This window comes from Calidris pugnax, unplaced genomic scaffold (assembly GCF_001431845.1).
Source record: "Calidris pugnax isolate Ruff unplaced genomic scaffold, ASM143184v1 scaffold171, whole genome shotgun sequence".
Classification (NCBI taxonomy): Eukaryota; Metazoa; Chordata; class Aves; order Charadriiformes; family Scolopacidae; genus Calidris; species Calidris pugnax.
In genome coordinates, this window is record NW_015091064.1 from 5,599,289 (window position 1) to 5,671,377 (window position 72,089).

At 40.3% G+C, this 72,089-nt stretch overlaps 1 protein-coding gene across 4 annotated transcripts; it reads left to right on the plus strand.

Moving 5' to 3' along the window:
* Window positions 1–1,481: 1,481 nt before the first annotated feature.
* LOC106896694 (phosphatidate phosphatase LPIN1-like) lies at window positions 1,482–39,436 on the plus strand. Of its 4 annotated transcripts, XM_014956852.1 has the most exons (21): window positions 1,482–1,679; window positions 2,991–3,086; window positions 4,060–4,394; window positions 4,781–4,900; window positions 5,385–5,492; window positions 9,332–9,461; window positions 11,452–11,761; window positions 13,267–13,360; window positions 14,761–14,948; window positions 15,882–15,975; window positions 17,472–17,541; window positions 19,210–19,287; window positions 19,412–19,504; window positions 20,899–20,966; window positions 23,005–23,149; window positions 25,773–25,921; window positions 27,536–27,622; window positions 29,481–29,633; window positions 31,553–31,667; window positions 34,906–35,009; window positions 35,839–39,436. In XM_014956852.1, the coding sequence occupies exons 1-21, from the start codon at window positions 1,488–1,490 to the stop codon at window positions 35,996–35,998; spliced, it is 2,889 nt and encodes a 962-aa protein (XP_014812338.1). In that variant the 5' UTR covers window positions 1,482–1,487; the 3' UTR covers window positions 35,999–39,436. The 4 variants fall into 4 exon arrangements, with proteins under 4 accessions (XP_014812338.1, XP_014812339.1, XP_014812335.1 ...); XM_014956853.1 differs by lacking the exon at window positions 19,210–19,287; XM_014956849.1 differs by lacking the exon at window positions 5,385–5,492 and having other exon boundaries at window positions 1,483–1,679.
* Window positions 39,437–72,089: the final 32,653 nt, after the last annotated feature.

Below are 72,089 nucleotides of genomic sequence, written 5' to 3' on the forward strand. Positions count from 1 at the left end.
CAGAAAAAAACTGACAGGTGATCATCAATTAATTAGAACTACTATGCATGAAAAGACCGGCTTAAATTATAGCATGTCCTAACTTTCAGTTTTTTTACTGTAATGCTTTCACTGGATTCTTTTAATAGTTTTTTGTTTCTAAGTATAAATCAAATTTAAAAATTGGAACTATTTTTACAGCATTTCACACATCTTTTTGTTGTTTATGAAAGAACACAGCTGAAAGAGAGTCTCTGTTGTAGCAGATGATGCTGGTTAACACATGCTGCGCAGCTCAGTGCAGTGACTGTCTCTCAGACTGAGCTCAGTTCTGTTCTCATCACCAGCCATGGAGCTTTACTGCTGCCTGCTCTGCAGGCAATCTTTTATTGATGTCCAGGTGATGTAGTCCAGCTTAGCAATGATGTTCAGGTGGTGTAGTCCAGCCTAGAAAAGAACTTTGGGAGGCATACGCTTTATACAAAGACTTCTCTGAAATCAGTATCTTAGAATCTCTAAGAGGTGTTGGAAAAATAGTGAAAACAATAAACATTGGAAGTCCTTAAAATCTCTACTGTTCAGGAAATTATCTGCGTAAATTCATTCATACTTTGAGAGTCCTTGAATTTTTGAGTATGTCTAAGTATGCATGCTGTCCTGTCTAGGGTACTAAGTGTATTAAGGGAGCATAAACAGAGTCTGCATTAACAGAGGAGAAGCAGGAAGATAAATGCTAAATAAATCCAGGAGCAGGGGAAATAAAACCAAACACTTCAGCCATCAACCTTCAGGGGAGCAGGGGAAATAAAACCAAACACTTCAGCCATCAACACATGCCTAATTTTTAATAAACCTGCTGATGCTAAAAGGCTGTTCTAAAACAAAAATGGTAAAGTTGCATTAGGAGGCACTCTAAAGATCATGTGCTCTGGATTGAAGGTTGCTTGTCAAACCCTAATGCATATCAATCGTGCATATGCATTATAATAATCTTTTAATGGGAGAAATCTCTGTAAAGTGGGAAAATAGCCTTTGACTTCAGAGTAGTGGAAAATTAGATCTGCTTAAAACCATTTACTTTCCCTGACCTTAAAAGCCTGTAGAAACACATGAGAAAAGTGTATTTATTGTTCAGAGCACAATAAATGACAGGAAGATATGTGATTTTGGAAGCAATGCTTTTTGGAGATAATTGGAGATATTTATGAGCTGCAGAGTGTAAAAGTCTGACAGTAGTTTTGAATGCAACTGATTTTACAAACTTTTGAAAGTTGTTACAATTCTCTGACTTACAAGGTCTCCTTTGCTTTTGTCTTTTAATAGCTCTCTACAAACACATGTCAGCTGTAAATAAATCAGGTGGGAAATCATGATTCTATGTGAAGTTGTTAATTTGTGAAACAGAAGAATAGCCCACTGCTGGAGTCTCAGTCTGTCAAATGTCTCTAAAATATAAAGCAGGAATCAAAATCTTATTTGTTCTATTTTTTGCCTTTCAGGTCCAAACCATGAATTACGTTGGACAGTTAGCAGGGCAAGTGTTTGTAACTGTGAAGGAGCTCTATAAGGGAATAAACCCAGCCACATTGTCAGGATGTATAGACATAATTGTTGTACGTCAGCCAGATGGAAATCTTCAGTGTTCCCCTTTCCATGTACGCTTTGGGAAGATGGGAGTCCTACGTTCTAGGGAGAAAGTGGTAAGAAAATCAACAATTTTAATGTGTTCTGTCTGTGGGGTAACTGTAATGGTATGAAAGTTACTGAATGTTCTGTGGTATCCTAGTCAAGGTTTTCTTTAGATACTCTTTACAAAGTGCCCCAGTTGAGGCTAGATTCAATTAAAATGGTTGTTACTGATTATTGCATTTGAAAGCATACTTTTTAAGACATTGTTTACAATAAAACCAAAACAAACCATGAAATTTGTAACATTTATTTTCAGTAGAGCAAAATTTTGAATGTGCTGATTTGGGTTTATAATAGATGTCATTAGTGCCTGTGAATTAAGATCCCTTTGTTTAACGTGTTCATTGATCGTTAAAAAAAGAGAGTTAATCATGAAGTAGTATTTTCAGATAACAGAGTGTTGAGTTTAATTGAAGCTAGAAAAAGCAGTGAGGACCTTTAGATAAATGTAACCAAGCTGAATGACGTCGCAATATGGTATCAGATGTGAAGTTGCCAGTGAGTAATGCACCACAGATTGTGTTAGGAAATAATTTGTAACTACATATAGTCTAGGTTCTAATGTAGCTATAATTGTTCAGTAGAAAGATGCTAATATCACCATGGACATCATTCAATTGTTATGTGAATTAGAAAAGAATACCAAGATTTAGGATGGGTAGAAGTTGAAAATGTTACTGTGCCAATAAAATGTTACTGTGTCCTGAAATATAACATAAATATAAGCTTGTCCCAGTCTCCAAAAAAACCCCAAACCACCAGTGAAAATGGAGTTTGTGGCAAGGTTGGTTATAGGCAGAGAAAGATTCTCCTGAGAAGAAATGGAAATAGTCGGGTCTGCACAGCGGTGAGATGAACGTGTGGAAGACATGGACAATTTTTCTTATTTGTGCTTCTCATAGTGTAAAGAGAAGCCTGTCTAATGAATTTGAAAGACATTATATTAAAATTTGCATGTGGGAGTACTTCTTGCACAATACAAGATTAGGCTATAAATCAAAAGAGCAAAAAGATTTATGTGGTGAGTGAAGCATTCAGAATTACATTTAAAAAGATTCAGAACATTATATAAGAGCTATAAAACTTCCTGAGAAGAGGAGTGAGCCAGCAATAGGTTGAATGAGTTAGAAAAACATTCTGGCAACTGATGGCCTTATGAAGGGGGAGAGAAACAGAGAAGTTCATGATTTTATGTTTATTGTAAGGTTTCCTACACTTCCCTGAGAAGCATTTGCCCAGTGACAGGGAAGGGATAGCTGAACAGGAACTGTGTACCTAGAATAACTTTCTCTTCATTTGAGAATATATTTATTTTCTTCCAGGTTGACATAGAAATTAATGGAGAGGCCGTAGATTTGCACATGAAACTAGGAGACAATGGAGAGGCCTTTTTTGTGCAAGAGATGGATAATGATAAGGTAAGAGTCAAAACTAATTTTAATTTGTTAAAAATTCAATATCTACTCTTCAGAGTCAGTTCTGAGTTTAGGAATTTTGTTGAAAAACATACCTTTACCCATTTTATAGTTTTGAAAGTTTCTGGATAATTTTCTGCAATGGAAATTTAATACTATACAGTTGCTTCATTTTTTGAGTTGCTGAGAGTGAAAAAAATCTAAACAAGTAATCACATACCTAAAAATATTCAGAGTTTATGTACATACCTGTGTGTGAACAGAAATAACATGTATACGGCTCACATTCTCTGAAGATGTGTACAACAGAGGTTAATATATCCATGGAATTTTTTTTTTTTTGCAGAAATCTTTATGCAGTCAGCAGACTGCCAGTAAAAGTGCATGTGTCCTGTAAACATCTGTGCACACAATAATCTGGTATTAACCAAAGACGTGATCTTGCAACTATTCTTCGGGTGGAATTCTATTTAAATGAGAAGGCCTGCTCCTGAGCTGTGTGATTAAATACTAGTCTACATCAGTTATGGTCACACTGGTTTTGAATAGTCCACATGTAATGTGACATAAGAAAAGCTTTTTACAGGCACTTCTCTTCAGATAGCCCAAATAATTTTTGTCACAGTCCAGAGTGGAATGAGTTTTCAAATTCCTATTGAGTATGATACTACTAGTTTCAGGTGAGAGATTTGTGCATGTGCAGTATTCATCTCCATATTTAAATCTTCTGTGTGGTAACAGTTATTTGGTGACTGAAAATTGCTAGTAATACTTCCATGAATGTCTACAGATGTGTGTATATGATTGAATTAGTGATGTTTTTGTGACCTAGTTATAAACCACTGACCTATCTGACTACTATCTCTCACCTGAATGAATGACGCAGATTTTGGCAATTGTGCATATATTTTAGATCCAGATTTGTGATCAGCAGAGGAACTAATGTGTTGCATTGTTTGCATTTTTTCTTTCTCAGGAGGTAATTCCTTATCATCTCTCCACATCTCCTATTTTGTCTGAGGGAACTGCTTTAATGGAAGCTCAGCTGAAGAGGAACTCCATAGACAGGATAAGAAATCCGGACACCGGTGCATCCTCACAAGTACCACCCCAAGCCCATGGATCCCAGACTGCTATTGAAACATCTCCAGTCTGTAGCTCTGTGAAAAAAAGGAGGAAAAAGAGGAGAAAGTCTACCCATAAAATAGACAGCTTAAAAAGAGAAGACAATGGAGACACGTCAGAAGATGAAGATATGTTTCCTATAGAGATTAGCTCAGAGGAAGAAAAAGAACCATTGGACAATTCAAGGTATCACAGTGGAATTGAGGTCTATAATGGAAACCTAATGCTGGATTAATGTTCCATTCCATACCTTCTCACAATAATTTCTGTCTAAGTCAGTACATATGGTTGTCATGGTTTTGAACATCTCTAAGAAAAACCTTTAGACTAGAAAGCTATTGAAAATGTTACTAACAAAAATAATTGAAATGACATTGAAAACTTAAGAACAATCCTCCATCATGCTGTGAACTAGAAGGTGTGAATCAGATAACATTTCTTTATCTCCTTTAAGTTCAGGTTATATTAATTCTCCTCTGCAGTAGGGTTTGGGTTTTTTTTGTTACCTGAAGTATATGGCAGTTCAGTAATCAAGTATGGTTTTTAAATGTCATGTCTTTCCCTATGCCTAGGGTCCCTGTTCCGGATGTGTTTATCGATGACTTATCTGAAATAAAGGCTCCTGCAGTTTCTACATTTTCTCAGTCTGCATCTTACCCTCATTCAGATGGAGAATGGTCACCTCTTCAAAGGTACTTTTTCTGATAGTATAATTCTAAGTAATTTTGGTTTGATTTCTTACATGCTGGTGCTATATGAAGTCTTCCTAAAAATTCTGGTATCAAACATGGTCACTGTCAACTACTAGCTGAATGCTTTCCAAATTGCAATCAGGTGATCTCAATATACTGCCTCTGTAGTTAAGCATCAGAGGGGAGAGAAAGGGCTTAATTTAAATGTTTTGAATTGCATTCTGGAAGAAACTCTCTCCACTGACTATAAAGCTTAGTGGGATCAGCTTCACCAGTCTGGTGATAGCATGTGTCAAGCCCCTTCAATGGCTTTTTGAACTGTATGTTCTGTTTGTTTCCTGATTGCAGTATTCTGGATTTTGAAAACTGTAGACGTAAATTCAGCATTCATGTAGCTAATGCACAAAGAGCTTATGTTAATCAGCACTTGTGAATAATGACACCCTGTTTTTCTTTCTTTCTACCAACATGCTGTGCTTTCCAGTAAGCCTATAGATTGTGCAGGGCAGTCCTCTCTCCTCACTGTTCCAGCTGATGGAGGCCTATCTAGCTCTTGTCCTCAACAATCTTCTCACTTTTCTCCTCCAGACAGGTAGAACAGTTGTCCTCCCTCTTTTCTGGGCTGCTCTTTAATTCTTTTAACACACTAATACACCTTCAACACATTAATAGTATGTGAACTTTGTTGAACTTATAACTGCACTTATTGCTAACCCAGACACTTTGAAAGAAAGTGATGTTGGAAACCACTTCCTCTGCTTGCTTCTTTGTGGGCATTGTAAATTACTTTGATAAATCATCCATTAAATGGGAATGGCTAATATAAAATCAGGGCAATGAAGACCTGGGTTAAAACTGAAGTTGATCAAGATTATTAAAAAAAAGAAAAAGGAAGAATTACGTTACATTAAGATTACATTAAGTGCCATCATAGCTGTTAAGGAATACATAGGACTGTGACACAAATATTCAGCACCTACAGGATGCGAATCAGATATACTGATCTAAAGGACTGAAGTTTCCCTTTTTTCTTGTGCAGTACTGGCAGGATGGGTGGCTCTAGTTTGATCTGCAATATCTCAGCAATATGTGTAAGGCAAGAGAATTTCAGCTATGTTGGGCCAGTGCCTAAGGACAGGAGAATTGCAAGGCATATTCCAGCCCAAGACAAATGTCTTGGTGGTATAAGGAATAAGGAACCCATTTTGAGTCTGATCCATGGATGCATTTACAGGATACTGACACTGGGTTACAAATCTACGTAATCTTGATATTCAGCCTTATTGACCTCTAGTGGAAGTGTAACTTTAATTCAGGATTTCATTTGACCTAGCCACAATAAAAAAAAAATAAATTAAGGAATGTGATTGTGAGCTTTATTAGTCTTCAGTCTCATTTTACTTTGGTGGCAATAGTATGAAGTGAATAGCAGCCAAAATAGTCCCAGTGCCGGTAAAGGAGACGACATCTGGCATTACATATGGAATCAGAACTATACAAACAGGAAGTTTACAAACAGGACCATAGTAGGCATAATTGCCATCTGCGTCCATAAACTACAGAGATTATTGTTGCTGTTCCAGAAGGATATTTGTTGGAGAGTGTAGGTATTGGGTATTAAACAACAATATGTTTTATGAAGAAAAAAGTAAAGGTATTTCTCTATAACAGAAAATCAGCTCTCATCAGGAGGCCGCCAACCCTGTATTAATGTTTGTGTGTGGCACAGAAAATAGCAGTTTATGTTCCAGATGATATAAGGAATGAGAATGCTTTAGTACCCTCTTATACAAGCAAATTCATTTACTCCGTTTGCCTTCTGGATGCATGTTTGCAGTTTGATTTGGTCTTGGGCCTTTTGAATTAAGATGACATTGCAGTGGTAATTCTGGTGTGCCCTGAGGTTGTGTTAGCATTTGTACACTCATCTACAACGGGAAATAAACTGAAAAGAATTCTGAAGATCTAACATTTTATCCCTACTAAATCCTTATATTTTATTGTGTAAAAGAATTAGTATTTATAGAATGAGAATTAAGATGTCTCCATTGTGCTTGTCTCAAAAGTTCAGTAGATAGTGTATACTTTGTGTACTTTAATTTTAGGAGAGTGTGTAATATTTTGGGCGTCAGTTGCTAATCCTCTTCCTAATTTACCATGGTTCTACATGTAGCTCTATCTACTCTGAGCCAATAACCCAGACGCATGCATGGATCATTGGGTGGCTTTTTGCAGCAAGAACATTCTCAGAGCAGAACTTTGCTGGTTTTAACAGACACACATATGCAAGTGCCATATTTCTGGCACTTGTACGTGTGTGTCTGGGAATATACATCATGGTTCTTGGTGCTGAGTAACAGCCTGGGATTCTTCCCACTCAGTTGTGTGTACAAGGGAACTGTATTTTCAGGGAAACTCATGGGAAAGGCAAGGTTCTTCCCCCTTTGCCCTCAATCAATTTTCTCACTGAAAAAATGCCAAAACTGATGCAATGCCTGTATTCTCTGAGGTTGTCTGGCTGGGTAAGTGAACCTGGGCTGAACATACCCTAAAGCCCAGACTGCAGATATTTCTAAGTTAATAGTAGGTATTTTGAAGGTTAAAATGTATATAGGGCAAAGATTAACTTGTGCAGTGACAACACTTCCTTAAATCTAGATGTTTGGGGCTTAAAGCAGCAGTAGAAGCATTATTGCCTGCTGAGATTTTCTGAAGTGCCCAGGCTCCTGATTTCCAAGGTTTCAATGGGCCCCAGATGCATGGAAAATACTGCAAACCCTACAAACTTGTCAGTGGGAGATAGAGAAGATGCTGAAAAGTCTACCAGATGATTCTTGAATCCTTAGAGCTTGAAAATACTTTAAAAATCACATTATCTTGATTCCTTTGTCTGTCAAATGGTAGGTTACACCTTAGAGACTAATAAAAATTTGAAATTCTTAAGACTAAAAAAGATCTTCCACAGTGGTATTGCTTATAATTTTTATAGGTCAGTTAGATAATGTAATTATCTGTGGCTAAGAAGTCATAGTGTTTGCCCACATTCAAAGTGTATCTTACTGCAACATAGATGGAAACAGGGAATAGTGTAGATAATTAGGTTGCTATTTTTTCAGATGTGAAATTCACGGATGTTTAAATGCTGCTTTGTGTTAGTGTAAAGTAATTATTTTCCTGTGACCAATGAATTCCCTACCAGCCAGCTCTACAAAACTGCCTTACATTGAACAGAGCACTGGAATGGGCTGCCCAGAGAGGCTGTGGATTCTCCTTCTCTGGAGATAATCAAAACCTGCCTGGATGTGTGCCTGTGCAACCTGTTCTAGATGACCCTGCTTTGGCAAGGGGGTTGGACTAGATGATCTCCCAAGGTCCCTTCCAACCCCTACAGTTCTGTGACTCTGTGATTCTGTGAAAGAGCAAAACTGGTTTGGATATTCACTTTTATCCAGAAGGTAAAGAATAAATCAAACACGGAGAATTTATACTGTATGTAGGAAGCATTTTGGTTTTGAGAGTGAGGGTAACTCAGTTTGCACCTTTGATTCAGGAATGTCATGGATTCTTTTGTTGCTTGTAGTTTTTAAGTCAGGATTGCATGAGTGTACTAAAGACATACTGTGGCCGAGACAAAAAATAATGGGCTTTGCTCATGGGGTTCTGGGTGAAATTCTGTGACTTGTGGATGCAGAAAGGCAGAGTAGGTAATCTGAAATTTTCCTTTTGTCCTTGAAATTAGTGAATCATTACTTATTAATGTCTGACTTGACATCACATTATTGACTTCACCACATTAAAAATGTTCTACAAACTGATAATTTACTAATTAGTTATTAAATATTTTATATTTATTCGTCAGCAAAACAAACAGTTAAATATTTTTGAGCTGGAAGGGCTCAAATTCTTTGTGTAGCTTTTCTTCTGGTTTCCCTATAAACATACACTCAAGGGTAGATCTGAACAAGTTAGTAGAAGGAAGTAATCACCTGGATTCCTTACAGTAATTTATTACTTAGTCAGGGTAAAGTGTCTTGTTGATGCGAGTGAGTAATTTCTACACTTCACATCCATTGTAACAATACTAACTTCTATTCATCTACTGCTGCTAGTACCATCCCCATTCTTTTTTCTACATAGGAAAACAAAAATTCTCCTGGCATGTTCAGGTGCAATGGTCTTGTTCCTTCTCTTTCAGCTTCTCAAATCCTACTTCTGTGAAAGCACTTAACTGAAATATGGATGAGACCTCTGAATGCCAGTCTAAGAGGATCCTGAACTGTTTAAACTGTTTTTCCATACTTTTACAGTTTCAGTTGGCTAATGATTATTTAGATCTTCAATGCTTTGGGTTGGTGGATATCCGTTTGGAAAGTGCTTAGTGCATTGTGGTTACTTTTAGTTTTGTAATAGTTTTTGTTTGTTTTTCTTCAGCCTATCAGGTTCACGCCCACCTACTCCTCAAAGTGACTCAGAATTAGTCAGTAAACCTACGGACAGAAGTGGACTGAAGAATAATCCCCACATGCACTGGGCATGGGGAGAGCTACCCCAGGCTGCAAAGGTATCCAGCATAATTTATTTAATTCCTGCTAGCATCTATTGTGCTTTAATGGGGCACGTGTGCCTATTCTATTGCAGACTGCTGAAGAGGGAATGTATCCTGTTTTTACATAAAATTGCAACGTTTTATGTAAGAGAATTGCATAGAATCATAGAATGTCTTGGCTTGGAAGGGACATTTAAAGGCCATCTAGTCTAACCCCCCTGCAGTAGGCAGGAGCATCTTTCTCCTTAGGAGTTACAGGAGTCCCGTGGATGTTCTTAACACCAATGATATATAGAAGAAAATTAAGAAGTACCTGAGACCTAGTCTTGTAAATGTTAGAAGCTTAAATAACATATAAAATCAAACCCACTGTCCTTTGGTAAATCACTGAAATTCATAAATGGTCTTAGCTGGAAATCAGGTGCTTGGTGTTAGCAGTGTGATTCAAAAAAACTCAAATTGGTTGCTTGAGTACATAAGCGTCCAGGAACACCTGCAGGTCTGTATCTCTGCAGGCCCAGGCATGCTGTTCTCTTGGCTGAGCCAACTGGCTTGGTGCCTGTCTCCTGCCTGGAGCCGTTTGGCCCAGTTAGATGGCAGGATCTGGAGTCTGCCAGTAGCACTGTCTCCCATGCTGCACAGTAGCCACGAGCAGCTGAGTACACTGCAGGTCTGTCAGGTACTGCCTGGCTCCTTATGATGGCTATGGAGTCAGCATTACATAGGAAAGGAGAGACTCAGGGCTTGTGCCTGCCTCAGGATGTGAGAAATAAAGGTCAGGTTCCAGTGGCATATTGCAGCTACGGGAGCAGGGATGGTGCAGGGTTTGGCCCCTTCTGCTGAAGGCTGGCTTCCCTGCAGAAAGGACTGCAGGAGTGATGGGGTCAGGAGCAGTATAAAGAAACAAAATCCCAGCTTTGCAGGCCAGGGAAGTGGGTATCCTCCTCGGAGAAGACTTCTGTGTTCTGGTGGTGGCATCAGAATTATAATGGCACTATTATAATTCATGTTTAGTTCACTGTTAGTAGCTAGTGACAAAAGCAGGGCTAGGAATCCAGAATTCTTAATTCCTTTTGAAGAGTTCTGGCTTCTTGTTTAGTAGGCCAAAGATGAGATGTCCCATCACCTTTGCATTATTCTCCTCCTCATGTATATTAGAAGAAAATTGGGAGCTATGTTTTGTACAGAGAGAACTTATTTAATTGCACAGGTCCAGGCAGCAGTTTCAAATTGGCATTTCCAGTCTAGAATTTAGGATTTCCTGTTAGATTTAGGTGTTTAATTTTTATTCCAGTCATACAGACTGGTGTGTGTGGCAGATCTTATTCCTGGAGGCTTTTCCCTCTGCATACTTTGTCTGTGTCCTTGGCCAAGCTATTTAGAGTTGAACTGGCCATAACTGAACTGGGGGTTATGCTTTGGTTGCTGGGTGAGCCAACACAGGCAGGACTCAGGAACAACCACAAAACTATGGATGAAATGTAAAGAGTAAATTTATTTTTGCTACCTCGCCCACTGGGGGATTCCCCAAAGCAACACCTGGGCAGAGGCACCCAAGCAGGAGTGCAGGCACTGTGGAGCTCATGCTAGAGGACCTGTCTGGTCCCTGAGAGCATCCTGATAGTGTATGAACACCAGTCTGCGCTCCATTCTCACGTTTGTTGGGGTTCCCTTCTGAAGAAAAGCTAGGATTTGTGCAGGAAGGGAGGGTGACAGGGTGGGAGCTGTGATGTGCTCTCAGGCAGGTGAATGGGAGGTGAGGCCTGTAGAGCACATTGCAGAGCAGATCTTTCCTGGCCCCAAGATAGAGGTGAATTTTACGCAAGCAAGCGCAGAGCAGAGAGGTCTTTTGTACGCTGTAGTCTCCACCTCAGCTGTGGCTTTCTGCTGTAGTTCGTTACCTTGAGAATCTGATCTCGCTGCAGTGAACAGAACAGGTTAAACTCTGGCTGTTGCATTTTTAAAGAGCATTTCTTTATAACAATCTGTTTATTTTTCCTCACAGGCCAGCTCTCTGCTCAAAGCAAAGGAACCCAGCGTGGTGGATGTAAATCCTTCTGAAAGCACTCACTTTCGGGTCATCCAGAGTTCTCCTGTAGAGGAGTTTAATACTGTATGTCCTCTACCTGCCCTTGGACAAGCAGATGCAACAACTGCTGATGAAAATGAACCCTTACCAGCTGAGACAAATAAGCCAGAGACAGAGTCTCCAGAAGCAGCTGTACCACCGTTGCCTGCCAATGAAGAAATAAAACAAGCTGCAGCTTGCTCAGCTCAACCAGCTGGCAAGACAGATTCCCCTTCCAGAAAGAAAGGTAAAACTGTTGATTCTGCACTTTTATATGTATGATTTTGTCTTCAAATTTCATGGTGATAAAGCACCTCATTGTCATATAAATTAATCTGTGTCCTGAAGTGACTTTTAGATCTGAAAAAGAATAAGCTTTGGAAAGAACCTTCAAAATCTGAGCTGCGCAGCAGGCTGTTTGCAGGAGCCATGTAGTAAGATAAGAGATTCTCCTTATTCTGGGAATTTTGGCAGCTCTGTATGTATGAGCAAGACTGCAAAACTTGCTCCAAATTCATCGGTATTTGACAGATTCAGAGATTTCACTTTTTGGTACGAGCACACAATAGATCTGCTGGTTCATCTGCTCGGCCTGCTTTCTGAGTTATGTGTTGCTGGTAGCTGTGGAACCTATCTGCTCGAGTACAGCATTATAGTACGTCTCTTGCCCAAACAACAGATTAGCCATAAAATAAGGTGCTTCTGTTTCACATGAGCAATTTCAGTTCTGTGTGGTACATGTCCTGTCCTGAATTTGTGAAATATAATTCTGTCTGCTTTTCTGCTTCTTAGTTTCTGGGCTCTATATCCATGGTGTTTTTTAATGTGTTACAATCTTCAAATGAAACTTATTTGCTTACAAACGTTATGTTTTAGAGCTCTAGTTATTCTATAATTTTGTAGGACCTATATAAGCCTGGTTTGTGCAGCTGCTTTTTAACCAGTAAACATAGAAGTTTCCTAGCCACTTACCCATGTGTTCCACTCTCTTTGAAGAAAAAAAAAAGTGTGTTACTCTGCTTAATATTCAGTCTTTACATAACTTTTTTTTGTGATGCTTGGTGTTGGAATTTGGGACAGTGAGAAGTCGTGGGTTTTTGGATTGAATTCCAAATTAGGTTTTGACCCTACAGTGGTTGCTTGTCCAGATCCACCAGCAACAACAGGACAGTGATGACTTTGTGTGTTGGCACTAGTGAAAGACTTAGGAGGGTTGTCTTGTCCCCACAATGACACGTGTGCACACACAACACATCAGTTCTATGTGCTAAACAGTGAGTTGTCTCCATAACGAGCCCGTTATGAGTGTATGAGTGACTATAGTGTATAGTCTGTTGTGTTATTTCTCTTTTGCAAGGGGGTATTGAAGATTAGTTCTGGGAGGTTAAATGCTCTGATTGCCTTACTGTGATAATTGGCTGATGCAAATACTCAGAAAGTTTTCCTTTTGCTGTTTATCTGCAGTGACCGCTGACTTCTAATTCTCAGTGGTATTGTCTGGTATAAGGAGGCTTCATCATAGCTCAAAACTAATCCTCTGGTGTCCCATTTTGGGTACTTAAAGTCTGAACAATGTATGTGAGCAACTTATTTTGAAATTTTTGGCAGTACCATTTTATACAAACACAGTTCACAAACTTGTAACTTTTCTGGTTTCTCAATCTTAAAATGAATAGTTAAACAGTAATAGCAGTTCTGGCTTGTTACTCAGAAAATGCTCATTAATAGGCTTATTTGTGCCATCCCTTACAGACAAACGAAGCCGGCATCTTGGTGCTGATGGTGTCTATTTAGATGACCTCACTGATATGGATCCAGAAGTTGCTGCACTTTATTTCCCCAAGAAGTATAAGTCCTTTGCTTATATTTTTACTATTTAAATAGCTCTTGTCACCTTCCAGATTTAGATCAAACTCTTCATTGCTAACCAGATAAGACCTCTTTTTCAGAGCCCAAACAGAGGTGAAGGCAGAAAGAAAATAAAACAGAAGGGATATTAGAGCTTGTGGAAAGCTCTGTATTTGGGCTTGAGAAGTGTGCTTGAAACTGATTTTCTGTTTTGGTCAATTGAGCATCATATATTGATTGTGGATTGTTATGTAATGTACACTGATGTTTGTGAGTGTTACTCACATGCCCTGGGAGAGCAATTGGCCTTGGGATATATTTATCCCTGTGTCCTTGCTTATTACCGTGAAGAACATATCTTACTGTTAACAGTATTAGCATAAAATTATTGCTCTAATGTTGTTCTACTGTGGGTGATCACCTGTAAATATGAGTGTTAGAAAATAATTTTTGGAATATGCATGACAGATTTATTTATGAAAATATTGCACCCTGAACATACAATTTCCAACTAGTTCCAATTTTTATTAGAGCCTCTTGTAACATTTAAAGTCCTCTTTTCACATCATAGTTGTCATTTGACTAAAGTCCTTGAGCAACAACTAAAGTAGCTTGCATATTTTATTTTTCTTTCTTGCTTGCTTAAACTCAGCTGTTGTAACATTAGTATTTCAATAAAACTGAGAAAGATTAGTAATATGGAGAAAAAAGCTGGATTGAAAAATCCTTTCTCAAATGCATTCATATAAATCTGGAACGGAAAGCAGAGTTTGAGCCTGCACTTTGTAATAATGAGCTCCTATACCCAGTTGAAATCTATGTAGAGATATTATTTATTGTTTCTTAAAATTTTAGTCCTAGTAGTTTTAATGTATTTTATTTATATATACAATATGTACATGACATATAAATACACAAACATATACATCTTTTGTTTTGAGCTTAGCTATCAGTTTATATGATTAATGTAAATGAAGTAATAAACTTACATGTGTAATCCTGCTCCTGTGTGGGAATAATTCTCCTAGTATAAACTGTTTATAGTGGCATTATTATGTCTAGTAAGGTTGTACAGTTTATTGTCTTATTTTTCTTATCTCTTGTAAATAAGTGAAGCTATAATTATGCATGCCTAGTTTAGGCAAGTAGCAGATTATGTATTTATTACAGAATTACATTATTACAGAAATGTAAATAATTATGCATGCCTAGTTTAGGCAAGTAGGTAGAAGCAACCTAATATGTGAGGATATGTGAATCCTATACTACTTTGTTTAAATTTTATGGTAAAACCAGGCAATTTTGGTTTGTATGTATCAGATGTAAATGATGCTTGTTGAAGGGAGAGAATTTGGGACTGAATACATGAAAACTGAATTCCTGATTTTTCTTTTCCAGTGGGGATAATGCCCAAAGCAAGAACACAACCGACACAGCGCCGCGCTCTGCCAGCCAGTCCCCGCAGTCTGTCGGGAGCTCAGGTGTTGACAGTGGAGTTGAAAGCACCTCGGATGGAATTCGAGATTTGCCCTCCATTGCCATTTCTCTCTGCGGAGGCCTTACTGACAACAAAGAAATAACCAAAGGTACAGAATGACCTTCTGAATTACCGCATGTGCAGTCAGCCAGGTTTCAGCATCCTAGACAGAGGAAGCAGTGCCCTCCTGTGGCTGTACTCAAGAACGTGTTGAGAAGATAAATACTGTTCCCAAAATGATGTTTCCTAGACAGTTTAAAGTTTTTGAAGTTTTTAACATAAAGTTTTCATACTTAAAATAGGAGACACATAGGGCGTATGATTTTTAACACACTTCAATAGTTCACTATATACTATTTTTTTTGAAAATATTTTATTGGTATTTTTATTTCCTGATACTACTACATTTCATATCACAATAGCGTTAATGGTACTTTAGCCACTTGGTACAGTATATAGCTAGGAAATTCCCAGTCGTTAGTATCAGGAATGAAAAAGGTGGTCTGTAAATGGGAACTCTAGGAGGAGGAGTCCGGAACCTCTAACCTGAGTTCCTGCTCTACCTCCAGTTTCTTTTGTGACTCTTAGATAAATCATTTACAGTGCTCTGTGCTTTAAACTTCCAGATGCACAACATGAAGATAAATGGATTAAGACTTGCAATTTGTTCAGTTTTGAAAATCATATGAGCCTGATGCTACACTATTCAGATTGCTGTTCGGAAGCTAGTTATAAAAAATACAACTCCAATAAATCACAGTATATATGAAATGTTTTAATCAGAATCACTTGTGAATTACATAGATTTTTGTGAAAGGAGTCACAACCAGTGGAAAGGGTTTTTATGAATAAACGTTTTCATTTTGCTGACAGCCTTACAAGTGATAATTAAGTTTCTGGCTGTGCATTTACACATATGTTGAGCCCATCAGTTCCTGCTCCTAACTTGGACAGAGGATCAGTGAAGGGCATGACAAAGTACTTCCTTGCCTTGCTTGGAAGTACTGCATGCTTTACCTATGTAATTTTTTTTCCTCCACAGAAGAATTCTTAGAACATGCAGTAACATATCAGCAATTTGTGGACAATCCTGCTATCATTGATGACCCTAACCTCGTGGTTAAGATTGGAAATAAGTAAGTATATTTCAGAAAAAAACAACATTTTACTGTAGTAACAAAACACTTCTGTGGCACTTCAGTGCATTAGATCAGTTTCACCATAGCTGGAAAAGAGATTTTGAATGTTCATAGCTTAGATTAATCCAGAAAGAATCATACAATCATCTAGATTGGAAAAGACCCTCAGGATCATCAAGTCCAACCACCTACCCTACTCTACGAAGTTCTCCCCTACACCATATCCCCCAATACCACATCTAAACGACTCTGTATTGAATTCAGGCTCTTCTAGTTACCTTTCCTCCTTTAAATGGAGAGTGAAGAGCAGTTTCAGATGACCTGTTACAGCTAACTGACACAATTTGAATTTCAACAAGCTCGTATTAAATGCTAATAGTGTTCACACTCAATTGGCAGGCTAAAAATGAAATAGGACATGCACTTGCTAAGGCTTGCCCTGAGCCAGTTTGAATAATTAATATTTACGGGGATCTGGCAGTCTGCTTGCAAGCACTCTGTACCCAGCAGTTTGTCTGTATATACTGAATATTTTGCTAATATGCCTCTGCGGAGGCACTGCTTTTTAAGGCTTGTCAAACTTCACCTACTGAGTATGAGACTTACATTTCTGCAAGGCTAAGACACTATTTCATATGTTTATACTGCTGGCAGAAGCACAGCACTATGGTCTGTGCCAGATGCAGCGTTTTTGAGGGTGTTTTAACTTGAGAGCTCCTTGCACCAGGCATACAATGTTATGGAGGAGGAAAAGAGGTATCACAGCGTTGTGCTGCCCTTAGAGGTTAGGAAACCCTTAGTTATAGGCATCACTTGTACAAATCTGATATGCCTGGTGCATCCTTATGTGATAGTTTGTATTGTGTGTGTTACAACCTCATACTTGACCCTCTCTGTAGTCTGAGGTGAGTCACTTGCTGCTTTCCTGCCATAGTTCTCTCAATTTGATGGTAATGTTTACCTGCCTACTGATATGTTGGGAAAAAGAAAGGAGTACTTGGTGAGGCTCTTACTGTCATATTCTCTGGATGTCATGTGAGCTTCAGCTTCCCTAGGCAGATGGAAGATAATTCTGTATTTGTCTTAACTGTCTGTAACAAGAGTTGACCCGTGTTCGGCCTGTAATAGCAAAAGCTTGACAGGCTACAGCCCCCAATTTTTATGTAGTTCCTTAATAGAAAAACAGTGAAAACAGCTTGTAAAAAATGTAGCTTGTGCTGTGATAATGAGGTATAGTACAGACATGAGGAATGTCTGACAAATACCATTTCTACTTAAGGACCTGACTTGCATACATTCAAAAGTATATACCATAAGCACCTGTGAACATACTGTGGAATAAGGTGGGTTTGCTGTTACTGGTGCAAGCCAGAACTTGGCTTGTGCTAAAGCAAATTCCTGGCTTTAACCTGCTGGATGATAAATACTAGATAGATTGTGAATTGGAACCTTGGGGTTACAAAATGCAGTAATTGTGTCTCTTGCACGCCCAGGTACTACAACTGGACAACAGCTGGTCCCCTTCTGCTAGCAATGCAGGCATTCCAGAAACCTCTGCCAAAGGTGAGATTGAACATGCAGGTTGGTCAAAGGAAGAGTTGTGACATTCTGCCACTTATTGAGGCTTATGCTAAGGGCTAAATAAGCAGGACTAAATTTGGTCTGTGAATCATGTTTATTTGCTAGGCTAAGATCATTAAAAATACTTTGAAGGAGGAAAACTTCCTGTTTTCCTTCATTAATATGGATTGTAAACATAAATTATATTGACCCATGTTAGTATTCACTTTAGCTGAATACTTGATGACTGCTTTCTGTTTTATCTGTATGCAGTGTATCCTATCAAATAAAAATAGAGGCCACGAATTTTAACCTCAGGGAGTAAGCTTTAAGTGCTAGATAAGGAAGGCCTGTAGCTTTCTAGTTTTCTCTTTCTCAGTTGGTTGATCATAACCAACTCAGGTAGGTGGTGCCAGATAGGTACAACTATGTTGCAACAGTCTGTATGATTGAGAAGGTTTACTTGGCTGAACTGTACCTCTGAAATTAAAATTACTCATTTATGTTACTAGTCATCTTACTGGTTTTCTTAATGACTTGTTAATTAGGAGCTTTGATTTGCTGTAATAAAGGAACTAAGGAATTGAAATGCTAAGATACTTTATCAAAAAAGGCTTTATGAACTGATTGAAAAGTGGAGTTTTTGCAAACAAATCACTCATGTTTTGCAAAATACAATTAAACACATCTAACGGTAAGCATGTGAATTATCTCACTAAAAATCAATAGGACATCTGCTTGAAGTTGTCCATATGCTTGAAAACTCCCTAAATTGTAGCTATTGTTCTCAACAGTTGCATTTCATTCTCAGTAACTCCATCTGCTCCTTGTTTTTCTTATTTTTCTTTAAAAAGTTCTCCACTTATTTGCTCAACTTTATTCCTTTGTGATTCCTTTCTTTTCTTATATACTCTAGATAATACAGTGAAGGGAACCTATGGACACACTGAAAAAAAGGGATGCATTGTCCCATACATTAGCTGAACTCAACCCTCTGTCTTAACTTCTAGGAGTTCTTGGAATCGTTTTTCTCTTGCTTTTTTTTTTTTCCTAAATCATTAATCAATGTCACTGTTTTATTTGGTGACTTTGCTTACAGTGGAGGCTGTCATCTCAGAAGGGCAGTGGCCAAGCTATCCAAGGGCATACCAAGGGCCACCTTTACTGTAATATTTTCCCCCTTTTATCTTTTGTGTGCTCTCTGAGTGAAAGAATTCAGCTCTCCTTGTTACAGTGCATAAAGCTCCTGTCATTATGAGCATTGAAAGAAACTTTTCTCTACTGAGGTCTAGTACATGTAACTAATGACAAGTTGCTAGGGTTTAAAAAAAACCAGTTGTAACATTTCAGTCAAATTCATAGCATCATACTAAGCTCATAAAATCTTGTAACTTCTTTGCTTTTTTCCAAAGTGATGATTAAGTATGAATGTTGTAGTTATTTTAAAATGAGAATAGATATCTTGCATGTGGGTTTGTTACTGTTTTGCATGAGAGCTCTTTTGGAAGGGATATTTTTCTTTTTTTCTTTTTGAATATGATTTGTACTAAATAACTTCAACTTAAATACAGTAGGTTCTCCATTCTAGACATTATACTAACACCTGTTTATGCTTTTCTTTTCTTCTTTGATTTTATCTCTTTTTCATTTTCCTTTTAAAAATACCATAAGTATTCATGCTTAAGTTACTTCAGAGCAGCTCTGGATACCATTAGATTTTGCTTTAATAGAATTTATGGTCCACAGACAGTATGTTTACTTTTATTCTACTTATTATCAGTTAAAATTGTGTGTTTGGCACTTTCTTTCATTTACATATATCAGGTTGTCCTTTGTTTTGGTTTTTTTTTATGTTACCATCCATTTATCACAGGCTACTGTGGAATCTATAATGAGGGACAAGATGCCCAAAAAAGGTGGAAGGTGGTGGTTTTCATGGCGAGGGAGGAACAGCACTATTAAAGAGGTAAGTTTAAGTAGCAAGCACGGTTTCCTTCCGATTGCAGTGGGAAGGCTGGATACCTCCATGTTTATCTCTCAGAACTTTGCTTCTGAAAGTAACTCAATATTCAGTTTGACTGAGGATATACACATTAAGATGTTTAAACGGGGTCTAAAGTCTGATTTCTTCTGGATCAGACTCTACCTGAAATAATTGCCTGCAGTGTTTTGGTTCGGCATTTATTTTCAGTACACAAACCTGACACAGTATCATCTAATGGATTAAATCTGTTTTTAGGAACTTAAAATCAGAGCTGTGCCACTAATTTAATATTTTCTTGTAGATTATCTGCCTTTGTGCAGTTTCCTTTTGATAGTTGAAGAAAAGATATATTTTTGAGTAGTGTGAGCTGTAAAATTCAGCAAAACCTAAGATGGAAAACTGACTGTATATTAGTTTTAAAATCTTTTTGAATTTCATTTCTGAGCATTAAAAGTTTGTGGTAATGGTCTTAAAACCATGGATGAACATTAAAGAACAGTGAAAAAAGCAAAACTTTATATGAAATATTGATCTCCTGTCTAGACATATTTAATCTTTAAAGTTGCCTAATAAAATCTCTTCATATTAATTTATACTATTGAAGCATTAGTACTTTGAGGGAGAAAATGACTTCTAATACATTTTTATGCTTGTGCCTCAGTCAATGAACTGTTTTAGCCTTGCACATGAAATAACCATTATACTGATCTGTGGGTATGAGCTTTGGAGAGCTGGATTTTAGTTTTTACAGTTAGTTGAAGTTTTTAGAATTTCTCTCTGAGTGGAACTATTGGTTGTCTCTTGAGCTGTGGGAGCTCTACATGGATAAGGGGAGCTGTTAGTGTTTGTCTCAAAATCATTCGCTATTTAAAAATCTTGTTGGATGGAATTGATAGAGCTTAGCATCTACTTAAGGTAAAAGTACTTTGGAAAATGTTATTGGATTAAGGATTTTAATGATTCTGTGAAAGGTAGTTGTAGGGTTTTTTTTCCTTTTCGCCAGTCTTTGCTATTTCAACTGAAATCTAGTTGTTTGAGGTGCATGAACTGAGTAGTTACAGGATTCATCCCAGAACTTCAGCAATGCTAGATGTGAAATCTGATATTTCTGTACTTCTTCCGTTTTAATTCTTGTTCTGAGTTTTTTATATTTACAATTTTTAGTTCTTTGTGCAGCCTTTATTCTTTAAGAAAACCATAACGTTTTCTTTTGCTTTGCCTAGGAAGGAAAGGAAAGGAAAGCAAAGGAAGCAGACATGCTGTTGATTTTTACCAAGTCTGTACAAGACAGAATTTGGTTTTCAAATATTTTTCTAAAAATAGTTCCTTTCTGTCCAACAGGAGATACACAGCTTCTCATGCTTGTATTTTTACAGGAAGCAAAGCCAGAGCAAGGGAGTGGACTTACAGGAGAAGACTCTTCACAGATGAGCATGGCAAACAGGTATGTCCAAACTTATCTGTACCTGAAATGAGCAGGAGTTACCATTTAAAAATGAAAGGGAGCTACCTCTTATAATTCAGTAAAGAAGTCCTGCATCGGTGAAATCTGTTTAATTTGTTATTCATTGCAGCAAATAAGTACAGATAGGAAGGCTCTAGCCGTGGCAGTGTTGCAGACCTTGCGAGTGTGCCCTGACTATTCTGTGGTTTGGCTGGCAGCTCCGTGACACACATTCCAGACCCTTGAAAACAATAATTGGAGCAGTTCTCTGAAGCTATATGTATCTCTCAAGAGTTTTCAAGGGAGCAATATAGACGATGCCATGCTGGTTTTAGATCCCAGTTGCTAAAATTTCTGATTTACTTATATTTATGACCTGACATCTTAATTTGTTCCTGCATATTTTGGGAAGTCCAGGGGCCTAAGACTTTCCAGAGGATTTTTTCACATGCAATAGTCACAGTTTTCTATTACTTCTTTTAAGGATTGCAGAAGTCCCTTTCTTCTCGTGCTCCAAACTAATTGTACTATGTGGCCAGAATCTCTCCCTCAGCAGGGTTCCATAAAATGAGATTTAACTTGCTTTGGAGGCTTTAGAGGGATGAGTTAGCGAGGGACAGCTTTCCTACCTTGCCCCTTTTCTGTACCTACAGATTTTACTGTAAAGACAGCCTGTCTGTATGCTCTCTGCACTTAGAGCCCAAAAGGGCCAGATTGAAATATGCTTTTTCAGGGATCATCTTTATGAAACAAAAAGTCACTAGCTGTCATTCTTTCTTGAGGTCAGCAGTTGCAGTCCAGGTGAATGTGCTGGAAGGAGGATTCCTCGTTCTGTAGGAGAACTAGCTGTTATCTCAGTTGCCTTTCTGAGTTTGTGAGAGCCACAGAATAAATCGGAAAGGCTGATTTTCCTTTTAAGGATGACAAGTGATGTTTAGGTCTGTTTTTTACATGGTTGTTTAAAGATAAAATTTAAAGTGGGATTAAGACTTCAAGCAGACTAGATTCTGTAATTGGTGTTCTTAGTTTAAATATTAACTGACCTTAGAAATCTGTCATTAAGAATTTATTGCTTGCAAAGAAAATGCAACAAGTGGGATCTTGAGTAAAGCTTTTGTGATCTGATGTTAAACAGGATAAGATAAGTTTTTAAATGTTGGTAGTCATGACATATGGTACCTTGATATTGGGTCAAGACTTCCTAACATCAAACAATATCCAGGTGTGATCTGAAGAAGAGGCAAAATGTTGGTTGTTTTAAAGACGATTTGTAGGATCTGAAAGGGTATTTTACCTTCCACCTAAGGTGATAGATTTCTTTACTGTAGGAAAACTTTTTCTCTGAAGAAAAATATCCTTTAAAAATTTCTGAAAAAACAGTTGTAACAGGAGAAAAAACACATTATACTGATGTGTATGTAAACAGAATTGTGCAAAGGAGCACATGTTGTATAACTTATCATCATATTGTGAATGGGTTAATCCTGCAAATCCTGGAAGGGAATAATCCAGTGATCTAAAATTGCTCATTGAAAGAGAAGGAGGAGTTATTTTCTATAATAAGATTTCCATGACATGGATTTTTATTTTTATTTTTTTTTTTTTATTAATTGTTCATTCTTCAGGGGAAGAGAGCAGGGGGTAGAGAAAACCAGCATAATAAACGCCTCTTCTGGGAACTGAGGAATTTTTTTAGCTACAGTATCTAATGGGTGTTATTTTTTTACCAGTATGAGATTTTTGAGTCAATATAGCACATTAATTGACATCCGTTCAATTTAAGTAATGAAAACTAGCTTATAGACACGTGAATGACTAGAATAATCCAAGTATGAATAGCAGGGAACATACGTGAATGAAAATTCTGCACTTCATTGATGTATTTAAAGCCATGATGTGAATGCCCTCCTGCGAGACAGTACTTAGGAGCAGAGAATCAATGACTTATTTGGTGACTCACAGTTAATGCATTTTTAATGGATACTGAGATGCATTTACTGACATGATAACATCATTTTCTGTGTGTGCAATGTTCCAGAATAAAAGATGAATCTTCTTCAAGCGATGAAGACCCTAGAGCTGCCAAACAAAACCTCGGGTCATTACAAACCAACTCAAGTCATCTCTCATTATTGTCTGGAATCAGTTACAAAAAAACACTTCGACTCACTTCTGACCAGCTTGTGAGTTAAATTTACTTCTTTGTTCTGAAATGTCATTTCTGTAATGCAACATGAACAATACTGTTAGTCAGGCTTGCAAAGCTTAATTAGCTCTTACATCTTGCATTTAATTCTTTCTCATGTTATATTTAAAAAAAAAATATATTTTCCCTTCTCTTTTCAGTATTAAGCATGAATGTTGTACCTTGCAGCAAGTGCTGGGGTTCAGAGGTTGGGAGACATGGGATCCCATTTAGAAAAATATCAAAATTAAATTCCAAAGTCACCTGAATAAGTGTACTGAAACCACATCCTTTATAATGTGCATGTTAACCCCCAGGTCTCAGGTCCCTTTTTTTTTTTTTTTTTTTTTTTTCCTCCTCTCCTTTCCTTTCCCCTTACTCATAGGCACGTGGTCACATTTTACATCAATACGATTTTCTGTTAGTAACTTGTTAATTCACAAGCAGCTCTTTCACTATGGGGCCAGGCTATTAATTTCTTTGGAGCCAATTCTCTTCCTCTGTGACAGAGGTGTTTTGACTAATAGTGACAAAACTGTTAGAGTTTTGTGTTCTACACATTCCAATTTGATTTGGAAAAATGGGCTACTTTAGGGAGATATTTTTGTTGTCTTATCTACAGCCAATTAATTTTCTGAAGGAAACCTATACAAGGTGTATGGCATTAAACAGCCCCTCACTCACTGCCTGAATATTATGTAAAAAATAGAGAGTTTTTTCCCAAGAGACATACAGGATGTGTTGGTAATTTTCTATAGCAAACAGAAAGCAAGGGTTACACAAACACGCTGATACTTTTCAGATTCAGAAACCTTGCAGAAATTAGCTGAAGCTAAAACTACTTTTAGATGGGTTTCTTGATGAAACAGTGGGTGAGACTCATCAGTTACCCATTCTTACCTCCTTTTCACTTTTTAACTCACTGAACAATTGCAGTGAAATATAACTAAGAAAAAAAAAACCTGCAGTTTTTGTGAAAATGAATGGTTAGGTCCGTAAGTAGAACTGAATCACAGAATACCAGGTTGGAGGTGCCTCAGGGATCATCTGCTCCAACCTTCCTTGACAAAAGTATGGTCTAGAAAGATGGCCCAGCACCCTGTCCAGCTGAATCTTAAAAGTGTCCAGAATTGAGGAATCCACCACTTCCCTGGGGAGGTTATTCCAATGGCTGATTGTTCTCATTGTGAAAAATTTTCCTCCTGCGTCCAGTTGGAATCTCCTCAGGAGTAACTTGTAACCATTACTCCTAGTCTTTTCCATATGACTCCTTGTAAAAAGGGAGTCCCCATTTTCTTTGTAGCCACCCTTTAAATACTGGAACACGGTGATAAGATCTCTCCTAAGCCTTCTTTTCTCAAGGCTGAACAAACCTAGTTCTCTCAGCCTTTCCTCATACGGCAGGCTTCCTGGTCCTTTGATCCCAGTTGTCACAGGTTGCCAGTTTGAAAAGCAGCTATTTACCACCCCTCTCTGGGTGCAGCCTGTCAGCCAGATCCCCACCTGCCTCACAGACCACTTGTCTAGACTGTAATGTATCAGTTTCTCTGGGAGGAGGCTGTGGGGAACCATGTCAAAAGCCTTGGAGAAATCCAGGTAGACAATGTCAACCACTTGTCCCTCATCAACCAAGCAGGTTACTTTATTGTAGAATGCAATCAGATTTGTCAAGCACGATTTACCCTTGGTGAATCTGTGCTGGCTTTTCCCAATCATGTGCTCCATTTGACTTGTGATAGCCCCTCAGGAGGATTCGTTCCAGAACTTTCCCAGGCACTTAAGTAAGACTGATGTGCCTATAATTTACTGGATCCTCCTTTAAGCCCTTCTTGTAGATGGGGGTGACATTAGCCTTCTTCCAGTCTTCTGTGACATCCCCCAATCTCCCCAACTTCCCAAACATTATAGAGAGTGGCACTGCAATGACACCATCCAGTTCTCTTAAAACCATCAGTTGGATACTGTTAGGGCACAACTCTTTCTACACTGATGGTGGGTCTGTGTTTGGGTCAATGTGGATTGTTGTTCCCAAGGCTTGGTGCCCAATTGTGCTGGTAAAGACAGTAGTCTCTTCCCTAGTGTGTTGCTAAGTGACGCAGGAGACATGGGGAGGGAAGGGCAGGGAAGTGGGAGAGTTGAGGAAACTTGGTGGAGACTGAAGGGTAATAGGTCATATGGTAGAAGAGGTGGGTTATTATAGGAATGAGATGTAATACCATAGAACACAAATCCCTATATAAACACTCTTAATTAGAGTTCATGGACCTCCTTGTCACCTATGTTTCTCTGTGTGTGTATATCTATATCTCAGAAAGGAAAATCTCCATAGATAGTCTCTATTCCATAATTTGTTATTGTTTATGTGACCTTTTCAGGATTTTTTTTTCATATCCTTGACTGTGAAACAGAATTTTTTTTGTTGGTTTTGTTGAGCTCCATAAATCAATGCCTAATGTACGCCACAGAGGGCAAACCTCTGCTATCATTATTTAGACAATAGCTCTGCTGAAAGCAATAAGATTCAGTGTGACCAAGGCAATGATCATCTGTGGCTTTGTGTTTGCACTGTGTCTGTTTCATATGCTCAGTTTGTTGATTATCTTGCTGATAATGTCTTGCAGAAAAGCTTAAAGCTCAAGAATGGCCCCAATGATGTGACCTTTAGTGTTACAACACAGTATCAAGGCACTTGCCGCTGCGAAGGCACCATTTACCTATGGAATTGGGATGATAAAGTTGTTATTTCTGACATTGACGGAACAATCACACGGTGAGTTCATCAACAGGGAGAGGCTTTTTCTGCAAGGACAAGTTGACCTTGGGACTGAAGGAAAAAGTAATTAATGGGGAATTTTGAGTCACAGAATTATCATATTCTAGTGGTTTGGGGTTTTCTTTTTTTGGGACGGGGGGGGAGAGAGGAGGTTGGGTTTTTTATTTGGCTTTCAAACAATGCAAAATCATTATCAAATTACAAATGCAGCTAAAGACACATGCTATGTGTGCCCATTATTTGTCACCTATTGGTATTTTGTGATAGTACTTTAGTATTGGAGGATCTGCTACAAAATCATAACCTTTTTGCTGCATCACACTTCTGAAGTACACTGGCTACATTAAAAAGAAGAAAAGCATGAGTTCTGTTTTAAAAGGCATTACTGGGGCATTCCATTGAGGGGGATTATTATTTAGAAGACAAGACTCTGAAATCAATGTCAGAATTAGAATTTGATGGAAAGTTTCAGATTAGTACTTTGAGTAAAACCCACAATTTTGGGGTGACCAAAATGATTCACTCGCTGATTTTCATTTAACTCTGGGGAATGCAATTGTGTGTGGAACAGGGAAACACATAATAAAAATAAGGCATTTTCTTTTGACCTTTTAAAATGAAATGCTTAGATGTATTTCAAAATCAATTTATTTCAAAATCAAATGTGGCTAATTAGAAAAAAGAACAAAGGGAAAATAATTTCCAAGAGCAATCTAGGGTGAATTAAAATATTTAACTTAAACTGAAACTCTTTTCTTCTTTGTGATTTATCCATTGTAGGGCATTTTTTTTTTTTTATGCCAACATAAATGAATATTTCCCCTCCTTTTGTTTTCTTAAGCTTCTGTAAAGTGAATGGCTTCTGCTCCTCTCTACTGTTGAGCTGACCACAGTTATTGAATCATTTGACCCGATAATACCATTGCAAATCCATCCTAAGCCACTGCCCAGTGTTTTCTGTCTAAGATGCAAGATATTCAGGGTGTGGATGACTTGCTGTGTATCTGTATAATGCTTAGTCAAGTGAGGTGCTCATTTGTTTGAATTTCTAGATGTTACTAGAGTGTAAACAATTTCCTCTCACGTAAAGCAGGAAATACAAAGAAACCAATATAGCTATTTCATAATAGTTTATATGTGACCATCTGTTGGCTTTATGTGGAGAATTTAGTTTGAAGTAAACTAGAATTTCACTTCCAATGCTTGTAATTTCCCATAAATTTCACTTATGTGTAGATTTGCTTTATTTAGAAAACATTTAATGTAAACCTGAAAAAGTACACTTAGTACTGGTAGGCTTACTGCTCAGATCTGATTGATAGCCTGTATGCTGTAACTTATGTGTTACCTTATGGTTTACGAGCTTATCCATGAAGACCTGGAGTACAAGAGTAATTAAAACAACATGGTCAAGGGTGGGCATGTCAGCCTATCTCAAAAGAAAGGGGAATAAAATCATCCTTTTCTGATCACAGTCAGCACCCTACAGAAAACTTTATTTTCCTTTGCTGCTAGACAAATAAATTAGTAGGGTTTGTATTAACCTCATCTGTTATTTTAAGTATTGGGTTTTTTTTCAGTTCATTTATATTTTTCTTTTCCTTTATTCAGGTCAGATACTTTAGGTCATATTTTGCCGACTCTTGGCAAAGACTGGACACACCAAGGGATTGCAAAGTTGTACCATAAAGTGAGCCAGTAAGTATTCAGTAAATCTGTTCATGCATCTGTGGCTTGTGTTTATTTGTTTGCACATAAAAATTACATTTTCTCTAGGCTTCTCTTAACCTATAAGGGTAACAATTTTATCAATATCTCATCACTTCAGTGGTGATTACACAGTGTAAACATCTGCTATGTGGTATCCAGAGCAAAACCTGCTTTGTGATATCAAAACAAAAGCCCGCTACCAACAAGTAGTGATTGCTCTGCCAACCATCCCAGATAGCTACAGTTAGTTTCAAAAACTAGTAATTTGAATGAGTTGTGCAGTTGCAGCAAGTGGAACCTTTTTGCAAACTGAGAGTTGCAGCAGCACTAATTCTGCTTCTAGATGAGCACGCATGGCCAGTGCAAGAGTACAGGTGTACTGTTTGTTCCCTGGATATGTGGTGCAATGTAGTCAAGCCACTGAAAGACTCAAAGACTGAGAGTGTGGTGAGTTTTGTGATTAGAAATTGAGAGAAAAAAGGAAACGAGGAGAAAAATTAATTTATATCTGAATGGAATCAGATGAAGTATCCGATATATTCTGATGTTATACTTTCAGATTTTAACTTTTACTGGGAGGATTACCGATTGCTGTCTGTTCAGGCTGATATTTCTGCTTCACGCAGAAAATAAAATTGGTTTTCTTTTATTACATTAAATTCAGCTGCTCTTATATATTGAAATTACTGTAAATGCTTGAAGAGCCTGTGGTACACATCACAACTGTCCTCTTAGTTAATCTGATTTTTTTCTGTGTACTAGGGTAATGCTAAGGTTCGTTTATTGCTTTTTGTTTTATACGGATGATGCATTATAAATTATGGATGATGGAATCTAAATTATGCCAGGGACACTTGTCTGTGCTTTTATTCTGTATAGCCATACGTGATCACAGCAAAGACAGGACAGCTTGGGAATTCACATGCTGAGTACTATTTAGTTCTGTTTATAACCTCTGCATTACATTTGGTGAAAATGTTAATTAATTTTTTTAATTGCTGTTGTTATTTCTATGCCTGCCAGCATTGTCAGTTGTTAGGGCTTTGGTGATCATAAACATAAGAGAAAAAAATGAGATTTGAGTCATGTTGTTTTTCAAAATATGAAGTTAATTATGTAAAGGCTAGATATTACAGCTGAACACCATATAAATGTTCAATAGCTAGATTTAATGGCCACATGTGCACTGAATACAATATTTCTTTTTTTTTATGAACAATAATTTCTTTATAGGACTTGAAGTAAATCGCTAATAAGTTGCACTTACATCAGTGGACTCTGTTCTATCATGAGCAGAACCAAGGGTAACCTGTGACTTCTGTCAAAACTTTTATTTCAAGTCAAAGATTACATTTCGTACTGTGTTTTGAATATCAAATTTGCTCCAACTTGAAGGAATATGTTACTGCTGTGCATAGACTTGTATTTTTTTGCGGAGGCTCAAGAGGCTGGAATACAAGACAGTTAATATAGTAAAGGCTAATGCAGCATTGTCTGCTTTGTGCCGAGTGTTTTCCCCTTAGTAGATGTCATTTCAGTTAATTCTAAGGCGTATGGTTCCACTGTGCAGGGGCAGATAGAAAACCCTAAGTCATAAGCCGTGAGAAGACTAGAAATAAATGAGCCCTCTTCAGGTGTAAATCACAAACTGCAGTGGAGCAGACAGATTTTAATTATCCACGGTTCTGGCATAAATGTTTTTATTCCTTTTAAATAAGTCTAGGTTAAACATAAGTCTGTTTTACAGTCATGGTTTGATTCATGTAAAAATAAGCCCACAAAATTATTAATGTCAAAATACCTGCTTTATTTTTACAGTAATGTCTTCTTTTATTTCTGTTCACAGGAATGGATATAAATTTTTGTATTGCTCAGCACGCGCTATTGGAATGGCAGACATGACCAGAGGATACTTGCATTGGGTCAATGAACGAGGAACCGTGCTGCCTCAAGGGCCACTCTTGCTGAGTCCAAGTAGCTTATTTTCAGCTCTTCACAGGTAATACAATGTCACTTCTATGCAGAAAGAGACTTGGAGGCTGGTGGAGGCTGAATTCTCAGCTATTTTATGGGAGTGCTTGAAATAATTCATAAGGTTGTTTTTTTTTTTTTCTTACGTATTGGTGCAAAATTTAATTAAGAAGAAATTTTGTTAGAGATAAACTAAGCGATGTGACTAAATATTGAATTTTGATCTATCTCTGAGACATGCCTCAATAAACACCTAAGCACTGTTTACCAATAGGTTCTGCCTGTTGACTTGATGTGTTTCACATGGTGTCTTAATGTCAGTTATGGGAAAGAATGTGAACATTTTAATAACAATCACTTTTGTGTTGACAAAAATTTCTTTTTTTTTTTTTTTTTTTTTTTGAGAAAAATTTTTTCAGGTTTTTCTGTGAAGGCACACAGGAGAAAAAATGTGTAATTTTTGCCCATTTTTAAAAAATACCCAGGATCTAAAATTTGCTTGGTTCTGAAGAAATTTGTATGAAAATGAAATGAACTTTTTATACTCCTGACTGCACTGTGGTATTCTGTACGGACAATGTTGTTCTTCCTAGGTGTTGAACTGTAATAAATGAATAATAATAGCACAGATTTTGAATATTGTACCTTCTTCCTAATTCAGTGAAGCATGTCAAGTGATTACTGAAAATATTTTAAGCTGTTAAAAGCTGCTGTGACAGGATATATTTCATTAGAATTTTTAATGCAAGGTTGTTCAGATGTTCTCTTGATTGAGTGACATGCTTTGGGCTGTCTTACCAGTCATGTTCTAAATATAAGAGACCGTGGAAGTATTACAGTGCACTTCTTAGACTGATTAAATAATAAATGCAGTGAAAGAGTAGTTACTGTTATCTTACACTCCTTGTATCTAGAAATACATTTAAAGTGATACTCTTTTTTGGTATCTTGTTTAGACTAAAGAATACCCGTCTTTCAGTGTACACCGTTATAACTGCTGTGATATGTGGGCAATAAAGGACTTCATTGTTATCCATAGATTTAATTATTCTGGGTGTGAGGGCTCTGAGATAGGTGTATGTGAGACTGAGGAAAGATGGTCTTATTCCTCTTTTGCACATTTTCAAACTTTGATTTATACATGGAGCTGCTGTTCCAAAGGGCTGTATTACTCCTCTGAAGCTTCTGTACTACTCACATCTTCCTTGACATATGTGTTGGTGCTAGGATGTGGGATTTGGAGCTTCTTAGGAGCTTTTGTGTCATGCTGGCATCCTCCTATGTTATGGGTACTCCAGACTCTGCCACCTGTTCAGTGTCCTTGCCAAGAGAAGCTGTTGTGAAAGGGCTTTTGCCCAGAGATGAGAACTCCTCTGTTCATTAATGAATTCTATATTCTGTAAGGAGCAACTGAAGAGAAACAGAAGATTCCTTTATTCCTTAACTTTTGCTAATTAGCAGCAATGGAGGATCCTGACTGTAGAACTATTTTAACAGACTGAGGTGCTTCTAGCACATATGGTAGTTGCAATCCTTTTAAAAATAATGGAGGAAAAAAAACCCCAACTATACAGAGTGAAGGCTAATATAATCTATGAATCATTTTGCAGTTCTCAGGAAGCAGTTTACTTGATGACAATTTATGCCTCATGAGGCTTTATTTAGCAGCTACTCCCTGTAATCAACCATCCTTGCTCAGTAGCCATCTTTACAACATAGGTTTCAATAGAAGTTCCCTTGTTTTAGAGGATTTATTTACTGTGCCCATTATGTAAGCTTAGGAATGCTATTCTGTCTTGGTGAGCACTGTGATTTCCAAATGTATTGGAGAAGGTTGGAGGCTCTGTAGGAGTATCCAGTGACATAAAAATGTTGAATAGAGAAAATAAAATGGTTTGTGCTGTATTTCATGTGTACTTACTCAGTCTCCCTTTTTTATCATTTCAGGGAGGTGATAGAAAAGAAGCCAGAAAAATTTAAAGTTCAGTGTTTGACAGACATCAAAAATTTATTTTATCCTAACACAGAACCTTTTTATGCTGCTTTTGGAAACAGGCCTGCTGTAAGTATGAATTTATTTCATGGTTCTGTTGCATTAGAACCTAGAAGCTTTAAATGAGAATTAAGATTATTTTGCTTGGCCCTGTGCAAAAGAAAATATAAAGGTTCTTCCTCAAAGATTTCACAATATAGGATGCAGAGATGGAAAAGCACTAAAGTAACTATGTTACATCTGCATAAGTTGGCAGTTAAGCTTGTGTGAAAACCCTGATCTCATCTTAATCCACTCTGATACCTGTGGACAGACAGGAAAACCATTCAGGTGACTATTGGTGGAACTTACACTTCATACTCTTAAGTACAGTCAAAAGAACTTGGATGTCCCACTGAAATCAAAAGTTTCTACTTCGCGTGGAAAGTGAGATGTTTTTTGACATGGAGAGGGGAAAACGGATCTCTGTCACCTGTTTGAAGGCTACATAGTTGGGTTATAGGCTTTTCTTACTCCTGTCATAGTCCAAAAAATACTTTTATGCATCCAGAAAAGGAAGCAGTCTCAGCAGCGAGGACAGAGGCAGGGTCCCTGGTATGTGATTATCCCTTCTTTTAAACTGTTAGCATGATCCAAGAGACTGTTTTGACACAGGTAGGTCACAGTTTTCCAGGCAATTTCTGGATAAGATTGCTGTGTCAGCTTGGGGCAGGGGCTCTTCACAGTGGGCATTTGATATGGCCATATTAGTGTGTGTGTTTATGTGAGGTTGTGGGGGAGTTGTTTTCTGTTGTGGGGTTTTGGTTTTTTTTTGAGAGGGTAGATATAGAGAGTTTAGTAATACTGACACAGTGTCAAGAGACTGCCAGGTGTGAGAACGGGCGCTCACACTGCTTAGTTCACTAGCGTAGATATCATTAGAGGTGCCTAAGGAAGGACAGAGGCTTTGTTTCACTCAAAATCCTTGAAAGCATCCTGCTTTCAGAAGGATAAATATATAGAAAACCCGCTTCTTCAGTTGTTTACAGTTTCACTGGGCACCTAAGTTTAGATGCTAAGCAAATTAGACAGATAGGCCTCTTATTTGTGCACAGGAGTCCCACAGAGCATTTGGTACTTCCTCCAGTTCTGCATTGTCATGTAATATTTCCTGTAGACACTGGAGTGTGGTATAGTTACATGTAACACTAGAGTGATGTTTATGGCTATGGACTGTTGGTGTGAAGCTTGAATGGGTATCAACCCTGTTTTGGAAGCTAAACCCACTTAATTCTATGCCTGTGTCTTGGCCATGCAATTCGATCTTAAGAGAATGGTCCTTGACCCTTCATATTTCCTAGTGTAATTAGCTAGAGAATACTCCGATTGGTTACCTCTCCCTCGAGTTGGTGGAGAGAAATGGGATTTATTTGGAGAGAGAGTAATTAATTCAGGTGCTTGGTGACCATCTTTCTCCACTGACTCCACGAGAGCTAAGGCTTCTCGCTGAAATGTCCGTGGACCATGGATTCCAGCCCTGGCTGCTCAGTGCTATAAGAGATACATTCACGAGCAGAAACATTGGCTTGGTGAAATTATCAATATAAAAGCACACCCTGGCCATTGCCGGTGTGAGTATGAACATTCAGAGACTGGGCAGTTTAGATGCCTCAATGTTGGAGAGAGGTGCCTGGCAAGATATTTTGGCACTGAAACCATGTATGTTATGGCTGCATTTGAGAGGGCTGAGCATGCCTTTCTGGTGGGACTTTGTTTCTATACTTGCCTCTATTTTTGTTAGGGTTGCTGACATTTATTAGCAGCAACTTTTTCAGATTAATCTTTTAGCAAACTACATTTTTAAAAACGTAATGTTGGACGGAACCAGAGGTCTTCACTGTCCAATTTCTGTAGTAAGTTGTTATACCATACACAGCTTAGTTTCCATTATCAAGGTACCTTTAGACATATGATTCTGAAATAACTTTTTAAACACTTTTTAGTTTGGTATTATGGCTGATGTCTACACTAGTTCCATTTTTTTAAACCTCAGGGAAATAAAATTAAATCATTATTTTCATGCATACTTCAATTAAATTTCAAGTAAAGCTGTAAGCTAATGTTTCTAAAGGAACTATTGGTAACTCACTCATCTGATGGCTGTTGGAGTGCAGTCTGCAGGCATGAGATGTGCCGCTGGCTTTGTGAAGATCAGGATCATCAGTTTCTCAATTTTCTACGCTGCTTGTTTTGGCTTTTTGTTTTGATTTTTTTTTTTTTTTTTTTTTTTTTCCCCCCAGAACAAACTCAGTGAAATTTCAGTACTCGTGGTTGTTACAGGTGTAGATAGTACTTGGGCTGCCAGGATGCTGAATTCTTGAAATGACTGCTGTTCACTTTTGTTCAGTTACTTGCTTTTTTTTTTTTTTTGAACAGTCTTTACAACATAGAGATAAAAATAATCTTTACGTCTTCATTAACATTCCAGTCTTTCACGACCTCAGCTTTTAAAACCATGATTTATAGTAGTAAAATGGAAGCTTGTTTTTGCTCTGATCTTCTGGGAGCTATTTTCATCTTTAGTTTTGTCAAGCTTTTCTTCAGAACAGATCAAAACTTATTCATTGCTTTCCTTAAGAATTGAATTTCTTAGAAGGTGTTTGTAATTCTTAGTTCCAATTGTACTTCCCAGAGCTGCATCTGCATTGCCTGCTGGCACTCACTGCTGCTATTTGGCATGTGTGCCTTGCTTTCCCTTCTTTCCCCCAATACATGGATATGGCACAAATCCGAACTTGGGAGCTAAGAGATGTTCCCAGGGGTTTTAATGTAGACACAGTTGTCATGACTTCCTTTTTGTGTCCTTGTCCTTACAAACTAATCGCTATTTTATGTGTCAGTTATGTTTTAACCTCTGTACGCTGTTGCAAGATACTCGGTACAATGCACACAGGAAATGAAATGTGCTCTGAAAGAAAAATGAAAGTGCAAATGCTTTTACACCAAATATCATTAGTTTTTTATTGAATGTTATTTTTTGTCAAGAGAAGTTACTGAAAAAGTGAACATGATTTTGATCAATAGTCTAAACTGAAGTGGCAAACTCCTTACCTACCTGAAAATTGTCTGTTTCATGAGCATTTTGTTAGACTGACCTTGCTTGTAGCATAATGGAGAATTTCAGATACACAATAACTAGGTAAATTTAGTGCCAATACTGTGTAAATATGCTCTTCTGCGTAATATAGTCCAGCAAGAATAAATATTATTGTGCAAAGGCAGAATTGTGACTTTTTTTTTTTCTTTTTTTTTTTCCTCTTCTGTTTAGGATGTTTATTCATACAAACAGGTGGGAGTTTCTTTAAACAGGATATTTACAGTTAACCCCAAAGGAGAACTTATACAAGAGCATGCAAAGACAAACATCTCATCGTAAGTAATCTCTTATCCCTAATGCCTTATAGACTAAATTAATTTGCTGTTCTAATTTATGACTCAAGTTGCCCAAAGATGCATTTGATTTTACTAATGAAAGATTCCTTAGAATGTTTCAAACAAAATGTAAAAAATTTAGGATAAAATATAGACTTCCCACTTCAGTAAAACTGACAAAAAGAAATAGTTTAGTATTTAGTTCAATATATTCCATCTACTTTAATCATGTAAAGGAATTATCAGTGTACAATTTAGTCTGCTTAAAAATTAGACTAGCTGGTTTCCTGAAGCCATCTGCCTTTTCATGGCCTTTTCAAAATTTCCTTTTCCTGGAACTCCTATTTAGAAGAGCCAGAAAACAAAATCTGAAGATAGGGCTGAGGGCTTCCAACAAGATGCTCAGGCACTGTAGTACCTAACACGGAATGGAAATGGCATTTAGTCATGTTAAGAGTGTCCTGAATTGAAGGGGAGCCATATGCGTATAAAATAGGAATAATCGATTAAACAGGGAGCTGCTTGTGCCAAACTGGACAGAAATGGAGAAGCAGAATATGGGGTGTGAATGTTTTAGCAGGTGATGTGGGTGGAAAATGGCATCTATTTCTCACTAGGTAAGTGTCATTGCTTAGAATGAATGGATTTCTGATCTGAACTGTGAATCTTCTCTGGAAGCTAGGCATCAAAATTGAGTTAGTTTTACTCATTTGAGGGGGCTGATTTGCCTGTGGAAGAGTAGCCGTGCCTTAGTGGTTGAGGACTTAAAAAAATCAAAGAAAGAAGATCTGAAATGGTTCACCATTCTTTTTATTTGTTTATTTTCCAGCTATGTCAGACTTTGTGAAGTGGTAGATCACATTTTCCCTTTGCTGAAAAGAAGCCATTCTTCAGATTTCCCTTGTTCTGATACCTACAGTCAGTTCACCTACTGGAGAGAACCTCTGCCACCTTTTGAAACTCGGGATGTACATCCAGCCTCATCTTAACGGCATCTCCAAACTGTTGGTTTCAGCTCAAAGAATGAGTTAGCTTTTATTGAAAGGACACCACTTGGCTTCTGCTGTTGACAGTTCAGCTGGAATCTGTGATGTTGTGAGCATTGTATTATTTTGCTGTGAGCAAATCTAAAAATGCTTTTTCATACTTTGTCACATTTCCAGATGACAAGAAGGAGTTTTACTGGGAACAGGAGTTTTGTTTCTAGCTCTTCACCCAGCTGCTCCCATTGTGCCATACAGTTTCATTATTTAAGGTCAAATAAAAAAGAAGTGATGTTGGAATTGAAGTTAAACATGTCATAAGGTCATAAAGTTCTGTATCTTTTCTGCATCACTGAAGTAATTTTTCATCTCATCAGAACCCCCTGCAAGTAAGGGAGCTGAAGGTGCTCACCATTCCTGACACTGTTTGGTGACACCAACAAGGATTGCAGTCCATATGTCAAAATGCCTTTCTCTGAAGGAGCGAATGATTCTTCCTCTTTCCCCTTGCTTGACCAACAACTGTTTGTTTAAGGGTTAATTACTGGGCTAGATCCTCAGCTGTTGTGAATCAGTGTAGCTATCAAAACTAATAGAGCTGTGTTGATTTATTCCAGCCTGTTGTTTTGACAAGGTAACACTTTTCTGAGGAAATAACTGATGTGTAATCTAAACAGAAAGCAGATGAAGTAAGGTGGCCAGATTCTGGCAGTATTTCTCAATTTGAGACGTACCATGCTTCAAGAATAGCTGTTTGGATTAAGGTAAGTGTGCAAGTGGAAGAAACGGGCTGCTGTGCATAGTGCCCATCTTACTGATATCAGTGATTTTCAGTAAAGACATATAACCCACAAAATCTGCTGAGTTTCAAGACTGTTACTGAGCCAAGAATACTGAGGATTTTGTCGAAATGGAATAGTTTTATTTGAAACATTATTTTAGTTAAAATGTGAACTTCGATGCTGGTGTGAATGATGCATCTCAGGTTTTTACTGTATGGATTTTTTTGTTGTTGTATCATAAAGAACGGATACTTCTAGTGCAATTTACTTTCCTTTAAGATAATGAAATCTCCTCTTTAATCTTTTTTTTTTTTCCCCCTTATTTATCCAGACACAAGCTGTAGATACTGTTTTTGCTACCTGCTTTTGACAGCCTTAAGACTTAACTGTGCGTGCTAAAAGCAATACTGCAGATCAGTTGATAATGTTTTCCAAATGGTCTGCCTTTACATGATGCGGTACTTTACTTAAAATGTAGACATCAAGTGACTACATGCCAAATGATTCTCAAATGTGCTTGTAGCTAGGAAGGAAACTTTTTTTTTTTTTCCTTTTAAAATATATTTAAAAGTCTAATTGTTCTCTGAAACACTGAAAATGGCATCATGGGATTCCATGTATATTGTATTTCAATATAGCTAAAACAGTGGTTCACAAGCTGTGATCTCTGCCAGCTTGTGATCTGTAAGGCTATTGTACATGTTTTGCAGCTGCTTTGTAGTGTTTTCAGTTAGGACTTTAATAATAGGAAGGCAGAGTAGTCCAGGAGAAGTTTTAAGACGCGATTGTGATAAGTTAGAACCCAAAAGGTTGGGAGCAGCTGCTCTGCGTCACATTTGTTCTGTTTCAAAAAATTCTGGTTTTGCATGTCACGAGCGATAGCAATGTAGGTAGGATGGTAATTCTATAGTAGGGTTTTTTAACTTTTAGTGCCACAGACTTTATCTGGGATATCAGGGGGCCAATTTATGATTTCTCTGTGCCTTCAATAGTAATGAATATAAGTGCAATCCTTTATACAGCTGCAGTGTGCAGTGGTGAGCCCTCCCTGTCTTCCTTTTCACATGAACGTTGCTGCTTCGGGCAAGGTGCGCGCCCACTCTGGAGGTACGAGGATTAGACAAACACAAAGAGGAAGAAACACGTGTTTAATAACCCAGACTGGTTGTGCTCTCTTGAAAGTTTAAAGAAAATGCAAATATATTTTTACTTAAAAATGGAAGAAATGTGGTATGGATTTTCAGAAAAGACAATCAGTGAGGATTGCAGGTTGCCAAACTGAGATGGTTGCATCTCTAAATATAGCCACACTTTCCTTTAAATATCTATTAATGCTTGTCATTAATGATTGAATAAATGGATAAATATACTAACTGCATCCTATTTTAATTCAGTTTCCGTAAAGGTTTGTTTCAATCCATTTATTATGCGAAATAAAAGCAAACCAACCCTTCAGTAAAAGGCTGTCAGTTTTGTGGTTTTTGTCCTTAACCAGTAGTTCAGATCTATTTTCCGAAGGTACCATATACTGTAGCTTCCACCAGAAAAGATGGGCTCTGGAAGTTCTCCACAATTAAAGCTTGTGTTGTATTTATTTATAACTTAATAAATAGCTAATCCAGGATTGTTTGTTGCCATTAGTATTTCAAACCAAATGATAGCATGAATTTGGTCATTTGGATTCTGTGAGCCTGGTGGGCGTCGTGCAGCGCTGGTACGGGTGACCCTGCGCCGCTGCGGAGTCTCTGTCCGGGAGGTTTTAAAGACTTGGTTAAAGAGAGTTATGGCTGACTTGATGTAGTGTTGGCAATCTTCTGCTTCAGGCATGAAATTGGACGGGATGACCTCCAGGGGTCCCTTCTGACCAACATTTCTGTGATTCTGTGGAAGTTAAATGCCTGACTTCTGACATACTCTATACCCCTTTGTGTCTGTGGGTTGAAATACAGCTGAGCAGTGAAACAAATGTGTGTTTCTATAACTAATGTTTATCAGATTTGCTCACAGAAAAGACACTTACAAAAATCAAAGTTTTGACCTGCTAGAAACATCGCCATACTTTTTCAGAGATAAGACATTTTGATTTGTTAGCTGAGCAATTTTATGCATAATATTTAAAATGCTTTGTTAATTCATGTAGAAGAAAAAGGGATGGTTTAACAAATTCCTACTCTTTCTGTGAAAGAAAAAATTCAACCTTGCTTGCAGTGTAATGCTGGTTTCTGTTATAGAAAGAATATTTGGCTGACATAAATATGTAGACACATTAAATCACAGTATATTCTATTTATACAATACACGTAAACTAGGATATGCAGCAGTGAGGAGTGACTAATGTTTATTTTTGTGAAGCTGATGACCATACCCCTCCAGCTGTGTCATGTGAGGGAAAGAATACCATAATTGTTGCATTAATTACACCGAAGATAAAATGTTACTGCTGTAATTTGGAGAAGGAGGAGAAAGAGAGTATTGGGTATCTGTAGATATATTTGTAGATATAGATTATTACTTCAAAGCCTATTTATATACAGTGTTTACTCTGTATATATGTATGTGCTACTGCAATCATGAGAATAATTTTAACACCTCATTTTGATCTGCTGGATGCAACAAGGGTAGAAATATATATTGTAATAAAGGCAAATAGAAATTTTTCTGACTCTTCTATTTTTCTGTATACATTGATAGTGGCAGGGTGCTTTTGCAGAACTGCTGAAACTCTGTAAAGTGTGGCTTTTGTAGCTCCCGTCTCAATTGCTGGTCTCTTATCAGGACTATCCGGTGTAACTTCCAGCAGCTGCAAAATTTTTGCTGTTCAGCTACAGGGTTTAACCCAGAGGCTTTTCAAATGGAAAGAGTTTATTGAGGGAAACGGGGCCAGGATCTGGGCTGTGGCTGTTGTGGGGTGTGGGAGCAGCACCTCGAAGCCAAGAGCAACCAGGCGGGAACTGGAGCAAATTGGATCAGTCAGGAATCTTGCCCCACCCCAGAATTTTTTTTAATCTTCCTTTCCTCTAATTCCTAATGTGACCTAAGGATAAACCAGCCATCTGTTTTGAATGGGAGCGCTGTCATTCATGGCAATGAGACTAGATTGCCTTTTTTTTTTTCCTTTTTCCTCCTCTTTGGCGTTGACCATTCTGCTTTGTGAGAAGCACCATACCCTTTCCTCCTGTCCGTGAGAACACAGCGCTGCCTTCTGCTCCCTCTGCCGGGTTTGCTGAGCAAACTGTCTGCAGGCAGAGTGATACTGCCAGGCTTGTGCTGGCTGGTATGAAAACAAAGATGTTTGGGGTTGATAAGGCTCTGCAGCAGCTCAAGTTCTGTGTTAAAAATACAAGAGCAGCCGTATTTGGGCAGCCTGCAGTCACTGCTGCTTCAATCTTCTCTATTTTCTGTGTGTCTCCGGCTTGTATAAACATTTACACTGGAGCTCTGGAGACAGGCTTTGAAATGAAGGTGCCTTTTTAATTAAAAGTTAGAGAAATGGTGCTTTTGCATCAGCAAACTGAAGTTTATAAGGACATATTCATTGCTCCTGGAATATCCCGTTAACACTAGAGGCAGAAAAGTCTTGAGGGAGAGAGCCTTCAGAGGAGCAGACCATAAAGTTAGAGGGGGGGTTGATGCATGAAGAATGTAGGGAATATTCCTAGAATACTATATTATTTTTTTTCCTTATACATAAATAGTCTTAATTCAATATACATTGCAGATGCCATCGACCATCTCATGATAGCTTGGTGCAAGAGGCAGAAGACCATTGGTGCTAAGAGCTAGTGTCTAAAAATATAACTAATAAAACTTTCAGCTCTTCTGTGAATGCATAAAAAGGTGAAGCCTGGTGGTTGTTCTTGGTTTGGGGTTTTTTGGGTCATTTTTTTTTTCTTTTGATAAGAGTTCAGCAAAGTACGGTAGCTAAAGGAGTAGACTCACATTGCCATAACCTCAGGTAGTCCTAGCTCTTCTGCTTGCAGTAAAATCCAGCCCCTGCTTCTGCTCTGTGGCGTGTTGGAGGTTTGCAAGGAAAGGGCTGTAAATGAAAGACGAGCAGCTGGCACTAAAGAAAGCCCAGCGGTGGTCCAGAGGAATCACAGCTGCTGGATATTTTGGGAAAGGGAACCTCAGCAAGAGCTTTCCAGCCATTGGGATGGGAGGGAGAACAGTAAAGGCAAAATGAGAAATGAGTTTTCTTCTAGGAGGAACTAGAGAAAGGGAACAAGAACAGAGCAAGTGGCCAAAAAATCAGCTTCTTGTTTCCATCCCTGTGCAGAACCTGGGTGGTACCGGGTCAGGCTCTGCCCTTTCCCTCTGAGGCAGTCTCGCCTGAAATCCCATGTGTCTGCGCTGCACGCAAGAGGTGAGAAGGCCATTTTGGCTTCATTTGCCAAACAGGAGAGGGTAACATTGACCAAAAGGAAATCTATGCTTAAGGGCCCAAGGGGTACTGCTAACAGCAAAGCAAAGTTGCAATTACAGCTGAATTTTAAGCTTAGGTAAGGACTGGGGCTTCTTAATTTTTTCATGAACTTGGGAAACAAAGCTTTCACCTGCAGCGTGCACACCTCTCTGGGACCACACCTCCTCCTAATAAGGCTTCCTTAGAAAATAGATACAGACATAACTTACCAGCCTACTTAAGTGTGTGCTTAAGTCAGCCCTCCCTGCGCTGAAATTTATGCATATTCTTAAGCGCTTTGCTGGATTAAGCCAACTAATGCCAAGAAAACAGTTTACTGGGGAGATAGAGTTTCCAGGCCGAGGAATTGATCTGGCTTTTCTAATGGCTACTCCTGGACGGGTTTTTAGCCTCCAGCACTTTCAGGTGTTCTGCCTGCTGCCAGCAATCTATTTATTGATACAGGAAATCCATTTTGCCTTGCCTTGCTTTTAATGAGTTTTGCAAGCAAGTGGCCCCTTCCTGTGACTCATTCTGTGTTTTCTGAGCGGGAGATTGTGGTTTTAAGTTTCACGTTGGAAAGTAACCGCTGTGTCTGCTTTCCTTGTCTGCTGGAATCTCAACAAGAGGAATACATTTTGGAACAAAGAAATGTAAATGGAGTAGAACAGTTCACGTTTCTTTGCAAAATTGGATAAACATCCTTCTTTTTCAGGACAGTTTAGAAGACTAGTGTAAAGTGAAAATAGGTCATGTTTTAAAATAACAGCTTTATCTTAGAACATTGCTGTTAACACGGGGGAAAAAAAAGACGTTTTCCCTGATATCTCAATATGTGTCGGTCCTTTGATTTATAGCCAAAAAATATCCAAAAATTAAGCAGTGGAGGCCTTTCTCTGATCTTACTGACATGGGACCAGCTCCATTAGCATCTGGATGGCTGCCGAGATACATGGAGCTATGGCTGCAATCTGAAGTGTGAATAGTGACTGCTACAGATTTCCATCCCGCTCCCAATCCCTCTCATCCCTTTAGGATATTGGAGGCAAAGAGATGGGAGATGTAGATCTGTTTGTTTCTGACTTTTACCAAAAATACAGTGGCGGAAGGAGAGAATCCTCTGCAAGCTTGGACCGTTAACACTGAAAAGTTAGATTTACGTTAAAAGCAGCCATAAATACATCAAAACCAATGACCGGGACAGTTTCCATTCCCCATTGCTACATAAAACTATTTATATTTCAGGCTCGGTGGCTATGTCTGTACAGATAAATTGCTGCCCAGTAAAGGGCAGGGCCCGTTCTTTGGCCCCTTTGCCAACTGGCAGGCTTTGGTGAGTGTTTAGCTGCCTGCTTGCCCAGTCAGGGCCATCACTGGCCCCTGGTGTCCCTCAAACTGTGTCGGGCATTGCTTGGCCTGGCCAAGGTCATGCCAGGGACTGTGCCAGCAGCTTTCAGGATAAGTGATTGCATGCCAGAGCCTGGGTTTGTGTCCCACTGGTTTGCTGCCATGTCCGCTCTGTACCTGGGAAGGTCTGGGTCCCAGGTCCAAGCTGTAGCTTCTTTGCCCACCTTTGTCCTGTCTGGCTCGCTGATGAGACATTTGGACCTCTGCATCCAGAGGCTTTGGGATGAGCTGGGCTCTTCCTATGGGCTTGAGGAGGTGCTTCAGTTCTCCTGTAGTTCAGCCCTATCTCAAGAGAAGGCACTATCTGGCCCTGAACTGCTTTTATCTCTGTCTAGTGCAAAAATGAAGCATGTTTGGGAGGTTGAGATCATCCCTGCAGTTCTGCAGAAAGGCCAGAAAAATCTAAAAGCTCTGCTAGCACAGGCTTCTTGGAGACAAAGTGTGGATGGGGATGCACGGAAAATCATACTTGAAAGCAAATAAACAAGTTGGGAAAGCAGGAATTCAACATACCATGATGAAAATGTGACCTTTTGGTTACCCATTTCAACTGTCAAGTTCAAGCTGGCAGAGGTAACAATGGGAAGTAAAGATTGTGAGGCTCAGAAACTGAAGCAGCTTTACTGGGAAAGTACTGAGAGGAAAGAAAGAGGGAACACCAATATTATCATACTTGCCTTCCTGTAGGGATCCAGATGTCATGTAAAAATGCAATGCCGTGTATCGTGGACTTAATTTCTGATCTATGTACTGTGTATGAATGGAAATAACAAAAGAAATGTCTTTATTTCTCAAAGTATGATGGGGTGGGGTGTTTTGGGAGGGGCAGGTGGTTTGTTTTGTGTCAGTAACAGTCTGTATTGAGATATGGTGACTTAGGGAGCAGTTCAGTTGTTCACACCGCATTGCTTTCTAATGTACTCTCTGCACAGCCTGAGAGCCCACACAAGTATTACACCTCCCTGCAAGGCTTGTTTCTTCTCTTGTTCTGAGAACTGCTCCTCTGCACGTGTCACTGGCATGGAATCACTTCCATTTTCTTTTGACCCAGTAAATTCTTGTAAAACAAGGCTGTGGGTTCATGGAAGGCTGATCTGATCTACAGTTTTGTTACTGCCTAAAGGAAAAAGTCACTCTCCCTGTCTCCTCCTTTGCTCTTCCTAATTCCCCACCCCACCCCTTGCTGTACTCCCAAGATAGTTTTGTACTGCTTTAGTGCGTTAAATGGGCTCAGAGGGAGGCAAGACCTTATGTTTTTCTCTATGTCCCATGAAACTGCAACCTAAATTTTACTGTGTCTGTCTCCATTCTACACCTGTCCTCTTTATTCTTATAGTAATTGTCATATAATTGTGAGAAGACCTTATGAAGGGTCCATCAGTGAACTTGAGAGCGTAGACATAACGACATCAGGTGAGACTATGAGTGGCGATATATAACAAGTAAAGAAATTGCAGTTTCAAAACTATCTGCCCAAGATGGAAGGACTGATTGGGGAGCAAAAACCTGGTCCCAAGTCAGGAAGAGGATGCAGCCAATGCCCTGACAGAGATATTTTGTGTTGGCTGAGGTGAATCCTTCGATGTGCTTTGTACCTCAGTTCTCCATGCACGAGATGGGGGTGATGGCAGTTCCTCTGTCCCAGGCAGGCTCAGAGCACATTGCATTAATGCCTATGAGAGGCTACGATATGAAACCGAGGGGTTATGCAAGAAAGAAAAGATATTTGAACCACCACCAGTGGCTCAGCTTCTGAACACCTGACAGTCAAGTTTTGTCCTTGCTGGCCCACGAGAGAGGAAAGAATACAGTCTCCATTTAATAGTAGGAAAAAAAAAAAAGCTTGGTAGCCTCAGTAACCTCAGCTTCAATTTTCTGAGTCCGTTGTCAGGGTCCCAGGTACTGTGTCAGACTTCGGTCTATTCAGAACAAGCATTGAGAGGAAGTGGGGGCCTCAGGGCAGACCTGCCCTGTCTTGTTAAAAAAACCACACTTGTCAAGTAAAAAGCTTCTGGCCTTCAAACTCATGAAGTGTCACTGCTTTGCTAATGACTTCTGGTACTGTGGTGGCCTCTAGGATGTCTGATCCTGATCCCTGCGGTAAGAAACCCAGAGAAAACCACCTACCAGAAGAAGCTAGAAAAATGATATTGCAAGTTTAAGGCTATTTGGATTTGCTAGAAATGGGCCAAGAGTAAGGATGGTGTGTCGAAACCCCAAATTAGTGTTAGTCATCATGACAGAGATTAGTATATGCCAGGGCATCCTGGCTGCTGTGAGCTAAGTCCAAGCAGCTAGGGCATCTGCTCTTGGGGTCACTGCATGTTTGTTTGCTTGCTGGTTATGTCCCAGCTAATTTTGCAAAGTGAGTCTTAAGCCTTCAGCTACGCATCCACTGTGTAATTTAAGCCTGCATAATTTTATCTCTACTTGCTTACACCCACTGTCTCCTGGTTTACACAGGCCATTGCTGGTTTCTGTAAGAACTGCTGCATTGATTGATATGCGAAACAGGAAGGTAGGATGTTTTAATGTGGAATGGTATTTAGAGAGATGCAGCATCTGTGTCTAAAGTGAGAGATAGATAGTTACAGGGTTAGACAAGCAGGCCATCAATTACAGGAGACTGAGGTTAAGACCATCTGGCTGTTTGAAACAACACCAGGTGTTAGCAGAAGCAAATTTCCTGTGTTGCAACATAGGAGGAGAGTGGCAGGCAAGAAACAGCCCTCCAGAGCGAATCTCAGCTTCTCATTTCCTTTTTTAGTGCTGTCTTGTGGGAAAAAAAAAACACACACAAAAACCAACCCAAAAAAAATCACTCGAAATGCCTCACACACCTTTGTCTCCTGGTCGGTGCCTTCTGGGGCTGCTCGGGGGGAAGATCTCAGCCAGGGGTGGGGACCCCCTCCTGCGAGGAGGGCTGAACAGGACTGGTAACCATGCAGGCAGCTCAGCCAGCTCTTGGGTTTCAGTCCCACCAACAGCCTGACCCTTGCTGATGGACCTGAGCACCAACGTCCTGGTTCATATACTCAGCATCCATGGTCCTCTTGAGGCTGTCCTGGCTGCCCAACCCACAGTGCAAGGTGTCTCCAGCCGCACACAGCCCTGCCTCGGTTTCCCTCCCCACTCCCATGCTGTCTCTACTACCCAAAGCAAGAAGCAGCCATGGGTGGGCTTGCTGCTGGTGGAAAGGGTCAAGAGGTGCAGAGAGATGCCCATCATCCACAAGCCGCTCAGCAGAGGAGCATGCACTTACAGCCATTTTCAACCATTGAGGGCTACTGGGCCATATTTTTAAATAGTCACTGCCTTGGTGTATGCAAAAAATATTGCTGCATTACCCGTTTCTGTATTGTTAAATGTGAACATGCCTCTCTCTTATGCTACTTTGAATTTTCTCAGGTATACTTGACAATACTTTTATTATTTACATTAAAAAGGGGAATAATGCTATATGCTATATATATATAACTATATATATATATATAACTATATATATACATATATAACTATAATGCTGAAATCCATCCAACCTAAATGTTACACGGATACAAATAAGTCAGGAAACAATCACATCTCCCACTAAATTTCTTCTTACTGTCGTAAACTATAAGTGTAGCTAAGACTTGATGGAGGCTCTGGCAAGAGATGATTTCCAAGGCGGTTGTTCCCAGCCAGGACCCCAGCTCAGCAATGTCCCCAGCTCAGCAATATCCTTTCACAACAAGCAGGCAAGAGGTTAAAAATTAGGTAAATGCAATCTCAGTAACTGACAGCAGAACCTTAGATCAGTTTTTCCTCGTTTCTATTTCTATCAGTGAGAAACAGCCCTCACGGAGTTATTTTAAACTTTAATTATTATGCTTTAATTATCTGGTGACAGAGGGAAAAAGCCTTTGATTTGGTTATAAATGCCGAACTTATGTGAATTCCTCACTAAAACACTTCATTTAGGGAACACAGCAAAGGTTGCTAAGTGACAGCGATGCAGTTATGTATCACAGTGCTTCCAAACCCCTATGGCCAAGAAGAAAATGAAATAGCTGGGGGCACCGGTGAGCAGGCAGGGTGGGGAGGTTAAAGGGCTCCGGCTCATAAGCAAGCCTGTGCCTATGTATTTTTAGCTACCTATTAAATGCAGGCTGGTTTTCAGAAGCTCTGAGCACTTACAGCACTCACTGAATAGCGGCAATGATAAGGTGTCCAGGTCACTGCTATTCAGGTACTCTTGTGAGAGAGGATAATGCGGGGTTAGCTCCTGCCGGATTTGAAAACATTGGCTCTTATGCAAATCATGAGGGCTCACACCATTCATTAAAATGCAGCAAGATGAGTGGTGACCCAGGGATAGGATTTCCAAAATGTGCCGGTGACAAACACGGAGGTAGAGTTTTGGCTAATCTGAATTTCTAAATGTTGCCTTTGAAGAGAGAGCCTCTGGTGGGGAATACTGCAGATAATGGCAATAACTATTCCTGAAAATAATGCTGTGATTGCAGTTCTTAATTAAAGATATGTGGTCAAATTGGGTACCTACTGATTTACCTGTGGAACTGACTGATAAGTGTTTGCTCCCATAGCAGTAAGCAAACACTTATTAAATTCAAGAGTCATAACCACATGAGTCAAATAAAACCATTGTCTATTTTCCAGATGGGATAATAATCTTTATGTTCCTTTTTTTGCAAAATATTTTGTCCTATGTGAATATTTCATATTTTGTGCTTAGAGATGAAAAAGTAGCATTTATTTTAATGATAGGCTGGCTATACAAGTATATTGTACACCCTAACTCTTTAAAATGCTTTAAAATTTTTTTATGTGACAATTTGTCAGGTGTGGGCTTGGGGTTTTTTTATCTGGAATCATTTTACATTAAAAGAAAGTCTTATTTGCAAAGCAAATGAAGCTCTAGCTTCTAAAACTAGTTAAAAATGAGACAGAGGGTTGGTTTGACTGTTAAATGAATATATAAAGCTAATACTTAAGGACAGAATTCTATGATTGGGCTAGAAAGAAAATATCCAGAAAATTGTATTGACTGTACCTAGTCAGGACATTTGCTTGGGTGCTTTGGGTGGATTATTTCCTATTACATATTTATCTCTTCTTTTGCATCCACCTCTCCCTCCTTTCCTAGAGACTCATGTTTCCATTTCAGATTGTGCTCTCTTCCTAGGTGTTTTATTCTTACCTCCTTTAAGGGGGGCCAGTTTCGTGTGCCAATGTCAGGAGTTGTTTCTCTGTCAGATGGACTGTGAATTGGGCTAACCTTGGGCCTGATCCTGCCTCTACGCTCATCTGCTTCTCTCTTTTCAGGAGGCTCGGCTGTAGGGTTGTGGCAGGACCAAAATGACAGCTGCTGTGGCACCAAGACTGTCTGCAAAGACTTCACAAGGACTCTATTTATTATCTTCTTGAAAACTGCTGGAGCTGCCCCACCTAAACCAACCTTCAGCCTGCCCAGTCTAGCATCTAGTTCTAGCTAGGAGTAACGATGCACTGTGTTTGTCCAGAAAGGCTGCATAGCATCACTTACAAAAATGCTGTAAGTGACCTTTATGAGGCCCTCACACAGGAGCCAGATGACTGGCTCCATGTGTAGCTCTCTCCTGGCTGTGCACATACTTTCAACCTTGTGTAAGAGCAGTCAGGAAGCTTGGCCCCAATCAGCAAGAATGTTGTGGTGAAAAAAGTGGAGCTCAACACAGCTTAGGCACAACTTGGGGCTTATCTAAACTGCAGGGTGATGGGTCTGGCACAGACCTGCTGCACTGGACGAGATGTGGCCCTGCTTGGGCAACCACCACCACTTTGGCTTTTCTGCCTTGCAGCCTGGCGCTGGTGCTTGCTGGCCATGCCAGGTTGGAACGTTTCAATTTGAACAAGCTGGACCCAAGTGACGACTCTGCTTGATCAGGTCCATACAGGAGTGCAGTAGAATCATAGAATCATTCAGGTTGGAAAAGACCCTTGGGATCATCAAGTCCAACCATCAACTCCTCTCTACAAAGTTCTCCCCTCCACCACATCCCCCAACCCCACATCTAAACGACTCTTCAACACATGGTAAAACAAGGCTGGCCAGCAGGAACATGATGCTGGCACATCCTGGAGGAGTCTGTTCCTGCAATCCAACTATTAGTACCCCAGTAGGCACCCCAGAATATTTAAATACCCCAGGCTGAGGACAATTTTGGCCTCTTTACTTCTGAGTCAATTCCTGTGGTTTATGGGCCAGGGCATTGTTTCAGGCACAGCCTTGGGTGAATGCTGAAACAACCACTCCACAAGTGGGAGACACCAGTCCACAGCCTGGGAGACACCGTGCAACCGCAGTGCAACCTCCTGCCTTTTTGCTCTGGAGGACAGGATAGAAAACCTGATGCTGGGATCTCTGATACAATCTCCTTCCCTTTGGCTTGGTAGGAGGAACCAAAAGAAAGCAGAGAAAGAAATAATAACACAACTGTCTTTGATCTGGCTGAGAAACGCATTCTCAAGAATAATATGTGAGAAAGGCATCAGAATTTTTGCCTGTTTAAAATTTCCCATTGTCTTCTGAGGAGCAAATACTTTGGTGTATATTTTGTTTAGCTGGATTCTTTCGCCATGATGGTCTGTCTACACTGACTAAATTCTTCTACTAATGGCTCCACGATGCTGCATTTAAAGATTATAATACATTTATAGCCCGCTGATAAAAAAATGTTGTACAAAAGCCAGGTATTAGCTATTATTAAATAAAAATAATTTACAGCTTACCACAGTCACAATGAATGAGATTGACTCACTCATGGGCTTCAGGACTTTTTTTTCTAGTTTTTGTTTTACGAGACTCTACATGAAGGATGTTAGCTCAGTTGGAGATTTTCTCTTTTACTCTATGCCAAGGTTTTCAGAAGTGACTAATGACTTTGGGTGCCTAACTGGAAACATTGTAATAACGCCTGAATTTCAGAATGGCTGAGCACCCATCATCTGAAATTTAAGTCCTTTTATGGTCGTTTAAATTCAGCTCTCAGGACTGAAATCCTCTAATTCATCAAGAACTCTTGAAAAGCTTGGAAGTTATGGAAATATATTAAAAAATTTAAGATGCAATTTCCTCCTTAAAAGCCTCCCCATACCCAATTTTCCATGTTGCAACATGTGTGGAATTAGAAAAAAAGAAATTGGCAATTATTGAATGTAACATGCTTTGATTTTAAGATAAAGAAAACATTGTGTTCATTTTCCTACTGCAGCCTGGTAGCCTTGTTTTCCTGATAAATTGTCATATCCATAACCTTGTTTTTAAGGAGCATTGTGTCCGTTTTCTAGATCTTCAGCATAAATCAAAGAAGTGGTTGTGGGAATTCAGCCTGTGTTTTGCAAAGGTGGACAAAACTCCATTGTCTTTATATAGGGAGGAATAATTCACGGGACGCAGCAAGTGCAAAAATCTTGGGATACCTGGGGATGAAAGTCCCACACAGGCTGATAATACTCTTTATTTCACAGATTTTGTGGAGCTGTGCTGCCACAACCCACAGCTATGTAGTGGACAGATACTGCCTTTCACTAACATTGCCTTTGCAGATACCAAGTCAGATCTTTCTTTGATATTCACTGGTGCAAACCACCAGTTAAATTATGCCATTTGACACCAGGTGGGCTTAGTACTTCATTGCTCTCTGGGAGATGAAGCCTTTCCCTAGATAACTGGAGAGCTCTGGCTGATTATCTCATAAAAATCAGCTGTTGCATCAGGCGCAGAATAGGAGGAAGTTAGTCTCTTAAATGAATTGTAACTGGAAGCTTTTACTCTGTCTAGCCAGGCTGTTACCCACAGCTTAGATTAGATCTGATCTTTTTATGCTTCCCTACAGGTTTGCTTTGATTGTCTCCCCATTTTCCAATAAACACTGTAAGAGACCACTGGGCAATTACTGAGGAAGTCCCTGGGAACTGTTCCCAGCAAGCCTGACTTGCGGCGTGCAGGGTGTACGGCACTCGCCCGGGATCACGTGCTCCCAGATAGATGGGACACAGGGATGGCTGTTCCCAGAAGTGGATGCCAAGAAGGGAGCCAGCAAGGGGCATGGGAACAGCCTTGTGACCGCAGCCAACGGCAGCGGTGGGAGACAGGGGGCTGCAGCTGGGCTGTGAGAAATGAAGCAGTGTGTTTGGTTCTGAAGTGAGAAACCTAAATGCTTGTCTAAAGCACAGTGGACATCACTCAGCACCCAGTTTTTCAGGCACAATGCTACACAGAGGTGCTGAGGTACTGTGAACCCTTTATCTCTGCCTGACTCATCATTTCATCACCTGGATGGCCTTGAAAATTTAGCTCCAGGAAAGGACAGAAGAGCAAGTTTATCTTGGCATCTTCTATGCTCTCTTTATTAAAGATTTGTAGCATCTATTATTTCCTGCAACTGTTTCCCCGCGTCCTGCTTCTCTTAGCCTGGACCAAAATCCTACACTCATTTCTTTACGGGCTCCTTACCTTCCCAATCTCTGTCTTCACATCACTCGACTGTGTCCTCTGCCCGGCTTTGACCAGGTGACCCACTGTCTCTGTGGAGGACACAGTGGAACCAGTAACCCCTCACACCTTTTATTTGAACTGTTTATTTTACTTGTTCAGATGAACCTATTCCAGTCTGTAGTACTGAAACACAGCAAGACACATGGGGATCCCCCAGTGTGCAACCCCAGCCATGCCCAGGACCTTGCTACCCACATCCATCCATCCTGTTGGACAGGCTCGACTCCTCTCCTCCTTGCTGTGAGGCTGCTGAGCCCTGGCTCTACTCAGGCACAAAGTCTGGCCAAGAGCAGCCAGACCCGTTGCACAGCGATGGCCACAACATCCATACTTGCACCATGACAGCCTCTCTTCTACTGTCCTGTACCCTCTGAATTGCCAGCCTGGCAGACAAAGTCCTCAGCAAGGCAGACACCACGGTACCAAGGGCAGCCTAATTGCCCTTGAATTACTCCTTATTCTCCCTCTTGATGGGATGTGCTGGAAAGGTTTCAGGAAAGGTTATAGAAGAACATTGTGGGGAAACCTTCTGGCTGCCCAGCCACTCTTCAGCTGATGGTGAGCAACTTGTGCTCCTAGACATACCCAGTTGTCTAGACACTTCTGTTCCTGGTACCTATGGCATTGTCCGGCAGCTAAAATATGTGACTTCTGTTTTAATAAGAGCAGAATAGCAAGACATGTATGTCAGACATCAAAAGGCTTGGGACTTACGAATTTTGCAGATATAAAATGAAGTAGATTTTATTTTTTAAATGAGTCTAAGAGTTAGGACAACAACATTGCACAGGGGAGAATAAAATCCACTCTATTTGTACTCAGGAAAACTTACATTGTACTGAGTTAGTGTCTGGACTGGGTAGAAAAGGGTGGGCAATGGACTCTACAAAGAGAGTCTGAGAGCTGAGATTGGAGGCATAACCAAACCAGCAATCTGTTGCCTGGCTTATCCCTGGGGAATAAAGTTTACCCCACTTACAGGAAAATTAACAGGTCCCTGGAGGTGTTTCTGAAGAATGAGACAATGTCATCCATACTGATATGACCTCTAAACCTCCAAGACCACATCTTCTGCTTGTAAGGAAGCAGAGTCTGCCCTGGCAGCGTGGTGTCTGTAAACACCATGCTACAGCCCCACTGCCACCAGCCAGGGCAGCAAAGTCCCCAGCAGAGGCACAGCAGAAGGGAAAATGTCTGTCAGCCCAAGCCCTGTCCCCTCCTGTACTGCTTTTGCTGGCAGAGTGATTTTGGTAGCATTTCTGAAATTTCCTGTCCCTAGCAGACCTAGCTCCGGGAGCTGAACTGCTTGGTGTAGACTGAGACTGAGACTCACAGAAGATATTTTCTTATTTACTTGGCTACTGGTTTTACATGAGTGCCTGTATCTCTCAATGCTGCATATAGTGGTGCTTGCGTCTTTATGGCATAAGGCCATGTTGGGACATGCATTTTCCTGCAATAAAAATTCAGGGAAATTTCAGTCTCCCTACCTGTCCCTTCCCTTCAGTAGTCTTGTTCATCCATGCAAAAAGCTGGTGAAGTGGTTGGTCGCCAAGCTGGCGACTCGGCTGGGTGCTCCTCCTCCTTCATCCTACAGCCCTGGGGGATGTCACAGCTCTGGGTTTCCCCCTTTCCTGACAGGTGACCATGAGCAGGGAGCAGGACGTGTCTGCGGGATTGTGAAGACTGAGATTTTTCTCAGGTGATGCTGCAGTGGTGGGGACATGGCACTGCACAGTTCTGGAGGCAGAATCACAGAATCACAGAATCTTCTAGGTTGGAAGGGACCTTAAAGATCATCTTGTCCAACCGTCAACCTGACTGACAAAAATAGACACCCACACAACAAACAAGGAGCATCATCACTAAACCATACCTCCCAGCACTTCATCAACCCGTCTTTTGAACACCTCCAGGGATGGTGCCTCAACCACCTCCCTGGGCAGCCCATTCCAATGTCTGATAACCCTTTCAGTGAAAAAATTTTTCCTAATATCCAGCCTGAACCTCCCCTGGTGACGTCTTGCCTCTCTGAGCCTGGACCAACACCCTACACTCATTTCTGTACGGGCTCCTTACCTTCCCCGTCTCTGTCTTCACATCGCTTGACTGTGTCCTCTGCCCAGCTTTGACCAGGTGACCCACTGTCTCTGTGGAGGACACAGTGGAACCAGCAACCCCTCGCACCTTTTATTTGAACTGTTTATTTTACTTGTTCAGATGAGCCTATTCCAGTCTGTAGTACTGAAATACAGCAAGACACATGGGAATCCCCCAGTGTGCAACCCCAGCCATGCCCAGGACCTTGCTACCCACATCCATCCATCCTGTTGGACAGGCTCGACTCCTCTCCTCCTTGCTGTGAGGCTGCTGAGCCCTGGCTCTACTCAGGCACAAAGTCTGGCCAAGAGCAGCCAGACCCGTTGCACAGCGATGGCCACAACATCCATACTTGCACCATGACAGCCTCTCTTCTACTGTCCTGTACCCTCTGAATTGCCAGCCTGGCAGACAAAGTCCTCAGCAAGGCAGACACCACGGTACCAAGGGCAGCCTAATTGCCCTTGAATTACTCCTTATTCTCCCTCTTGATGGGATGTGCTGGAAAGGTTTCAGGAAAGGCGATAGAAGAACATCGTGGGGAAACCTTCTGGCTGCCCAGCCACTCTTCAGCTGATGGTGAGCAACTTGTGCTCCTAGACATACCCAGTTGTCTAGACACTTCTGTTCCTGGTACCTATGGCATTGTCCGGCAGCTAAAATATGTGACTTCTGTTTTAATAAGAGCAGAATAGCAAGACATGTATGTCAGACATCAAAAGGCTTGGGACTTACGAATTTTGCAGATATAAAATGAAGTAGATTTTATTTTTTAAATGAGTCTAAGAGTTAGGACAACAACATTGCACAGGGGAGAATAAAATCCACTCTATTTGTACTCAGGAAAACTTACATTGTACTGAGTTAGTGTCTGGACTGGGTAGAAAAGGGTGGGCAATGGACTCTACAAAGAGAGTCTGAGAGCTGAGATTGGAGGCATAACCAAACCAGCAATCTGTTGCCTGGCTTATCCCTGGGGAATAAAGTTTACCCCACTTACAGGAAAATTAACAGGTCCCTGGAGGTGTTTCTGAAGAATGAGACAATGTCATCCATACTGATATGACCTCTAAACCTCCAAGACCACATCTTCTGCTTGTAAGGAAGCAGAGTCTGCCCTGGCAGCGTGGTGTCTGTAAACACCATGCTACAGCCCCACCGCCACCACCCAGGGCAGCAAAGTCCCCAGCAGAGGCACAGCAGAAGGGAAAATGTCTGTCAGCCCAAGCCCTGTCCCCTCCTGTACTGCTTTTGCTGGCAGAGTGATTTTGGTAGCATTTCTGAAATTTCCTGTCCCTAGCAGACCTAGCTCCGGGAGCTGAACTGCTTGGTGTAGACTGAGACTGAGACTCACAGAAGATATTTTCTTATTTACTTGGCTACTGGTTTTACATGAGTGTCTGTATCTCTCAATGCTGCATATAGTGGTGCTTGCGTCTTTATGGCATAAGGCCATGTTGGGACATGCATTTTCCTGCAATAAAAATTCAGGGAAATTTCAGTCTCCCTACCTGTCCCTTCCCTTCAGCAGTCTTGTCCATCCATGCAAAAAGCTGGTGAAGTGGTTGGTCGCCAAGCTGGCGACTCGGCTGGGTGCTCCTCCTCCTTCATCCTACAGCCCTGGGGGATGTCACAGCTCTGGGTTTCCCCCTTTCCTGACAGGTGACCATGAGCAGGGAGCAGGACGTGTCTGCGGGATTGTGAAGACTGAGATTTTTCTCAGGTGATGCTGCAGTGGTGGGGACATGGCACTGCACAGTTCTGGAGGCAGAATCACAGAATCACAGAATCTTCTAGGTCGGAAGGGACCTTAAAGATCATCTTGTCCAACCGTCATCCTGAATGACAAAAATAGAGACCCACACAACAAACAAGGAGCATCATCACTAAACCATCCCTCCCAGCACTTCATCAACCCGTCTTTTGAACCCCTCCAGGGATGGTGCCTCAACCACCTCCCTGGGCAGCCCATTCCAATGTCTGATAACCCTTTCAGTGAAAAAATTTTTCCTAATATCCAGCCTGAACCTCCCCTGGCGCAACTTGAGGCCATTTCCTCTTGTCCTGTCGCCTGTGACTTGAGAAAAGTCACAGCCAAAACAACCTAAAGGACATCTTAGTGGGAAATGGAGTCCTAATGCCTCTAATTTCTCCTATAAATTTCAGTGTAAGTCTCCAGATATGCCTGTAGCCAGTGTATCAGCCTCAATATTTTTTTCCTTCATACAATGCACATAAAATTAAAGTGTATTTTTCTCTGAAATTTTCTAGGAAGAAGTAATTGGTATCAGATCCAAGCGGCTTAAGGAGATACCAGTTCCCTGCTGTCAGCATTACAAGTACCATAGCAGCAGTAAAAGCAGCAAACCTGGAGGTGGTGGATCAAATCAACCCTCGTTTGGGCCAACAAATACTCAGATGTATCTTTGTCCCTGGAAAATATGGGAAAGTGCGGTGAAGGTAAGAAATGTACTTTGTTCTCTTTTTTCCTTCATCCGTCCAGCGGTGGCTGTGCTGTGCCGATAAGCAGCACAACGGTATCCGCCAGCCACCCCCGCGGATGGGAGGTTTTTGGGAGGCCTCCCCCAGCTCCATCCCGTCCCAGTACAGCATCCCCTGCCTCCAACACCCCTCTCGGGCACTCAGGCGCCTGTGCCTAATTGAGGCAGCGGCTGGTTTTAATATGAGGTCTGAAAACTCTTTTTGGGTTGTATTTTTTTTTTTTTTTTTTTTAAGATCCTAAATTGCTTTCAAAGGGATGGTGCATCGTTCTGCCCCCCCAGCCCAGCCCGCAGTGCTCGGGAGCGGCAGGGACAGCCTCCGCAGCCTCCAGAAGATGGTGCCCTGCTGTTAGGAAACAATGCTGCGAGCAGCAGTCATTCCCCTTCACTGGCACAATGTCACACAAAACGCTTTGTGTCTGTCAGCACATTCCTGGAAGGTCACAGTGAATGATGAATGCTCCTGTGTAGGAGCTGAGAAGGTTTGGGTTCTTTTTTTTTTTTTTTTTTTTTTCCATGAATTGCATCACTTGGCGGCCTCTTGGCTTCATTCATTTGACTCCTGTGGTTACAAACCTTTCCCAATTGTTGTGAGCCTGCTTCCTCCACAACCCCTCTGTGGCCAAAGCAGGATATTCATGACTGACTGGCCTGGGGAAGCTGGATAACTTCCAGTTACTTTCCACAGCAGAGTTGCTCACTTCCCTCCCCCCGAGGTCTGAAATATCCTGTGGTTCTGGTTAGCTTTCTCTCCGGATGCACATCAGCTAAAGCATACACATCATCATGTGATACCCAAGGTTGTTTCAGCCCAGCTAATTATGACAGAGGCTTTATTTAGATGCCATGTATAAAAAGATGAGTGAAGCACTCCAATATGAAGTCAGAAGGATATTTGACTTGATCCTGAATGAAAAGCTGATTTTCACTGGCATGTAGCACTGGAGTTCTCCGTTGAGCTTTGCACATATGTCTAAGATGTTTAAATAATTCCAATAAACTATGATGTCATCTTTGCAGCTCCGTTGCCATTTCCTATGATTTGGTTCATGATTTCTTTCCCCTCTGAGTTACTAATTGCTCATGAACCTTGTGCAATTGAATGGGGCTCTTCTATTTTTTTTTCACAGTCCCTTCCCCCCCATACAGAAAACACAGACCTGCTAGTTTTAATTGGGGAAAAACACTTACAGCCAAATTAAGCATTACTTCTCAATGGGAATTTACCAGCACCTGAGTAGCAGTAGTCACTTGGCACAGTCCAGCCAGCCACACTGAAGGGTATTTTGTTGGCATGGGGAGTGTCTGGATGGGGAGCAGGATTCAGGAAAACCCGTACCAGAGCGAAATCAAACGAACTTTTGCTTGTGTTCATGGGCCTGTTCACAGGCTCATGTGGGCTCATGTCCTTCCAAAGGACAGAGGCACGTTCAATGGTCAGGACAGGTTAACAGCCTGCAGTGTGTCTGCTTTTGTTCACACAAATGCAGTGGTACAGGGGTTCTAAGAAGGGACTGCTAGGATGCCGAGAGTACATCCGTTGAGGTCTCATTCTCTGTCCTCGAAGGCATCAGGCAACTTCCATACTGTTAAAGTCTCCTTGCCTTCAGCATAGGGTGGCTGCATCTAACTTGGCTAATGAATAATCCCTAGTCTAGTCCAGTCCCTGCACAGTGAGACCTCCCTAGCTGTGCCCAGAAACTGGTTGAAGGACACCGGCTGGCCCCGGTCAGAAATGGTCTGGCACTGCTGTAACCATTCTCCAGTTCAGATGATGGGGATCTGTGCTTATGTCCTGGCTCTGCTTAACACATTGTTTTGGATGTGGCTGTACAGACTTCTGTGGGCTGTACAAAGTTCAACCGTAGGGCTTGGGAATCTTCATTTTGGTTAGAAAAAAATCCTCGGCAGAAGAAACTGGATAGGGGAGAGAAGGGGAAGATGGAAAGTGAACTCTGGGTGAAAAAAGAAAAAAGTGTCTGGGCTTTAGTAAGAAACTAAATAAAGCCAGAGAGAAATAAATTCAGAGGCCAAATGAGTCCTTAGGAGTCAAAGTTTGTGAACTAGAGCAGGATATATTTTCCAGAAAGGTGGAAGAAAGCACATGTTACTGCCAGTTCATTGGCATGTAGGGAGAAATTACTGAAACTTCAAAGTTTTTTTTCAGGAGCAACAAATAAGGACATTTTTCCAAAGTTTTGGTGAAGACAAGCAAATCACAAACTGCTATCCAGTAATGGTTACATGCCGCAAAATGTGGGATGAAAGGAAAAGATCTGTGAAACTTGAGGATGTCTCACGTTTTATACATTTCCAGAGAATTCGTCAGATCATTCAAGTTGTCGAAGAAACGTCAGGAAGTGGAAAACCAGAGGTTTTGCACAGCTTACGACTATTTGTTTTACAAAGTACTCAAGTCAGAGAAAGTAATTAAAACTTGTTTGGGTTTATTTTTATTTCATGAAATCTCTTGGTGTTATTATTTCCCTGGTCTGCATTTACAGGCTCAGGTTTCTTTGCCACTTCCCTTTGTACAGACCAAGAGCTATTCCATATACAGGCACATAAACAGCATCAAAAATGATGCAAATGATGACTTTCTTTGAACAAAGGTCATTTCAGATCAAGTGAGTCCTTTGCCACCATCATTAACAACTTGATAAAAATATGTGGAAGCAGGTTTGCCAAGGGGATTGAAGCCTAACAGGACTGAAACCACCTTTTTCTTTCCACTTCAGCATTTCTTGGTTTCACTACAGGGAGTTGCTAGGAGGACCCTTACCCTGTGTGTTGCTCTTTCCCTCCATGGTGGGTTGCCCTGTGTGCCACTTGTGAAAAACCCAAGGAAGTACTAATGTCTACAGGATTTTCGATGAAGGGCTGGAGGCACTATATGGTGTGAAGCTAGGTCTGCAGTGCGTTGAAGAGTTGTGACAGAGATCCATGTAGATGTGCCATAACCAGCTAGAACAGCCCAGTGGTGGCCATGCAGGCTTCACCAGAGGCTGTACATGTTCCCAGGATGCTGGGTTTGCAGTTGGTGGCTAGTAGTCTGTATCTGGCTTTCACAGGTTGCCTATAGCTCTCGTTGTGTCTACCTGAGGGCAGGAGATCCTCAGATCTGGCCACATAGACATAATACCTCTCAGGAGAAGATGCCACATATACAAAGACCAATAAGAAGAGCAATGGTGATGTCTGCACCTGTCTCCAAGGTCTCCCCTCAGCCTCGTCTTCTTCAGACTGAACAACCTCAGCTCCCTCAGCCGCTCCTCATAAGACTTACTCTCCAGACCCCTCACCAGCTTCATTGCCCTTCTCTGGACTTGGTTTCAGTTTTGTTCTCCTGAGGCCCTGAGAGGGATAGGCCAGGATACTGTGGGGTGGATGTGAAAACTATCAAACATGATTTTCAATTACCAGTACCGTAAATCTAGGAAAATTCAGCACTGAAGTCAACAAGAGTTTTTTTAATGGCTTCAGCTGGGCTTGGATTCTTACTCTAATTGCGTGCCTGTGCAGAGTTTGAAGACTGGGATTCATTCATCTAAATGTAGGCATTTGATGAAGGTGTCTAAGGTAGATCGGTACAAAGAGACAGATGCAGTCAGACAGCAGGTCAGACTTTCTGACTGAGCCCATCCCATGATATTAACTGTTAAGAGTCGTTAGAGAGAATTAATCTTCTAATTTGGTGCCTTGAATAGTGCCCAAATTTAGTGGAAAGAACAGGCTGAAGCACCTAAGTAACCAACTAAAACAGTGCAACACTTACTAAGGTCAGGATGGAAATGTGCACATGTTGCTGGGTCTGACTGAGGGGTGAAGAAAGAAGACAATAAATTAGAAAAATTAAAATAAACTTTTATTTTTATGCTTTATCCTAATGTATCTAGAATGTTAAGAATTTATCACCTCAGATAAAAGACTTAATCATTACCGAACCCTTTGGCAATTGTTTTAATAACATTAATCAAGATGAGCTCATTTAGTGCTAATGGGGGTGTTTTAAGTACTTTTATAGGATTTTCACTGAAATTCAGAATTAAATAATTGGGCCATTATTCTAAAGTGGTTTCGGCATCCCTCAGGGAAGTCCCAGTTTCTTGCTTTTCACCTGCTTGGTTTTATTTCCTCTCAAGCACTAATACTGATTGCCCTTGGCAATTTTGGAGTCCCCCCTCCCAGTTATTAATTTGACCCTCTTCTGGGCAGTCTGAGGTTGGTTGCCCCTGACAATCTATTTTGTCAGTGCAGTCATGGACAGGAAAGATTTAAAATACCACTAGATGAGTGTGGTGATGGATGATGACACAGGAATGATGGTGATTGCCATCAGTGAAAGGCTCTAGTGAGTTGAGTTTTTCCCGACACCCAGACTGGATGAGCAGTTGGTTAATTAATTGCCCAGTTCTGTATATAATGTTACCTTAAATATGCTTATTCCTTATTAGGGACGTTAGTTGTTGCCATCTGGATGCATCATCAGTTACTGAAGGTATGGAAGGAAGGCAAGGCATTATGGACTTAGGTCAGTTGCCTGACTAGATGTTCTTAGTGCCAGCTGACATGCCAAAATGTGTCTGAACATCCCCATAATGATGGCAGGTGTAATGCAGGACATATGGTAGACCTTTGCCTTTCTTGAAAAGCGGTTAGATGCCATGAGTGGTGCCCTGGGTATCTGAAATGGCGCTAGATGTTTTGGGCAGCTTTATTGAGCTCTGTGGTTGAGAATCCATTTGAGATTAAGACTCCACATGCCCGTGTATACCAATCTACATGTAAATTAGGTATCTAGACTCCTGTTATAGTGGAGATCTAGTTAATGCAGTCACTGAAATCCAGCGAGTGATTTGGTTGCTCAGCCACTATCTGTCTACAATCGGACAAGTCAAGTCACCCTCCAGACTCCAGTGGCTGTATTGAGTAGATCTGTGCTAATGCAGAGAGAACTTGGATACCTCAGGCTCAGTTCTGCTGACTAAACTTTGATATCCAGTGCCATGGTAGATGCTCTAGAGTCTCCTGGCTGGCCTCCAGCTCTGTCTTCAGAAGAGAGAGGTCATCTCTACCAACGCAATGTGGATGTCTCAGACATCCTATGACACCTAAAAAAATTTGCAAGAAGGGTACACATGGGCACCAAAGCACTGCCTTTTGTCACAAATGTGACATGAAGTCACCTCAATACAAATGCTAAAATTCTCTGAATCATTCATATACTCATATATTCATTTAGATGATAGTCACATTAGAAGGTTTTATTTAATCTGTTAGGAAAGCCTATATCAGTCATTCCCAGTTTTGATAATCACAGGAGACGTTGCCATTTCAAACTCACCCCTGTGAATTGTCAGGTCATATTCTACCAGTATGTTTGGTAATTCACATGCCTAAGCCTGAAAAATGACAGCAAGTTAACTGTAATACATTTAAACATGAAACAGTGCGTATTTTTTTCATATTCAACCAACTTTATAACTGCTATTTTCTATTTTTTCTTGGAATAACTGAAAGCTTCTAATCTCTTACTCCTTTATGGTGATTCAAAATAGTATGGGCTGGTAGATGTATAAGTATGAGGGGAAAAAAGGAGGAAGAAAATATTTTCACTTTATATCTTGTCTGGAAAACAAGCTCAGAAAATTTCTTTGAAAAGACTATCCTCAGTGCAAAGATCTTTACTCAGATCATTGTATCAAGCACAGTGAAATATCTGCATTACATACAGGAGAACTTCAGCTTCATAAATCCCATTTTCCACGGGTTTATGTGATAATGAAGATCACATTTTGCAACCAAATGGTGTATATCTTGCAGCTTGTATGTTTTGTTTGGTTTTAACAGTTGGCAAATTGCTCAACATCTCAGATAGATTTAACAATTCTTGTTTTTTTTATTCAGCGAAAGAAGGTGAACTATTACATTGAGCAACCAATATGGCTGAGAATAGTTATTTTCAGGATAGCCTAATCATTGGGTAGGATTGCAAAGATGTCATATTTTTACTGTGTGATGGCAGTGTCTCTATTTTTGTGCAATTTGTGTTCTCACAGATGAGTCTCAGGTTTTGCAACACACATTGGACATGGCTTATGGCCATGCCAAATAGATGAGGATTGCAGGATCCAGGTAAAAATATATGACATGCATCCTGTTTACACTCACACAATTATAATAATTCAATCTTCTACACAAGAATGATGCAACAGGGTTTCCATTTTTAGGAGATTAAACTCTGCCCACATGTGTGACATAGGACCATTGTTGTTATTCAGCATTCTACAGTTGCAGGGTGCAGCTGACAGACACTTCTATCTCTCCCCTACAGCTTTGTGTTACGAGTCTAACAACATTTAATGCATCCTGTCCCTGAAATTACTTATTTGGACCTTCCAAAAGTCTAACTCTGTTTGAGCTTCAGTTATTCCAGAACTAAGGATTTCTGGATTCCAGTTATGGCAGGTTACCAATGCAAAAATGAAGCCGAAAGATTGACACCTCTTGTGTCTTTAATTCATGGCAGAGTTGCACCAAACAACAGTCAAAATAGCCATAAAGAACCATGTCTTGAGAGGCCAATTTTTCATGACTAACCCTGTGGGTTAAAACAGAAGAAAAGCAGCTTGATTAATTGTAACATTTGTTTTCATTTAATAGATTCATAGATTTCGAGGCCAAAAGGGAACACTCTGATTATCTAGTCTGACCTCATGCAGAACAGGGGCCGTGGAGCTTCACCCGGTTATTCCTGCAATGACCGGGTGGTTTTTCCCTCGTCTGTAAGGAAACTCTCCAGCCATATGGGTGAGCATTACCTCATGCAATATCCTGGGCCGTATCCTGAGCTCATTTTACCAGCTTGTAAATCCTGAGAAGTTTCACTTGGCAGCTCAGGGCTTACACGGATGAAAGCAAAATCAGAATTTGGCTCACCCTTCCTCACAACATGGTAGCCAGTGAAATGTTTTCTTTGCTGCCCTACATAAAAAAGTGTAAGAAACATATTTATGTATTTGTGGTACATTGCTGTATCCTGAAGTGTAATGTTTAGACTGAATTGGTGAACTTGAGGCAACTGGCCTCTTTGGTCCAGTCATGAATTTTAGACTTGTTTAACCGACAAGGAAGAATCTTCAATACTTTTATTGCAGTTTATAGATGTGCTTGACATTCTGCCTTGTACATGTCAGATTTCATCCCTGTTACCTGCACTGAATACAGGACTTCTCATGCCATGAGGCCAAATCTTCCAACAGACTTAATTTAAGAATCCACCACATCCTCTAGCAGTCCTTTTCAAGCACTTTTAGAAGCTATGTGCCTACCTCCAGAGAGGAAAAAAGTGAAAAGAATGACATTACTGACTGAAAATCCCCCAGTGTAGTCAAATTACATATTTATCCTTACTGTTAAAAGCAAAAGCAGCATATTTTAAACACAGCTCAATCTAATGTGACAAGAAATGAAACAATTCAAGTACAGTCACTATTCAAGGTAATCTGCTGCTCAGAAAAATTCTGCATCTGTGCATCTAATTATAGCAAATAGCAGGAAAATACTCTTAAACTATATTCAACTGAGAAAAAAGGGTCTAGGACACCTATGTGTATCAATCAGGTTACTAGGTAGTTGGTAATTATGGGTTTCTGCCAGCCAAACTTTTCAAGGCCTATATTTGGCTGAGATCACCTGGTTTCTTCGATATGAACAATTTTTTGCACTTATGATCTGGATGTTGTGCATTATGTTGCAGTCTTTTTCAGAAGAAAAGGACGCAGTGCCTTTAAGGCCTAAGTCTAAAGTGAATGTATGAAAATGATCCATGATGCTATTATACTAACCACACTTCCCAAGTGATACTTTCTAATATCAGAAAAATTTGTTGCCATGGTGACTGGCCTGACCTGATACAGTTCAGCTGATGCTGAGCTTCCTTTCCTTTCCCCAAAAAAGAAACTAAATATAATCTTTCGGAAAGGCAATTCTTCTTTTGATTAGGTAACAGCAATCTCTCATGACCTGCTTTTGGCTGTATTGGTTTATTAACACTCAGAAGAAAAGGAGAGTTTAAAGAAAAGTGGGCTTGAAAGTGGACGCCAATTTTAACTGAAAATTGTCTTTGTAAAATGATGTTGTACCCACCCATCTCAGGACGCTGTCTAATTTAGCTGAATGGAAGTGGAAAGTTCAAATGTGACATTAAAAATGCAAGAATTCCAGTAGTGGGTGAATTCAGCATTATCTGCCCACAGATAAGGTGGACAGTGTCATGTCAAAACTTTCTTTGATCCTTAGCAACTTAGCTAATTGGCCTCATCATTAACATGCATCTTACTTTAATCCTCTATTGGATTAAAAGGTGATCTTCTCATGATCTTGAAGTGAAAATTTTGTTGAAAATTTTCTGTTGGTTGAAAGGTATGCTGAGAAGAAAGAAAAGTCAAAAAGTTCCATCCCTCTGCAGCTCCAGCTGCATGCTGGGACATGTTGCATTAATGATTAAACAAGGGCTGAAATCCACAAAAGGTCACGGGCTCCTAAGAAAGGACTCAGATGGTTTATCAGTATTTAAAGAGCAAGAATGCAAATCAGAAGCCTCATACTCAGCGTGGATTATGCCTTCACTGGTTAAGTTTTGTAAGCATCTAAGAAAAAGCTCCAACTGTTTTGTGTGATCCAGCTTGCCTAAGGGCCAGGCTTTGGTTTCCTAAGGGCAGTAAATTGAAGAAGTTTATGTACATCATAGAATCATAGAATTGTCTGGGTTGGAAGAGACCTTTCAGATCATCGAGTTCAACCATCAACCTTGATGATCTGAAAGATCTCGTTTACAACTTAGACAATTCTAGGATATACATAAGCTTCTTCAGTTTACTGCCCTTAGGAAACCTGGAGGTGAGGGCAGCTTGTCTTTAAAAAGGAGACCAATGTTCTTCCCAGATACCTTAGCTGTCCTGTATTTCTCAGAGTTTTTTAAATGACCTCAGTTCAGGGACATGGGCTGTAGTCCAGGAGCGGAGTTTGGCTTAAGGAGCTTGGGACCCTCCTTGTCAACCCCTTCACTAACTTAACTAACAGAAAGGGCCTTGCTAGTAGTAAAGGACAAAGAAGTATGTCTTCTGCTTCTCCAGAATTGCTCTCCAGAGTCTGTAATTGCTCGCTTTCACACACACATACATACACAAACAAGTTTAAAAACCACTTATCTTGGACAGGTCTGCATCTGCCAAATTCTGTGTTCTCCGAAAGGTTACAAAGAAACATGGGATTCCTCTTACCTCAACAAACTAACTGACTTTGACAGCTAAATTTCCCCTTAAATATGTTTAGAACTTCCTTTATATAGAAGTGTGAGTCATTCTGACAGGCTTAATTTGTACTGAAAAATGAATGTGTTAAACTTATTAGCCATTCAGGTTAGAAAGACTGTAAACAGTAGACTGATGACATTTGCACTTCGTGTACTATACACTATGTGCCTACAAAGTGAAAATACAAGAGTTGGTGAAAGGCATGCTGAAGATTTGATAGAAATTGTATCCTAATCCCTTTCTGCTCTTGACTTGATGTTTCCTTGTTATTTCATTTTCTATCATGAGCAGAATATGTATGATAAGATGGCTCTTTTTCAACTGCTTCATATTTATCGCAATGTACGCATATTTCCAGCAGAACTAAACAACTAAGAATAAATGCAGCAGTTTTCTGGAATTAATGAAATGCTGCATGATACACCAAAAAATCTACTTGAGTTTGAAGACCCATCAATTGATAGTTAAAGAGATATTGAAGTTCAAACCTTTGTTTAGCAGCCTTGAGGATATCTGGGTCTGAACTTCTCTGGTTTGGTTTCTGTGCTAAAAGTGTGCCTGACTTGTAAATAAGTGCATAGAAAGGAGGGGGGTAGTCACGAAGTCAAGTGTGATTTGGTTGGGAAATCTCTCAACCTCTCTTTCCTCTCAGTGGTAAGAAAAGCTTTCCAGAATGTGATTCAGAGGTGAAGCCTGACTCAGATTCTCATAAACCACCTTTAGTATTGTCAGATGAGCTCAGGATGTCAGCTGACACCTGAGCCCAATCTGCACACTCCTCTGTGTCAACCTGTTTGGGGAGAGCTGGCAGGTTCTCCAGGCAGGAAAACTCAGGCAGGAGACTTCATAAGCTTTCTCCAAGCTCTGAACATAATGTCTGTACAGTTATATCAGGCACTTGGGTCTCAAGCATTGCTGTGAAGGGTGATACAGATCTCATCTCAGAATATGTAGGTCAGCTTTTTGCTTTGAGTGGTCTTCTAGATGAATTCCTCTCCCTCTGTAGGAACACATAAAACTGGAAAGTTAATTTAGGATGAATAATGGTAGGAATAACTCCTCTGTCCCCTTTGTAATCAAACAGTGGACAAAATCATACAGTTTGAGAAGACTCACTTGTTATTGTGCTATGACCTTGGCTCTCTTGATGAACTGGATGATTGGACTTTGGATCCAAATAAGCCCCTGTCTCAGTAGGTCAGACACAGTGTGGAAGCCACCAGCTAAAGTTGGGGTGGATCTTGTCAATATAGTCCTTTCACTGTCTTCAATTCTTCAGCAACTAGTGGTTCAAAAAGCTTCAAGAAGCCTAGCCATATCATTTAGGGCGCAATATTTAAATGTCCTTCATATTTATTTTATTGAGAATTTTCTGTAGCCAAATACTTAAAGAATCAATACTAGTATGGGGAGACTAAAATAGAGTGCGGTCTCTAAATGAGAGACATTTTAAGGATTTGCTTAGAAATCATAACCTTTGCAGTCTTTGTAGCTCATAACCTTTGAGTCTTTGTACTTCATCAATTCCAGTGAGTATATCTGTAGTCAAGAAGGAAATGTCTGCTGACGATACTTTCTATTGGTATCCAGACCACCTGCATCTCTCTGGAGCACATCATGAGGGTGGAAGAGAAGATAATGAGAATGCAGAATCCCTGTCAAATAATAGCCCATGAGAACAAAAGAGGATTAAAGGTGTGTGCAAGTAAACACTCATCTGATCTGAAAGTGCCAGTTCTATGAACCCTTGCTTGACTGACAGCTTTGGTGAGATGCACTCTGCAGAGAACTTTGTTTTTCTCCCTTTGCAGAGAACTTTTCTGCTGGGAATCTATTGCATTGTTAACTTCTGCAGCAAATGAGCAGCCCAATGTAATGCACAATGAAACCATGTGACTCATCTGGGGCATTTTCACCAGTGTGTGTATGTGTATGCTCTGTCTAAAAAAACTATCCTATTTTGAACATTTGTAGTATCAGAAATGTTCCATGGGCTATGCATCACATTTGCCACCAGACCAGACTGCAAATCTCCAAACTCCTCAAGGATTAGGATTCCTGTAAAAGAACATGTCAAAAAAATGTGCAAGTGTATATACAGAACCAGTACAAGCAGATCAAGTACGTATAGAAGTACAAATTAATCTAGATCTTTTGCGTATCTCTTTGTTTGGATATAGCTATCTTTTTGCATAGGACCACAGTAAATTGGTAGTTTTAGATTTTTTACTATAGTCAATCAGAAAAGACAAATCCAAGTGAATCTCTGTGCTCTTGTTGCTCTGGGATTATAAAGCTGATTCTATGTGGTGCAGCCTAAGCTATGGTGTACCAGGAAACAAAATATAACAAAAAAACCTGCCCAATATCTAACAGCTCTTAAAAGAACATTTCTTTGCAGATGCAAAGATTTAAAAATTAACAAAATATCTGAATTAATGTTGTCTGTGTTTTCTCATTCACTTTCTTAGGTTACAGTCTTGTATTAAAAAGACACATATGATTTTTCCTACTCTGCCAGGTGGATGAATCACAATTGTGCTGTGAAGGCATCTGTTGTCTGTTAAGTCCCCTGACTCATTTGTTGCACAAGTTGGAAGATGTGAATTGAATAAGGTGGGGGACAGTGGGTTGTCTGGTGGCTGAGGTAGATTAATGTCACTCAGGAGAACTGGATTTCATCTCTGTCTCTGACACAAAGATCATATGAGGAACTGTGCAAATAATTGAAACCAGGGTTGTTATTTCCAGATCAAGTGGAAATTACACTCTGATCTTCCTATTGCCCAGATATGGATTTTAGTTCCTTCATGGATCTCCCTGTTACAACAAAACACTTTCCGGACCTCCTGTTTTGTTCTTGCTCTGGAGAGTGTACTAGGGATCCAAGTCCTCTCATCCAGGAGGTACCATGTCAGGACTTTTTTGATTACCTTGCAGGCTCTATGGCACCACGAAAAATCTTGGGTCCTGCAACTCACTCAAGACAGGGCAGAAGAGTCCTAGGAGAGGTGGGGGTACAGACCTTGTGCTACAACCAATGGATGAGCATGTAGCTCACTCATTTCACCATATTTTCCTCAGTTTTGAGAACTAAATTATATCAGATTTTGTTCACATTAAGTATCTTGGAGCTGACCTTCTCTTCCAAGCAATTCCCTTGTTCTGTCCAATGCAAATACCTCATTGCTCATCAGCAGTACTGCAGCTGGCAGAATCTGGCTGCTTGATGTTACAGGGATGCTGCAGATTTCGCGTATCTACATTATCAGGGCATGGGACATATAGTTAGGGAAAGGACTGAGCCGGGAGATTTTAGGCTTAGTCTGCAGCCCTGAGAAGGGCTGTGTTCAGCTTTTCTGCTGAACTCTTGGGCTGTCTGTTCTTGTTCCAGTCCTGTTCCAGTCCTACCCTGGACCCACGCCTAGCTTTTCACTAACCAATGCAGAAATCTCAGAAAGTCCATCCTATTTAGGGATTCTTACCCTATTCTTACTCTTTCCCTTTTCCAAAACTCCTTTTCCCTCACCAAATCTTAACTCAGTCTTGGTCAGACCTTGATCTTCTCCCTGTCAACGTTATTCCTCTGCACTAGCACTCTATCTGTATCCACGGGGTCCTTGTCCCACCCCTTGTGTACTCCTGAGCACAGTTTCTTTGCAGCACACAGTCCCTCAGCAAGGCCTTGCCCACTGCTTGGACCAAAGGCATACCTTGCTGTTCCCAGGCTCTGCCCCCTATTCCTCTTCCACATTTCCCAGTTTGCTGGGTCCTTCCTCTGTTTTAGTCCCAGTTTCTATTCTTTAATGACATCTAGTCTTTGCCTTCAGAAAAATCCACCTTCTGCTACGTAATTCCTTTTCCTCACCATCTTTGATCTACCTCGTACTCTTGTCCAACAGAAGGTGGGTAACTCCTTTCTCTGCAATGCCCAGTTTCAGCAGCAGGTAGAATGAGTGGAAGAAGGACCAGCTCCCGGGTGCCACATCCAGTGCCCAGGACTGCTCCAGCTCAGGGCATGTGAGGACAGCCATTAGAGGGGAAAAATTGATTTCATTCCTATAGCTCTGTGCTACAGAATGTATTTTCTTTTAAACTTTCTTTTTCCTGTGGCTGTGAAGCACGCACGATTCAGCCACATACAGAACTTGTAGGGAGCTGGGACATGCTCAGTGAAGACAGGCTGCCTGGGGATTTCAGCTATTAAACTCTGGCAAGTCTTTATGAAGTATGTGTAAACTACTACTTGTCAAAGACTTGTACATTTTTAGGCTGTGGATGTACTTCACAGGGAATAGAAATGAATAAATAAGGTTTATCCTTAACAAAACCCCCGCTCTTCCTCCACGCAGGGTTCCTGCAAAACACAGAGTTCCAAAGCTTTGCAATTACATTTTTTTAAAATGTTGTTTAGCAGTTGTTTTTATTTTTTCTCCTGCTATTTTTGTTTTTGAAAAGATCTCAGCAATTTTTTAAAAATAAGGTAGCATGAGAGATGACAAGTGTGAAATCTCAAAGTTTCTCCAAACTGCAAATGAAAGCATGGCTATACAATAAGAAACGTCAGGCAGCCTTAGCTGGGGCAGACACCAAGTTGAAACACAAATGGACCTTCTATGTATGTCCATTTCCACATGTTATTTAGCCAAAAGTTTTCTTAGAAGTTGATTAGATTATTTCTAGTCCTTGTTCTCAAGTACCCCAACTAGAATGATATAGCATGTAGATACAAAGCAAATGACTTTCCCCATCCTTCAGTGTCTTCTTTAGGATTCAGATCCAGATTGCCTTGTTCACTGAGGAGTAAACCACCTTAAAAGGAGTGGAAAAAGTGAATATATGGGATCCTGCCGAATTCAGCCCACTGCAGTGGTGGTTCAGAGCCTCTCAATGGCAGTGCATGGCCTTCTGCATCCTCGTGGAAGAGTGGGGCTGCCTCTCTGGCACGTGCAGCTGAGTGCCGGGAAGCCACAAACAGGGTCTTTTGCATCTGCCTGGCCGTGAAGCTCATCCGAGAGGAGGAGGAGAGGGAGATCTCATAGCTGTTATGGAAACTTATTTTTAATTTTTTCCATATGAATCTTTGGAAAATGAACCATTGGAGAAGTTTATCATAATTCTAGTCTAGATAAACAGCTCAATAAAGAATGGAAAATATGTATTTTGTCAGAAGGCACCGCTAAAAAATGTTCACATATGGCAATGATTTCCTCAGTATTCAACAAAGGATTGGCTCAGGAGTCTTCTCCTGTAGATACAGATCAGATTTATCACTGTGGTAATGTCACCTGACTTGTACAATGTTTAAGTTGTGAGTCAGCAGGGCACAGAGACGTAGTTCTCCAGCATGTACAGTATTTATTCCGTCCTTTTCCACTCGCTGGCGCTGATTTTGTTTTTAACATTATTGAGGAGTGATTCTTCATAGCTAAGGTTACAAATGAGTTTGTCTTAGAAGTTTGTTTTGGCTTCTCCCTACGACCTACCCCACCACTCCGCTGCAGCAGGACCTCGGAGCCGATAGTCTGAGCCAAGAACAAGATAATGGGTCTTTTCAAAATGTGTAGCGAGTGAAGGGTTTGCTGGATTATGACTCTCAGAAAATGAAAGTGCTCCCACACCAGAAAAATAAGTCCTTTCTGTTCTGCTGCTTTGTCGACCTTCTTCAAGAAATTAGAAGAGAAATGCTTTTCTTCTCTATGGGACACTCTAGGTGTTTCCCCATCATCCTGGAAAGAGAGCTCCTGTTTTACTCATCACAATTCAAGGACAGACAGTGGTTAGAATAAGAAAAAAAAAAAACAGGATATGTATGTCAGCGTTAACTCTTTGTAATGAGCTGAACAGGCTGTGGATTTGAGCCTTTAGTGTGTGTGGGCCAGTGATGTAGATTTAGATTCATAATTTTTAAGATATAAGTGAAGATGATGAGCCTAAATGAAAAAAAAACCAAAGTGACCCAGCTCAATAAGACCTGCCAACCTGAGGCCACTGAAGTTGCAGACCCCGCTGTTCCAGTGGGGCCAGTGTGGCCCTGTATGTGTTGTGCAGCTCCGTGCCCCACAGAGTCCAGGAGCTGCCAGGGGTAAGTGGGCAGAGCAGCACACAGACCCCGCCGGGCCCACTGCTGCCAGCTGGGGACCTCTAACGCCCTGTCAACACCCTGAGACATCCTCATGGCAGTTTAATAAAAACAAAATATTTTTATTTCCATTCACCTAGCTCTGCCTCTAACAGTCAGCTTGGTAGGGCAATTCTTTTGTGATATACCAGTTTTATATAAAAACTTGGTAGTTATTCTGGGAGCTCAATGCAAGGACATAAATTCAATCCTGTGTGCCACATACATAAAAATAGGGTGTTGTGGTACACGACACATAAATGTTTTGCAGGATTTCTCTCCCCAAACAAAAATCCAGAGCATCAAAATCCAGTTCAATGTTTAAATACTTTTGGTTTAGTTTAGTATATTTTTATTATTATATGCAGCAATCTCAGTCTAGGCTTGCAAAGAGTAGGGTTCTCATACTGAATGGTTGCTCAATCAACACAACCCTTGCATGCACCTGCAGAACTTGCTCTGTTCGTCCAACATACCTGGGACATGCCCCACTTACCAGAAATACAGTTCACAGATAGCCTGTGCATAAAATCTTAGAGAAGTAGGGCTGAAAGGATCTCAGGAAATCATACATTCCAGCCCCCCCGGCCCTAAATTGCTGATGTCTGTTTGACTCTTGTGAGTTATTAGGGTAGCCTGTACCTAAAGATGCCGCACAATATCCAGAGGCAATCTATTACAACAGGCTCACCGTTTCTTTCTTGCCTCTTTGACACCCTCATTTAAGCTCATTATAACTTTTTCTTTTCTGCCTCTAGACACAGAGAAAAGAATACTGCTCTTCTCTTTGCAGCTGCTTTTTGGTATCAGAATGCTGTTGTTCTGAGGCTATTCACCCTCCTTTCCAGTCTACACAACTCCTTTTATTTCATTCTTTCCTGGTAAGGCATGTAGGCTAGGTATGATACATCCAGTCTGCTGAAGGTAG

What these genes read in the sequence shown, in the direction of transcription:
- LOC106896694 (XM_014956852.1), top strand. Translation starts at nt 1,488, where the DNA reads ATGAATTACGTTGGACAGTTAGCAGGGCAAGTGTTTGTAACTGTGAAG. An exon ending in TTCCCCTTCCAGAAAGAAAG is followed by an intron (nt 11,762 to 13,266) that starts GTAAAACTGTTG and finishes CATCCCTTACAG; the next exon opens with ACAAACGAAGCCGGCATCTT. An exon ending in TTGTACCATAAAGTGAGCCA is followed by an intron (nt 27,623 to 29,480) that starts GTAAGTATTCAG and finishes TTCTGTTCACAG; the next exon opens with GAATGGATATAAATTTTTGT.